Here is a 72,089-nt window from a genome sequence, read left to right as displayed (position 1 = left end):
GCATGGTCGAGATACAAAGCCTAGTATGGCCGAGCACCTATGAGTGAGCCTACTACGACAGAGCAATTATATATATATATATATATATATATATATATATATATATATATATATATATATATATATCGAGACTTATAGGGCCGGACAACTATTTCACTTACTATATTAAGAGAGTTGAGTCAGTATAAGTAGGTAAGCATATCTTCAGATTATCTTTGACTCTCAGTTATTATATTATCAGTTCAGTTTCAGCTTTCAGTTATTCTGTTGCCTTACATACTCAGTATATTTTTCGTACTAACACCCTATTTCATGGGGCCTGCGTTTTATACCCGTAGGTGTAGGTAGGCAAGCTGACGGTCCCCCTTCTTAGGATCCCTGATCAGCGAGAGTTGGCGTGCTCCATTTGATCCGGAGCTACTTTTGATGTTGGTACGATATGTTTGTATATATATAGGTATATGGGTATGACGTGGCTCAGTCACGTCTTTGTTCAATTATGTTTCTATTAGAGGTCTATGGACAGTATGTCTAGTTGGGATGTATGTAGCCTTGTCGGCTTTCAGTTTTGGATTTATAGTTGTCTATAGCAGCCTTGGCGGCTCGCCCACTATATTCTGCATGTATACGTACATATGCCTTGATGGCAGTTTTCCTTCTCGTATGTCAATTTTGTAATGCAGTAGATATTATACAGGTTCATATCCTAGACGCATGTTTAGGGGTGTTTGACAGGTAGGACTCAGACACCCGTCGCGACCCATCGGTTTGGGTCGTGATAAAAGTGGTATCAGAGCAGTTCTGTCCTAAGGTTGTCTACAGACTGTGTCTAGTAGAGTTTTGTTTATGGGTGTGTCATGCACCACACTTATAGACATGAGGCTACAGGACATATAGGATGTTATCCTCTCTTCCTATCTTAGATCGTACAACATGAGCATTCGTGTTCCTAACGATTTGTTATGTTTTTAGTGATGCCTCCAAAGTTTATAGCATTGGCCAGAAGGCTACGAAGGTGTTAGAAAGAGAGATAAGTTATACTATGGATTCAGGCCCATCAGAGATCATGGATTCTATTGAGGAGGATCCATCCGCGGATCCATATGAGTTATCCATTCGAGTTATTTCGACCACTCCGGTAGTAGTGGGGTGAGAGGAGTTCCGACCTCGCCAAGGCCCTTAGTTTCATAGCCCGTTGATCAGCGTATGAGGGGAGTAGTGCATAGATTGGCACAACCGGGATTCCCTCAGGCTCAAAACTATGTCAAGGTATTTGAGGACACTAGCTCTTCTGAGGTTCCAGATAGTCCACAGTCTTAGGAGTCTGTCAATCAAGGTTCGTCGGTATATGTTATGGGATATGGAGAGGAAGAAGATAGTAGTCGGGCCTGGGGGAAGGTAACTGATAAGGACATGAAGATTGCTCTTCGAAGTGTGTCCGATCGAGGTTCTTATATAGGATGGGGCAAGGACCCTCTACTATAGACTTCCTCCAAGTGTCAATTTTTGGTTGGTGAGTTCCACTTCTTCTTGGAATATTACCAAGTCAGGGTTTTAAATGTGTTTGGTTGTTTTATGAGGATGTAGAGAGCCCCGTCCCGACTTGTATATAGTTTTGGGTATGACATTTCTACGGCTTGGTCGACCCTTATGTATATAAACACTTTTTCTAAATTAGTTATGCAAGTTATGTTTTAATATTGATACATATATACGGATGTGGCCCGAAATGACCTGTGATAGATTTGAAAATAACCAAGGATAAGGTATGTGGTGCTCGGTTGGGTAGAACTTGATATTATAATAGGTATGGGTTGATTGGCCTTTTGTTATGATAACATCAAGTATAGATCAAAGGTGGTTTGGTTTCAGTTTATAGGAGAGCCTGTTTTTGAATGGAAAGGTAATACTGCATCGCCAAGAGGTAAATTTATCTCCTATATCAAGGCAAAGAAGATAATCAGAAAGGACTATATTTATCACTGAGTTTGGGTTTGGGATGTGGAAGTAGAGTTAACAACCATTCAGTCCATCCCTGTGGTGAATGAGTTTTCCGATGAGCTTCCGAGTCTCTCGCCAGAGCGAGAAATTGAATTTTTTATTGACCTACTACCAGATACTCACCCAATATCTATTCCTCCCTATAGAATGGCCTCCACAAAGCTGAAAGAGTTAAAGGGACAACTAAGGGACTTGCTTGAAAAAGGTTTTATCAGACCTAGTGCGTCACTGTGGGAAGCACCTGTGTTGTTTGTAAGAAAGAAAGATTGTTCCTTACGAATGTGTATTAATTATAGGAAACTGAATAAGGTGACGATCAAGAATAAGTACCCGCTCCCGAGATTTAATGATTTATTTGATCAGTTGCAAGATGCCAAGTATTTCTCAAAGATAGACTTGAGTTCTGGGTACCATCATGTAAGGGTTAAGGATAAAGATATTCTGAAAACAACATTCGGGACTAGATATGGGCACTTTGAGTTTTGGGTTATGTCGTTCGGTCTGACCAATGCCCCAGCAGCATTCATGGATTTAATGAACCTTGTGTTCAGGCCTTTTTTTAGATTTGTTCGTAACTGTATTTATTGACGATATATTGGTATATTCTCATTCAGAGGATGAGCATGCACATTATCTGCATACTGTGCTCAGAGTTCTACAAGAAGGGAAGTTGTATGAAAATTTTTGTAACTATGAACTCTGGTTGAGCTCCGTAGATTTCCTTGGGCATATTATTTCGGGTAATGACATCCTAGTGGATACACAAGAGACTGAGGCAGTAAAGACTTTGCCTAGACCCGCAACACCGATTAAGGTTCGTGGCTTCTTTTGGCAGGTTATTACAAGAAACTTGCAACGAAATTTTCTTCTCTTCTAAGCACCTTTGACCAAAGTGGTATGTGGTGTCTTTCTTGATGTTCCAGAATAACATAGGGAAATATATGGTGCAAGCAGGTTGAAGAAAGGTTGCGAATGGGTATAAATAAATATGTGTAGGTCGAAGCTAAAGTATGGTAGAGCGACAATGTTCTAGGAAGACAGGAAGAAGGATAAGAAAAGATGAGTAAAAAGGTAACAAGAATGGATAAGTCCTTGGGAATAAGTTCATAAGAGAGCTGATGGTTTCTCTAAGTTATAAGAGGCTCAGTATAGCCCGAATGAACTCAAAGGAATCTAAGACTGGTAACGTTTAGAATAGATGAAATGTTGCCCTAATAGTGGGATAAGGGCGCAATTGTGAGGGATGAAAGATGAAGTTTGGGCCTCCGAATAGAGGAATTTCCTGAATTGTACAAGATTAGGTTAACTATGTAAGTTAACTCAGAAGGGAACTAGGTTTCAATGGACCGATGCTTGCGAACGGAGTTTTCCAAGCCTTAGAGGACATATTAACTTCAACACCAATTCTAACACTTCCAGAAGGGACCAATGGTTACGTTATCTATTGTGACGCTTCAGGCATTGGATTGGGTTGTGTGCTGATGCAACATGGTAAGGTTGTGGCTTATGCTTCTAGACAACTAAGAAAGCACGAGGAGAACTACCCGACCCACGATTTAGAGTTAACCGCGCCGATTCATGCACTAAAAATGTGGAGGCACTACTTGTATGGCATTCACACTTATATCTATATGGATCATAAGAGCCTCCAGTATATCTTCAAGCAAAAGGAATTGAACCTTTGTCAAAGGAGATGGTTGGAGCTACTTAAAGACTATGACGTTGATATGTTATACCATCCGGGGAAGGCGAATGTAGTAGCCAATGCCCTCAGCCGTACATCTATGGGTAGCCTGTCGTGTTTTCAGCCAGAAAAGAGGGGAATATCCCATGAGGTTCATCAACTAGCTAGTCTTGGAGTTCGAATACTAGACTCAGATGACATTAGAATTACTTTTCAGAATACGACAACATCCCCATTATCAACTGAAGTAAAGGAATGCCAGTACGAGGATCCTGTGCTAGTTCATTATAGGGATACCATCCTTCAAAATGAGAAGACACCGTTTGAAATTACACAAGATGGGGTCCTCAGATATCGAAGACGATTGTGTGTGCCTAATGTTGCAGGGCTACGTCGGCAGGTTATGGGAGAAAGTCACTATTCTCATTATTCTATCCATCCAGGAACAATAAAGATGTATCATGATATCAGGGAAGTGTATTGGTGGGACGGAATAAAAAAGGATATAGCAGAGTTTGTTGCTCAGTGTCCTAATTGTTAGCAGATTAAAATTGAGCATCAGAAACCCGGTGGATTATTGCAGGCTATAGAGATTCCGACTTGGAAATAGGAAGTAATCAATATGGACTTCATCGTAGGCTTACCTCGTACCCAGCGTAAATTCGATTCGATATGGGTGACTGTTAATAGGCTTACAAAGTCAGCCCATTTCTACCCGATAGAACTACATATTCCTCAAAGGATTATGCGAGGCTTTATATTAAGGAGATAGTACGACTGCATGGCGTCCCTATATCTATTATCTCGGATAGAGGAGCTCAATTTATAGCTAACTTCTGGAGGTGCTTCCAAAAAAAAAGGATTGGGGACTCAAGTAAGTCTTAGTATAACATTTCATCCTCAGACAGATGGATAGGCTGAGCATAAAATTCAACCACCGGAGGATATGTTATGAGCTTGTGTGATAGACTTCAAAGGTAGCTGGGATGATCATCTGTTGCTTATTGAGTTCGCATATAATAATAGTTACCATTCCAATATTCAGATGGCTCCATACAGAGCTCTTTACGGACGGAAGTGTAGGTCGCCTATAGGGTGTTTTGATATTGAGGAAACTACATTAGTAGGACCAGAATTGGTACAGCAGGCAATCGAGAAGATTAAGCTTATACAGGGAAGGCTATTGACAGCTCAAGACCGTCAGAAGGCTTGCGGATAATCGACGACGAGGCTTGGAATTTCAGGTGGACGACTGGGTATTCCAAAAAAGGTATCACCAATGAAAGGTGTTATAAGGTTCGAAAATAAAGGAAAACCTAGCCCTCGGTACATGGGACCATAAAGGATCATACGCGAAGTAAGCTAGGTAGTATATGAATTAGACTTGCCTTCGAACTTGGAGCCTGTACATCCAGTCTTTCATGTGTCTATGATCCGTAAATATATCGGAGATCCTTCTAGAATTGTGTTAGCTGATGACATTTAGGTCACAGAGCAGTCGTCATATGAAGAAACTTCCATTGCTATATTAGACGAACAGATTCGGAGATCGAAATCTAAAGGCGTAACTTCGGTGAAAGTGTTGATACCCAATTTTTCCCTATATATATTTTCTAATATGCAAAATACTTTCAAAATATCATATGTATGCATATATAAGTATGTCCAATTGTTTTATTATTTTTTCTTAATTTTTAAAGGTTTTAAACCAATTTATTTCATTATTTTCATCCCTAAAATCCAATAATAATTTCCAAAATTATTATTTTTGATGAATCATTTATTGGATTCTCATATTCATACTACAATATAGCTAATAGAATTTTTGCATATTTTTACAAAGTAATTTAGTATTTTTAAAGTAAAATTGCGTATAATTGCAATATTAGCCTCTTTTAGATTTAATTGCGTTTATATTTATAAAAATTAAGTCCAGTATTTTTAAATTGATAATTATGTATTACAAATCATTTTAGTACCTTCAATTTGTTTTTAGAAATTAATTTGCTATTTTTTATAAAATAAATACGGGAAAAGTGGCTAATTAAAATCTAGCCCTAATTGCATTTTAATTACAGCCTGAATTGGACCCCTAATTTAAACCCAATTACCTAGCCCAATTGCCATCTGAACCGACAAGCCCTAAATTTGCTTACCTGACTCAAGACCCGCTAAATCCTGGCTGTTGATCTAAAAGATTAACGGCCGTCACGATTCCTTTTCTTTTTTAATTCCAACGACCTCCAACCCTAGCCTCATTTCCAAACTCTGCCACCTCTGAATCCCCCTTCTCTCTCAATCCTCTCTCAAATCTTCTCAAACCCTAGCCGCCGCCATCAAACTACAACCCTAATACCTCCTAAATATATGGCTTCCGAGGTCATCGGAGACCTGTATCCACCTCCCATGGCTTCTACGTGTTCGATTCTGTGGTCTCATGACCAGATCGTGAAGGGGTTTTGTCCAGTCTTTGCTCGATGACTGTTTTTCGGTCGTCTCTGACCTTTCCCCAAGCCAGCCATGGCTATTCGAGTCAAACTTTTGACTCTCATGCTTAGATCGAAGGTTTTCAAAGCCTTTCTCATCATTTGGGGTTCTTCTGAAACCCTAACCTCTAAGGTTCTTTCGATTTCTCTTAGATCCGTTTCAGATCTATGTTTGCTCTGAACTTTTAAGCGCTTTTCTTAAATTTTCTTTTTAAACTCTACTTTCAAAACTCCTTATCTTTTCAATTAGGGTTCTGTTAAGTTATTTCAAAAAGCTTTTCTTTGATTTTTGACATGTTTTGCTGTGTTTGCTCGTATTATTCTTTTGCCTAAGTTTGCATGTTAAAAGCCTTAATTCCTTTTGAACTGTTTATTTGACTAATGCTGGTTTGCTTGAGTTTTGTCCGATTTGTTTGTTTATCCATCTTTTAAAATTCTTCTATTGTTGAAAACCCTATTGCTTTGGATCTGAGACTGTTAGTTTGAGTACAAGGCTCGATTTGAAGTTCTTTATTTTGAAACCTCTATTCATTTGTGTGATCCTTTTGATTCTGGGTTCCTCTTTCCTCTAGAACTCAAGTATGCTCGAAACCCTAATTTTTCAAAAGGGGTTTTCCTCACCGGCTACTGCGAGACCTTCACATGCTTTTGATATTCTATGTTTCTTCACTACTGATTCAATTGACTATCATGCTTCGAGTGTTGCTATCCATTAAATTTTCTTTTTGTGCTACTACTGTATGTTATTTTCCTTTTGCCAACAGGTTTGGCCTCGCATGTATAATGTTTATGCACCCTATTTATATGTTGAGTCTCCCTCTTTGACTTATTTTCAAATTTGTGACTGATTTCAAACTTTTCCTTTGTGAAATTCTGATTTCACCCGCCTGTTAAGGTTAACTGATTTCTTTTCCTGTTTTGCCTTACTGAATCCTTTCCAAAATTAGAGTATTTCTGTACCTAGACTCTATTGTTAATGTTTTACTACTTCTTTTATGGCAATTGTCAGCCTGCTGACAAATTGATTTCTTTCCTTGTTTTGAACCTGTCAATGCCCGTTAAGCAAGTGATCCCTTAATTAAAGGGAATCACTTGTATAATTGATTCTGAATCATGATTGTTTTCATGTTTGTAGCTTATTACCTCTCTCTTACTCGTTTTCAAAAACTATAAATACCCTGTACTTCTTCTCTTTCAAAGATACACGAACACAAGGCATAAACACTTGAGTTCAAACACACATTACGCTAAACCTCTCTTTCTTCTCTGCTACTACTATATTGCTGCCTTACCTAGCCGGCTGAAAGCCAAGGCTAGGCTGTGGGGAAACTTGCTTATTTTTTGCATTTGCATTTCTTACTGGTATGTTCTGATTAAGTTTTCTGCACCAACAACAACATTCTTATTCACTGTTTCTTGCATTATTATCTGCCTGCTGTTGTATTTAATCCAGTACCATTATTTAGCATGCTGTAATTTCCTTTCTCCTGTTCTGAATCAATGTATTATGACCTTTGTAATGAACATTTGGGGCTGGCTAGTGAAAAAAAGGTTGGGTAGTTACGCATGCTCAAGGGTAGAAAACATGCCTATAGGACTGCTTTTTCTACATGTTCAATTCGCATTTAGAAAATATGCTTACAGGACTGCTTTTAAATTCTGCATACTCACATCGCATTTAGAAACCATGTCTATAGGACTTACTTTAAATCCTGCTTGTTCACATCTAGATAACCTGCCTATAGGAATTATCCAAAATTCTGTGCATTGTTTAGATATCATGTTTTTAGGGCCCAATTGGTTATAACCCAGTAGCATGTTAAAATCGGTATAATGTATAGAAATCATGCTTATAGGAATTCCCCAGTAAGAAGCTGTCTGTTTCCATTGTTTACTAGATATTATGCCTATAGGGTTTAACGTTATTCATTTATATACTTTGTATACAAAGGTTTAAAATCAACAATTATGTCTATAAGGGTCTAAAATCAGTAATCCTAGATCTCGTGTTCATAGGAGTAAAAATCAGCGATAGTGGATACTGTCATCTGCAGAAACTGAAACTAGTCTAATTTAAAATACGTCCATTCTGGACCCTTTTTTAATAATCTAATTCTCTTATTTTAACAAGGTTTAGCAAGCATGCCTATAGGATTTCAAGCAATTCGTTTTGAGTTATCACTATTTCACCACCTTCTGAATTAAGTAGATATCATGTCTATTGGACCCCGTCTAAACACTTAGTCAAGCCATAGAGTAATAGCTGTAAAATTGAATCCGCTCTTTTGTTAGTTGCTACAACCAACAGGCAGTCCTGATCCGGACTTCTTATCTGAGTTATATAATAAACAAATCTGCTTCAATAATCAAACTCCCCTCGTCTTTAGTATTTTTAGTCAGACCTAAATAGTATGTGCAAGTCATGCTATATATATGCTTTATTTGAGGAGGCATACCTGAGCCTTTGTTTTCTTGCATGCTTTCCCCTAATGTGCAGTGTTATTTGTTTTGTATGTCGCCTTAGACTTTTATCCTTTGAAACCAATCAGCCTAATATTCCACCCTTCAGCACTAGTAGTCCTAAGTGCCTCTAGGACTGATAGAAATGGGACGGGTAATAGCATGCAATAGTAATCAAGACCAATCCGCGCTTTAATACCTTAACGGGGTGGGAAGGGTATATATGGATATGAAGACCGGTGCGCTAATACCACGTGTATCCCCTCTTCTGAGGAGTATCTTACCAAGTATTGCATTGATGTGATCCATATTAAATATAAACCTAGGACTCCCTTTCCTTTATTTGCAAACCCCTTTTAAAACTCTTCTTTTAATTGTTCTTTCTTTTATGTGTTTAAATTTAAATCCCCTAATATTTGATCCCATATTTGTCTATTTGCTAAATTCACAATAAACTGTCTGGCCGGGAACCACACTAGTGGATCTTGAGAGGTGCCTAACACCTTCCCCTCGGGATAATTTCAAGCCCTTACCCAATCTCTGGTTATCCAAACAAACTTAGAACTAAATCTCTATTGGTGTCCTAATGCACTTTAACTCATTAGGTGGCGACTCTTCAAAATACAAAATCCAGTTCCTAAAAGGAACGAGTTGCCCTCCAAATGTCATAAATCCAATTTCGTGAGAAAAAGGGGGCGCGATAGCATGTCGATTCCGCTGGGAAATATTTAGGCTTTTACCATTTCAGATTGTTATTGTGAATTTATACCTCTTTATGTGCAATTACTTGTTTAATTCCTTTAAGCATTCAATTTCCTTTTCAACTGCAAAACTGACTTGTCTTCTTTGTTTCTTTCCTTACTATTGCTTTAAATTATAAAACTATTGTATTTACTGCTTTCTTAATGTGCAAATACATGTCAACATGCTTTTAATTATTGCATAACCATGCTCAACATCATACTCCACTCGTGCCCAAACAAATACCATAGCAACGCTTATAATGAGTGGTTGCGCTCTTCCTATATTATTACCCCTAAATTCAGAAAAGACATATTTGCAGTAAAACCAGTCGATCAACGGTGTAGTCGACAGTTTCGTGCCTTTCCCCCTTGAGTTGTCCGCTCAAGGGTACCAGTCTAAAACCCCATAGAAACCTTACTCTATTTAAACTGTGCATGCATCATGGTCAAACCTAACCGAGTTAGTTATGTTGTCTACATAATGACTCTTTAAGATAGCCTTGTCCAAAGTCTACCGGGTCTCCCTAAACCCAAACAGACATCACCACATTCTGTGTATTTATTTGGAGAACTAAATGCTTTATGCCGATTGTTGATATTAAATAGTCGAGTCTGGTGGGGGTAAGGGTCTAACCTTATTTGTCTTGCAGAAATATGAGGCACGAAGTCCCTAGATTCGGCATGGTCACCAACATCCACCCAAGGCTGCTAAGCTAGTGGAAAGATCTTCACTCTAGCGATCAAACTCTTGTCCGAAAATATTTGTGAAATCTACCTTCTCTCCTGGAGGTCCAACCCAACAACAAGATCATAGAAGCTGCCACTTTGTTCTGGGATTGTGAGAGAGCTGTGTTCCGCTTCGGGGACATTGAGATGACACCCTTGCTAGAAGAGATGAGAGGATTAGCCGGTATAGCACGGGAAACTCCGGGTTTGTTAATGCTTGAGAACCGCAAGGGTAGGGGTTTCCTTAAAATGATGGGTTTGAAGAAGAACCCAGAACTGACATGTTTGAAAGAATCCTACATCCCTTTTGATTGTTTGTATGAGAGGTACGGGAACAGCAAATCCTACCGTACCTATCATGACGAGTTCGCCATCACATTATTGGGGCATATTCACCGAAGGGTCTTTTTATTCATGTTTTGCTTCCTCGGATTGATCGTGTTCCAATGAAGAAAACAAGAATCCACACCAGACTGGCTATGGTAACTAAGACCTTAATAGATGGAATTGGCGGGCAACCATTCAACATTGTGCCCATGATCATTGCGGAAATATACTGAGCCCTAGAGAAGTGTCAACAGGGAGCCAAACACTTCGAAGGCTGCAATTTGCTACTTCAGCTCTAGCTTATGGAGCATCTCCAAAGGGGTGAATACCGACAAAAGATTCAGCGAAGAGACTGGGATGATCATATCGCTTTCCATCATCCGAAGCGAATGAATTACATGCCCAATATGTTTGCCCAGCCAGAAAATGCCAAAGGATGGGTAGAGTTATTTGACAATCTAACTGAGGACCAGGTACAATGGATGTTCGAGTGGTTTCCGACCGAGGAATTCATCGCCTGATCCAGAGATGCACCTTTCCTAATACTGATCAGTCTGAGAGGAACATACCCTTACGTCCCTCTCTGAGTTATGAGACAAGCTGGTAGGAAGTAGGTTATACCTAGGGTCGACAAGATGAGTCATTTCTGGGCTGACTTCCAGGCTGATAGTCCTTATAAGTGCCAAGCCCAGCATATGTGGCACTGCAAGATCGTCATGGGGAGAGATACCATCGAGCCAGATAGATACCATGCTGGTTGTGCTCCCTACTATTCAGGCTGGTTGGAAGATAATCACGATGGTCTGGGCCAACCAGGGTTTGCTAGGGGCCACAGGATCATAGATGAAAGGGCCGAGGCACAAGTCAAATCCAACCAGCTACGTAAAAGGATCCATGAGTGCGAAAGTGAACACCGCGAAATACAAGAGTACAACTAGAAGCTGATTGAGGAATGGAAGGACATGGCTGTCAATGCCAACAAGGGACTAGGATACTTAGAGCGAGGCATAGTGGAATTAGAGAGAAAGTTTCTCAAAAGGGTCGAAGATTGTCAAAATGCTGAAGGGACAGAAGGCGAACACCTAGCCAGAGCATACCTATTGCTAGGACTTCGTGAGTTGGGAAAGCTGTTCAACGGAGCCAAGGATGCCGAATCTAGGGAAGGTCTCTGTTTGACGGAGCCAAGGATGCCGAATCTAGGGAAGGTCCTTCTGGGACCAAGTAGATAGGAGTTTTCTTTTCGCTTTATATAATGTAAAAAGGCCAAGGGACATTAGTGATTTTCATTTCCTGTTTATTTAGTGCCAATTTGGGATTCGTCTATTTTCATTAATAAAATGAGGCATTTAGCATCCTAAGTTCTCCAAATCAATTTGTCGCTAGGCCTACCTCGGGCACAAAGAGGTTCCCAAATTAGGACACGTCTTACATTCCGACTATGTGTTTAAATACTGCAACACTTTTTATAATCCTCACTAACTTGGTTACCTCTTGTTTTTATTTTTGTTTTTGTTTCATTATTCCCCTCACCAAGGGTTAGTTCGTGCACTCTGGCAACATCATCTTATTCCACGAGATCCAGGGGCCCTCCACCCACTCCTTCTCTTAGTCCTATAAAAAACAAGAACAAAGGGAAAATGGAAGATCTGAACAATGCCAGAAAAGAGAACTCAACTGAACGGGTAGAGTTCACTCATGGTCACGATACTCAGGTTTCCAAAGAAAATGCATCCCAACTAGAACAAAAGTTGCTGAAATTCCAAGAAGAGCTCGATCAGGTTCGGAATCTGGCAAGCCTGTCATTTTCCCTTAGCACCCTAGATATCAACTTTCCCCACACTCAAAACCCTACACCTCCTCAAAATATCCCAGAGCAACAGAATCATCCCGTTCCTCACCCTCACACTATTCCACCAAAGAACCAATGTAACACCTGCCATACCTCAAACAACACTCCACTACTCATCCCAGAACCTCAGAACTCCACAAATGACCATTTCCACACACAAGGCCACCATGGCACTCTTATCTACGTGGGATATGAGTACACCTGGGAAGAATTCAACAACTGGTCACCACCTTGGTGCGGTCCTTACTATCCGCTGGAGCAGCCAATATCACATCTGGAGCAGACTTTCCAGCTGGCCGATATTATTTATGGGTCAGTGGAAGAAGAAGCACTGGCAACGGTGAAAAACTTGTTCTTAGAAGATAATGACATAGACTGTTGTGTTGTTCTCGAGGAGGAGGGGGAGGAAGGCCCTTCCATACAAGCTGTAAGCAGAGGGGTACCCCTCAATAACTGGCCCATCAGGACAACTAGAGCTCGATGAGCCTCAGGGTAGCAAGGCTAAAACAAGCATCATGCACTGTTTTTATTTATTAAATGATTTTCTTTTCGCATTTTTAATTTCCGCAATAAGATCTCCAATGTCCAAAATAGTTATGCAATTTATCAAAGAATTTTAACTTTTCTCATGATTCGACGCTCATTATTATTTTTCTCTCATTACTTTACTTATACAGCATTACTATTACTTATCTTGATGAACCAATGACTGTGACATGCAACGAGACAACGCAACAAACGGACATAGATTCAGAGGAAGATGACATATCAGAAGAGATTGTTAAAGAAGTTGAGAATTTTGAAAACAGACCCAAGTCCAACCTAGACGATACCGAGGTTGTTAACCTAGGAGATGCAGAAAATGTCAAAGAAACATGAATCAGCGTCCACTTATCGCCATCAGAAAAGAAGGAATACACATATTTTCTAAAAGAATATGAGGACATATTTGCCTGGTCGTATGATGACATGACTGGTTTAAGTACGTCTATTGTGGCTTACAAGCTGCCAACCGATCCAACATATTCGCAGGTAAAGCAAAAGATCAGAAAGTTCAAGCCTGACATGAGCCTGAAAATCAAGGAAGAAGTCACTAAGCAGGTCAAAGCAAAGGTTCTCAAGGTAGTAGAATACCCGACATGGTTAGCCAACATTGTACCGGTGCCAAAGAAGGATGGGACGGTTAGATTCTGTGTCGACTACCGGGATCTCAACCGGGCCAGTCCGAAAGATGACTTTCCTTTGCCGAATATACACATCCTGATTGACAATTGCGCCAAGCATGAGTTATAGCATTCGTAGATTGCTTCGCTGGTTATCATCATATCTGGATGGATGAGGAAAATGATAGAGAATCACAGATAGTGGCACGAGAAGTTATCATTTGCTCTACTGGTGTATCGCACCACAGTCCGCACATCAACCGGGGCAACCCCTATATGCTGGTTTATGGTATAGAGGCTGTCATTCCCGCTGAGGTAGAAATTCCTTCCCTAAGGATCATACAAGAAACCGAGCTCGACGACACAGAGTGGATAAAAAGTCGTTATGAGCAACTAGCCCTTATAGACGGAAAGAGAAGGAATGCAGTTTGCCATGGTCAACTCTATCAAAATAGAATGTTTAGAGCATTCAACAAAAGAGTCAAGCCAAGATAGTTCTCACTGGTGCAGCTGGTGTTAAAGAAAATTTTTCCGCATCAAGATGAAGCTAAAGGAAAGTTCTCTCCCAACTGGCAGGGTCCATATATGGTTCACCGGGTTTTGACAGGAGGAGCCCTCATACTTGCAGAAATGGATGGAGAAGTCTGGCCAAAGCCTATCAATTCAGATACAGTCAAGCGCCACTATGTGTAATCTTTATGCTTTCCTTATATGATGTAAATTGAACTACGACTGACCTAATTCCCGTTTAAGAGGGGATATGTAGGCAGCCTTATGGTTTCGGTCACAATTCAATAAAATTTCCATTTCCCCCCGCAACCGGAAACTGAGGCAGAATTTTGAGGAGGACTCTTAAAATTCTGAAGTGATTTCAGCCAATCATCGCAAGCAACGGTCAGAAGCATCAACACATTAACTGGGGCAGAATTTTGAGGAGGACCCTCAAAATTCCATAGCAAAAGAGGTTGCAATATCCTGAACCACATCACAGTAGTCGGTTCATCCAAAAGCGTTTCTTAATTGTATACTTATATTGTATTTTTTACAAAATCATGCATGTTTATTACCGAAATTGCCTTGTTTAGCAACGCTACCCAATGATACATACAGTATCGCCAGATCAAACCCGAGCAGGTCAAGCAGAGCCAGCGGGGGTACGAACTAACCTTCCCCCTTTACAAAACTCACGATTTTTTTGGATGCAGACACTGGGATTACGAAAGCATCAGACATACTATACACTCACAAGACAAATATTGTTCAGGAATACGACTCTCAGAACTGTCGCACTTACCAACATTTGCTATCCACACACGCCAGTGATATTCCATATGTCACAATGTCCCCAACAGTCACAATATCGCAACTTGCTATCAGCTAAGAAATCTCTATTACCGATTGCCCTTTGATTTCTTGCATATGGCTACCATTTCGCCTTCCAAGACTAAACGCTGTCTCCATCTGCATTTCTGCATTACATAAGGCTACTATTCTGCCTTTCGAGGTTAAGCTCTACCTCCATCTACATCTGCATGGCTGAAATATCACCACCCTATTTGCATCTGCATGGCTGAAAGATCACCACCTTATATACATTTGCATGGCTGAAAGATCGTTGCCTTATCTACATTTGCACGGCTGAAAGATCGCCACCTCATCTACATTTGCACGGCTGAAATATCGCCACCTTATCTACATTTGCACGGTTGAAAGATCGCCACCTCATCTACATTTGCACGACTGAAAAATCTCCACCTCATCTACATTTGCACGACTGAAAGATCGCCACCTCATCTACATTTGCACGGCTGAAAGATCACCACCTTATCCACATTTGAGCGGCTGAAAGATCACCACCTTTTCCACATTTGCATGGCTGAAAGATCGCCACCTTATCTCCATTTTCATGGCTGAAAGATCGCCTCCTTATCTCCATTTGCATGGCTGAAACATCGCCACCTACTGCATTGCATGGGCTGAAAGATCGCCAAATCATCCGAAGGCGTCATCGTTCGGAGGCACAATCTTCATAGCCCGAGAACACCATGTCATGGCCCGAGGACCCCCTTTTAATCTTTTGCATATCATGATTCAAAGGCATCAAGAGCATTATTTCATGACCTGCAAATCCTTTATCATACGCTTCATGGCCCAGGACATCATGGTCTAAGGACGTCATTCTAACCGTCCGAAGACAATCCTCATGGTCCGATGGGAAATTGCATCATGTTTAAATTTATGCACAATATATGCTTGTATTGCTTATTTGTAGGTAAACTGGCGAGCAAATAGCCATATCAGTAGGAGCGATTACGTTCCGGTTCCCGCAGCCCTATCAGACCTTAACCATTCACCCCGTCCTAGATATTGCGTTCATTCTTGAAAGTCTCCATCGGCATACTCCGTCAACAGATTCTGAACTACATATGGCTTGATTCCTGTAAAATCAGGGATATGTAGGCAGCTTAGAAGCCATGTCACGGCCTAAAATTCTTCGAACCATCTCACTCGGTCAAAATTAGCCATCATATCTTTACCCGACAACTCTTTCATCCTTCCCGGGTAAAGAGAGACAGCTGTTGATACCCAATATTTCCCTATATATATTTTCTATTATGCAAAATACTTTCAAAATGGCATATGTATGCATATATAAGTATGTACAATTGTTTTATTATTTTTCCTTAATTTTTAAAAGGGTTTAAACCAATTTATTTCCTTATTTTCATCCCTAAAATCCAATAATAATTTCCAAAATTATTATTTTTGATGATTCATTTATAGTATTCTCATATTCATACTACAATATAGCTAATATAATTTTTGCATATTTTTACAAAGTCATTTAATATTTTTAAAGCTAAATTGCGTATAATTGCAATATTAGCCTCTTTTAGATTTAATTGCGTTTGTATTTATAAAAATTAAGTTCAGTATTTTTAAATTGATAATTATGTATTACAAATAATTTTAATACCTTCAATTTGTTTTCAGAAATTAATTTGCTACTTTTTATAAAATAAATAAGGAAAAAGTGGCTATTTAAAATCTAGCCCCAATTGCATTTCAATTACAGCCTGAATTGGACCCCCAATTTAAACCCAATTACCCAGCCCAATTGCCATCTGAACCGACCCAAGCCCTAAATCCGCCTACCCGACTCAAGACCCGCTAAATCCCGGCCGTTGATCTAAAAGATCAACGACCCTCACAATTCCTTTCATTTTTTAATTCCAACGACCCCCAACCCTAGCCTCATTTCCAAACTTTGCCGCCTCTGAATCCCCCTTCACTCTCAATCCTCTCTCAAATCTTCTCAAACCCTAACCGCCACCATCAAACTACAACCCTAATACCTCCCAAATCTATGGCTTTCGAGGTCATCGGAGACCTGTATCCACCTCTCATGGCTTCTACGTGTTCGATTCTGTGGTCTCATGACCAGATCATGAAGGGGCTTTGTCCAGTCTTTGCTCGATGACTGTTTTCCGGTCGTCTCTGACCTTTCCCCGGGCCGGCCATGTGTCACGACCCAAACTGAAGGGCCATGACTAGCACCCGACCACACTTGCCGAGCACCAACATACATTTCATCTAACCTTCATTATTATCTTTTAAGGCTGACGAGATCAATATAAATGGTAGACCTAGATCATGGACAACCAGCAATAAAATATGACGGCATGAACATACATAGCAGGGGATGACCAGACAATCAAGAAACTACATATAAGGTATGAGCTACCACGCTACTATGAAAGACTATACAACAAAAACTAGCCGACAAGGCATACCAAACTATACATGAGCCGACACCTGTCTATGAGCCTCTAAAAGAACATAAGTGTTGCAACATAGCCGGAACAGGGCCCCGACATACCCATAATGTCTATAACAAAAATTGCATACCAAGACCAAGGCAAGTCCGGAGAAGGGATCTCGCCAATCACCGCTGAACTGGACAGTCTACTGTGGTGGGGAGCTGCACCTGCCTGTCTATCAGGACCTGCAGCACGACATGCAGCGTCCACAAATAAAAGGACGTCAGTACGAATAAAGTACTGAGTATGTAAGGCAAGGAACCATAAATACGATCAGTAATGTAAGCAAGGATAGAGAATATACAACCTGTAACATCTTAGTACCTCTGAGGGCTACTTACATGAAATGCATGATACATATGTATAAATACATAAACCTTTAAAGCATTCGCCTCTGTGGGCATCATCATCATCATATCGTACCCGGCCATAATAGGCTCGGTAGAATCGTACCCGGCCACGTGGAGCTCGGTAAAACCCAACTGATCAGTGGTTCCACAATAGGTGTCGTACCCGGCCAACAAGAGCGTGGCTCGGTAGAGTAAAATAGATACATATATATAATGCATGCTCGACTCATGGAATCACATTCTAAACCTTTCGGAGTGACGTAAGGTCGGTATCCTTTGTACACGTTATTAGGACTAACTCTTCACTATGAACCTTATAAGAATCAGGAAGTACCAACAACATTGATAACATAAGACTAAGAGAAGCAACATTAACATCAATCGTTCCATAAGAGGGAAAGCAATGTAAGTACTGCTAGCTTCTAAGAGTAGAGTATCTTGGAAGATCGTTCATTACATTATGTGCAATCGGAGTCGTGCAAAATAAGGAAAGGGATAGCCTCACATACCTTGTATATACTGCCCCAATCTCAAGCTATGCAATTGTCAAAACTCCTTAGTCTACAATAAGAGAAACGATACTATCGTTATCATTTAAGCGTCATAACTATTATGTATCGACCACACCCTATTTTACGATGAAACGGACAGCACCTCCCCTATATATATGACCTCACACCATCCAAAACAGTCACCAAACAGCCCAAAGAACATCAATAATAAACATATTGAGCCTCCTAAAATAGTCCACACATAGCCTAATCACTCCATACATACGACGACCACCGTAGTCGTGTCAAACAACCTGGAAATGTTACGAATAACTATCAGCCCATAACCATACATATATATGGTGTTTCTCCACACCCTTCCTCCTCCAAAACTCCACAAGATAGTAGTAAAATACGCAGCCCAACAACAACGCAAAACAGTCCACAAAACAATAACATTACTACCAAGCCTTTCGATATATATCTCACAAGTTCTAGCTTCAATGGCTTAGCCGCAACTTGGATAATCTTAAATACATATAGAGTAAGAGGTTCCTTACCTTTATACAGAAAGAACAACTCCAATTTGACCTTAAATTTCCATGAAATATCCCTCCAATGCTGCCACAACAACAAAAAAGCGAAACTAGCGATCAATTAGTGTTTTTCGGCACTAGAATCACTTTAGAAGGCTTGAAATCACCTAGGATTGATATTAAGAACATGAGGGAGTATTTACAGAACATAAACCCTTTAAAACAACCTCCCACACGAGCTGGAACGACACAAAAATGAGCAACAACAAGAAGAACAAGAGACTTACTAGCGCCACAGAATTCCCGACACTTGATTTGTGTTGTTTGCCCTTTCTTTTGGGTATTGAATCTTGAGAGAACCTTGAGAGGATGTTCCTAGGGTTCTAAGGTCTGAAAATAGTGAAAAGAAATGACTTAAAACGGGTTGGAGGCATCCTATATAGGTCCAAATATCTTAAACCGACTTAGTGGGCCCCATAGAGAGGTGCTTGGTGCAGTCTCGCGAAAACGCGAATATCTCTCTACTCCGACATCGTATCGATGAACGGTTTAATGCGTTGGAAACTAGACTCATAGATCTTTAATTTGGTTGGTAGATAACCCCGTAATTCCTTGTAAATTATGAGAAAAGATTAGAAACATTTGACCTAATGTTTAAGTAAAATTATGAACCTAAGTTGCGACAACTTTTGTCGACTTTTGTTTCATAACTCGTTTGACTTAAAGACTTATGATACGGATATTATATGATTAAAATACCTTAATAAATGACCTCTTGAGTGTATTAAGAACCGCTAGATTACCTGAAAATACGAGTTACAACATCCTTGATTCGTTTAACTTCTAATACTGGTTAATCACCCTTATACACTCTTGTATCACTTAAGACCAATAGGATTGACTTCTTATCATCTAAAAGATAATTCCTTCTTGGATTTATGTTAACTAATATATGGCATGAACTAACACATGTGGATATGAGTTGTAACACCCTCCCCCCCTTAGGAACATTCGTCCTCGAATGTAAGGGTTTATGGGGAGTTTAAATCATCATGGATTCCAATGGAAATTTCCGGTCAATTTTCCCCTATAAAATGTCACTAGCAAAACTTGCAAGTAATTAAGCCCAACATATGGCTTCACAAGGCTACACAAAGCATTATGCGTATTTACATTATCTACATATCACCATTTTGTGTTAAGGAGGAGTATTCTCAAATTATTGCTTACCTCATAGAGTCGTTTCTTCTTCCAATGTATCCTGTCTTCCACCAGCATCCTTGTTATCTTCATTATGGAATAAGTAAGGGTATTTAGACTTCATCTCCTCTTCTGCTTCCCATGTCATTTCTTCCATATTTTTGTTCCTCCACAATACTTTGACGGAAGCTACATCTTTTGTTCTCAGCTTGCGGACTTGCCGATCTAATATCGCCACTGGCACTTCTTCATATGATAGGTCCTCTGTAACTTGTACATCTTTTATAGGGATGACTTGAGAAGGGTCTCCAATACATTTTCTCAACATAGATACATGGAATACCGGGTGGACAAATTCCAATTCGGATGGCAATTCTAACTCATAAGCAACCTGTCCAATCCGTCGAAGAATTTTATACGGCCCGATATACCTTGGACTCAGCTTACCTTTATTCCCAAAACGCATAATACCCTTCATTGGTGAGATCCTCAGGAAAACCCAATCACCAACTTCAAACTCTAGATCACGACGTCGGACATCAGAATAAGATTTTTGCCTGCTTTGTGCCGTCCTCAATCGCTCCTGTATCACTTTCACCTTCTCAATAGCTTGGTGAATCAAATCTGGCCCATATAATTCTGTTTCACCGACTTCGAACCATCCAACTGGTGATCTACATCTCCTCCCGTATAGTGCCTCGTATGGGGCCATTTTAATACTGGAATGGTAGCTATTGTTATAGGCGAATTCTATGAGTGGAAGATGATCATCCCAATTCCCCTTAAAATCTAGAACACATGCTCGTAGCATATCTTCCAGTGTCTGAATGGTACGTTCAGCCTGTCCGTCAGTCTGCGGATGAAATGCAGTGCTGAGATTTACTTGTGTGCCTAAACCCTTCTGGAAAGACCTCCAAAAGTTAGCCGTAAATTGAGCTCCTCGGTCTGATATAATAGATATGGGCACACCATGAAGCCTAACAATCTCCTTGATATACAACTTTGCATAATCTTCAGCCGTGTAAGTTGTCTTCACTGGCAGAAAATGGGCACATTTTGTAAGTCGATCAATTATCACCCAGATGGAGTCAAACTTATGATAAGAGCGAGGTAATCCAATAATGAAGTCCATATTAATTACCTCCCACTTCCAGGTCGGAATCTCTATATTTTGAAGCAATCCACCGGGTTTCTGATGTTCTATCTTTACTTGTTGACAATTGGGACACTGGGCTACAAATTCTGCAATAGACTTCTTCATATTATCCCACCAATATTGCTCCTTGACATCATGATACATCTTTGTCGAGCCGGGATGGATGGAATATCGGGATTGATGAATCTCATTCATAATCTTCTCTCGCAACCCTGCCACATTAGGCACACACAATCGGCTCTGGTATCTCAGTGCCCCATCTTTTCCGATTCCAAAAGCCATACTTTTACACTGTTGAATGCTTTCTCTTAATTGTACTAAGATAGGATCTTCATATTGTCGTGCTTTTACCTCTGCTACCAAAGATGATTCTGATGTATTCTGTACAGTAACACCTCCGTCATCAGAGTCTAACAATCTGATTCTCATATTGGCTAGCTGATGAAGCTCTTTAATCAACCCCCATCTACCTGCCTCAATATGTACTAAGCTTCCCATTGATTTACGGCTGAGAGCATCTGCCACAACATTGGCTTTACCGGGATGATACAATATCTCGACGTCGTAGTCTTTCAATAATTCAAGCCACCTACGCTGCCTCAAATTCAACTCTTTCTGCTTGAAGATTGTATTGTAAACTCTTGTGATCTGTGTAGATGTCAACATGGACGCCGTATAAGTAGTGCCGCCATATCTTCAAAGCATATATTACTGCAGCCAATTCCAAATCATGGGTTGGATAATTCTTTTCATGCTTCTTCAATTGTCTTGATGCATAAGCAATCACATTCCCACGCTGCATCAATACGCACCCCAAACCTATACCTGAGGCATCACAATATACCACATAACCTTCTGTTCCTTCAGGAAGAGTGAGCACTGGTGCAGATGTCAATCGATTCTTCAGCTCCTGAAAACTACGTTTACAAGTGTCAGACCACTGGAATTTGGTAGTTTTTTGTGTTAACTTAGTCAATGGTGATGATATAGAGGAAAATCCTTCTACAAACCGCCTATAATATCCTGCTAGCCCTAGGAAGCTGCGGACTTCTGATGGTGTTGTAGGTCTTGGCCAATTCTTTACTGCATCGATCTTCTGAGTGTCGACACTAATACCCTCATCAGATATCACATGGCCAAGGAATGCTACTGAGTTCATCCAGAATTCACATTTGGAGAGCTTAGCATATAACTTACGATCCTGAAGCGTCTGTAATACTATCCGCAAGTGGCCCGCATGTTCCGCCTCCGAACGAGAATACACTAGAATGTCATCAATGAATACAATCACGAACACATCAAGATAGGGCCTGAATATAGTATTCATGAGATCCATAAAAGCTGCTGGGGCATTTGTTAGCCCGAACGACATCACCAAGAACTCAAAGTGCCCATATCTTGTCCGGAAGGCCGTCTTTGGAATATCATTCTCCCTAACCCTCACCTGATGATACCCTGAACGTAAATCAATCTTAGAGAAATACTTGGCACCCTGGAGTTGGTCAAACAGGTCATCAATTCTTGGAAGTGGATACTTGTTCTTTATAGTAGACTTATTCAACTGTCGATAATCGATACACATCCGTAACGACCCGTCTTTCTTCTGCACGAATAGGACTGGTGCACCCCAAGGTGAAGTGCTAGGCCTAATAAAGCCCTTATCTAGCAAGTCCTTCAACTGCACCTTCAACTCTCGCAACTCTGTCGGGGCCATTCTGTATGGAGGAATAGAGATCGGTTGAGTGTCAGGCAACACATCAATGCTAAACTCAATCTCCCTTTCAGGAGGAAGTCCTGGGAGTTCATCTGGGAAAACATCTGGGAATTCGTTAACCACAGGGATTGATTGTAAAGTAGGCGGTTTCGCCTCCGCATCCCTAATGCGAACGAGATGATAAATGTAACCTTTTGAGATCATTTTCCTTGCCTTAAGATAGGAAATAAACCTACCTTTCGGTGTAGCAATGTTCCCTTTCCATTCAATGACGGGTTCACCCGGAAATTGGAACCTAACCATCTTCGTACGACAGTCAACATTTGCATAGCATGAGGCCAACCAGTCCATTCCCATTATCACATCAAAATCAACCATTTCTAACTCAAATAAATTTTCCGAGGTTTGACGACTACAAATCATCACAGTGCAACCTCTATATACCCTTCTAGCAATCACAGAATCTCCTATCGGAGTAGATACCGCAAGGGGTTTACTTATCAATTCAGGTTCAATGCCAAACTTATTAGCCACAAAGGGTGTAACATATGATAATGTAGATCCCGGATCAATCAGCGCATATACATCATAAGAAAACACAGATATAATACCTGTAACAACATCTGGAGACGACTCGAGATCCTGTCGACCTACTAGAGCATAGGTTCGATTTTGAGCACCACTCGAACTCGGCACTGCACCTCTACCCCTACCACGACCTGTCGACTACTGAAAACCCCGTGCTGGAGGTCGAACTGATGAGGAAGAACCAGACACAGATCCAGTCGGCTGAGCCATACCATCACCTCCTCTATTAGGACAATCCCGCATCATATGGCCAGGCTGTCCGCACGAATAGCATGCATCAGAACCTCGACGACACAGTCCAAAGTGGGCCTTGCCGCACTGATCACAATGTGGTGTTGGGGGTCTCATCTGACTAGTATCCCTGTGATGTTGCGAGCCAGATGCCCGCGAACTCTGACCTGGACCAGAATAGGATCGATCATATCGAGGCCTCTGAAACTGTGGAGGAGCACTAGCTACAGGTGGCGCCGAACTCCTCGAAAACTGTGGCCTGATGCGGCCTCTGAAGTCATCAGAATACCCTGCAAATCTCGCCCTCTTATGCTGGCCTCTATCCTGCTCCCTAACTGCCCTCTGCTGGCGCTTACGATCCTCTAGGGTCTGGGCATAAGCTTGAATACGGGAAATATCCATGCCCTCCACCAAGGAGGCTGTCGTACACTCATTTATTAGATGTGGTCCCAACCCATTCACGAACATATGCACCCTATCACTCATCTCGGCCACCATATAGGGAGCATACCTTGCCAAAGAATCAAACTGCATACTGTACTCTCGCACACTCATATTACCTTGTCTAAGGTTCAAGAACTTATCAGCTCTAGCTCGTCGTATCTCAACTGGCAAGTAGTGACGAAGAAAGGCCTCAGAAAATTCCTTCCACACAGCTGGAGGAGGGTTCAGACCCCTGGATCTCTCCCAACTATCATACCAGAGAACCGCTAAATCCCGTAACCGATAAGAAGCCAACTCTACTGCCTCTGTATCACTAACATGCATAACCCTAAGTGTACGATGAACTTGGTCAATAAAAGTCTGTGGGTCCTCCTTGGGGTCTGATCCGGTAAACACTAGAGGGTCTAAATTAATAAAATCACGAACTCTTGTACTAACTGGTTTCTCAGTAGCACCTGTATTCTGCCTTTGAGCCTTAGCAGCTACCAGACTAGTCAATAACTGCAAAGCACTCCGCATATCCTGGTCTGGAGTGCCAGACGGAGGAACTGGAGGCGCTGGGTGCCTTCTAATATCCTCTGGAGGAGATGGAGTAGATGAGGTATGAGAGGGCATCTCACTTTGAGCCTCACTTTGTCCTGCTCTGACTTGGGGCACCTGACTGGTACCCTCTCTCGCAGCTGTATCAAGTCGTCTACTAATTGTTTGCTTCCTAGTCAAAGGCATCGCTGAAAGAAAACAAGGTGAATATTAGAGACAAACACTTACGACTCAACTCTACGCACGATCTAGATTCAGGAAGAAGGTAACAAACCTAGATGTCATGTAGCCTCCTGATTATAAATGTGGCGCGCTACACATCCATAATCAAGACTCTACTAGACACGGCTCATAGACAACCCCTAGGACAGACTTGCTCTGATACCAAGTTTGTCACGACCCAAACTGAAGGGCCATGACTAGCACCCGACCACACTTGCCGAGCACCAACGTACATTTCATCTAACCTTCATTATTATCTTTTAAGGCTGACGAGATCAATATAAATGGTAGACCTAGATCATGGACAACCAGCAATAAAATATGACGGCATGAACATACATAGCAGGGGATGACCAGACAATCAAGAAACTACATATAAGGTATGAGCTACCACGCTACTATGAAAGACTATACAACAAAAACTAGCCGACAAGGCATACCAAACTATACATGAGCCGACACCTGTCTATGAGCCTCTAAAAGAACATAAGTGTTGCAACATAGCCGGAACAGGGCCCCGACATACCCATAATGTCTATAACAAAAATTGCATACCAAGACCAAGGCAAGTCCGGAGAAGGGATCTCGCCAATCACCGCTGAACTGGACAGTCTACTGTGGTGGGGGAGCTGCACCTGCCTGTCTATCAGGACCTGCAGCACGACATGCAGCATCCACAAATAAAAGGACGTCAGTACGAATAAAGTACTGAGTATGTAAGGCAAGGAATCATAAATACGATCAGTAATGTAAGCAAGGATAGAGAATATACAACCTGTAACATCTTAGTACCTCTGAGGGCTACTTACATGAAATGCATGATACATATGTATAAATACATAAACCTTTAAAGCATTCGCCTCTGTGGGCATCATCATCATCATATCGTACCCGGCCATAATAGGCTCGGTAGAATCGTACCCGGCCATGTGGAGCTCGGTAAAACCCAACTGATCAGTGGTTCCACAATAGGTGCCGTACCCGGCCAACTATAGCGTGGCTCGGTAGAGTAAAATAGATACATATATATAATGCATGCTCGACTCATGGAATCACATTCTAAACCTTTCGGAGTGACGTAAGGTCGGTATCCTCTGTACACGTTATTAGGACTAACTCTTCACTATGAACCTTATAAGAATCAGGAAGTACCAACAACATTGATAACATAAGACTAAGAGAAGCAACATTAACATCAATCGTTCCATAAGAGGGAAAGCAATGTAAGTACTGCTAGCTTCTAAGAGTAGAGTATCTTGGAAGATCGTTCATTACATTATGTGCAATCGGAGTCGTGAAAAAGAAGGAAAGGGATAGCCTCACATACCTTGTATATACTGCCCCAATCTCAAGCTATGCAATTGTCAAAACTCCTTAGTCTACAATAAGAGAAACGATACTATCGTTATCATTTAAGCATCATAACTATTATGTATCGACCACAACCTATTTTACGATGAAACGGACAGCACCTCCCGTATATATATGACCTCACACCATCCAAAACAGTCACCAAACAGCCCAAACAACATCAATAATAAACATATTGAGCCTCCTAAAATAGTCCACACATAGCCTAATCACTCCATACATACGACGACCACCGTAGTCGTGTCAAACAACCTGGAAATGTTACGAATAACTATCAGCCCATAACCCTACATATATATGGTGTTTCTCCACACCCTTCCTCCTCCAAAACTCCACAAGATAGTAGTAAAATACGCAGCCCAACAACAACGCAAAACAGTCCACAAAACAATAACATTACTACCAAGCCTTTCGATATATATCTCACAAGTTCTAGCTTCAATGGCTTAGCCGCAACTTGGATAATCTTAAATACATATAGAGTAAGAGGTTACTTACCTTTATACAGAAAGAACAACTCCTATTTGACCTTAAATTTCCATGAAATATCCCTCCAATGCTGCCACAACAACAAAAAAGCGAAACTAGCGATCAATTAGTGTTTTTCGGCACTAGAATCACTTTAGAAGGCTTGAAATCACCTAGGATTGATATTAAGAACATGAGGGAGTATTTACAGAACATAAACCCTTTAAAACAACCTCCCACACGAGCTGGAACGACACAAAAATGAGCAACAACAAGAAGAACAAGAGACTTACTAGCGCCACAGAATTCCCGACACTTGATTTGTGTTGTTTGCCCTTTTTTTTGGGTCTTGAATCTTGAGAGAACCTTGAGAGGATGTTCCTAGGGTTCTAAGGTCTGAAAATAGTGAAAAGAAATGACTTAAAACGGGTTGGAGGCATCCTATATAGGTCCAAATATCTTAAACCGACTTAGTGGGCCCCATAGAGAGGTGCTTGGTGCAGTCTCGCAAAAACGCGAATATCTCTCTACTCCGAGATCGTATTGATGAACGGTTTAATGAGTTGGAAACTAGACTCATAGATCTTTAATTTTGTTGGTAGATCACCCCGTAATTCCTTGTAAATTATGAGAAAAGATTAGAAACATTTGACCTAATGTTTAAGTAAAATTATGAACCTAAGTTGCGACAACTTTTGTCGACTTTTGTTTCATAACTCGTTTGACTTCAAGACTTATGATACAGATATTATATGATTAAAATACCTTAATAAATGACCTCTTGAGTGTATTAAGCACCGCTAGATTACCTGAAAATACGAGTTACAACATCCTTGATTCGTTTAACTTCTAATACTGGTTAATCACCCTTATACACTCTTGTATCACTTAAGACCAATAGGATTGAATTCTTATCATCTAAAAGATAATTCCTTCTTGGATTTATGTTAACTAATATATGGCATGAACTAACACATGTGGATATGAGTTGTAACACCATGGCTATTCGAGTCAGACTTTTGACTCTCCTGCTTAGATCGAGGGTTTTCAAAGCCTTTCTCGTCATTTGGGGTTCTTCTAAAACCCTAACCTCTAAGGTTCTTTCGATTTCTCTTAGATCCATTTCAGATCTATGTTTTCTCTGAACTTTTAAACGCTTTTCTCAAAGTTCCTTTTAAAACTCTTATTTCAAAACTCCTTATCTTTTCAATTAGGGTTCTGTTAAGTTATTTCAAAAAACTTTTCTTTGATTTTTGACATGTTTTGCTGTGTTTGCTCGTATTATTCTTCTGCCTGAGTTTGCATGTCAAAAGTCTTAATTCCTTTTGATTCTGGGTTCCTATTTTCTCTAGAACTCAAGTATGCTCGAAACCCTAATTTTTCAAAAGGGGTTTTCCTCACCGGCTACTGCGAAACCTTCGCATGCTTTTGATATTCTATGTTTCTTCACTACTGATTCAATTGACTATCATGCTTCGAGTGTTGCTATCCATTGAATTTTCTTTTTGTGCTACTACTGTATGCTATTTTCCTTTTGCCAACAGGTTTGGCTTCGCATGTATAATTTTTATACACCCTATTTATATGCTGAGTCTCCTTCTTTGACTGATTTTCAAACTTGCGACTGATTTCAAACTTTTCCTTTGTGAAATTCTGATTTCACCCGCTTGTTAAGGTTAACTGATTTCTTTTCCTGTTTTGCCTTACTGTATCCTTTCCAAAATTAGAGTATTTCTGTACCTAGAATCTATTGTTTGCTTAATGTTTTACTACTTCTTTTATGGCAACTGTCAGCCTGCTGACAAATTGAATTCTTTCCTTATTTTGAACCTGTCAATGCCCGTTAAGCAATTGATCCCTTAATTAAAGGGAATCACTTGTATAATTGATTCCGAATCATGATTGTTTCCATATTTGTAGCTTATTACGTCTCTCTTACTCGTTTTAAAAAACTATAAATACCCTGCACTTCTTCTCTTTCAAAGACACATAAACACAAGGCATAAACACTTGAGTTCAAACAAACACTACGCTAAACCTCTCTCTCTTCTCTGCTACTGATATATTGTTGCCTTACCTAGCCGGCTGAAAGCCAAGGCTAGGCTGTGGGGAAACTTGCTTATTTTCTGCATTTGCGTTTCTTACTGGTATGTTCTTATTAAGTTTTCTGCACCAACAACAACATGCTTATCCACTGTTTCTTACATTCTTGTCTACCTACTATTTGTATTTAATCCAGTACCATTATTTAGCATGCTGTAATTTCTTTTCTCCTGTTCTAAATCAATGTATTATGACCTTTGAATCCCAAATCCCTACCCCAATGTGTTTAATACTTGTGGTTGGTTTGGGGCATGACAACATTGGAAATTGGTGTGCATGACCCAAACTTGATCCTCTTAGGATCATAACCTCCATGTTTCTCTTATACGTTGTGTGTTCTGGTTGATTTATAGGCATGTCAGCACTTCCTATTGTTGTGCATGCCCAAAGTTAATCCATCCTAAGTGTATAGGCTCCTTGCAATGGATTCCCACTCCCCTGCCCTTTTGTGTGAAGTTATTGACTCCCTGAAATGTTAATGGCTGTCTCCCGTCACCCTTCCCTCTCCTTTATTCCCTCAGCTCCTAAAACTCAGTTTTTGCACTTTCACTCTCTTCTTAGACTTAAGTTCTGCCCCCCTCATGTGAGCCTTGCCTTGAGACCCGTGAGCTCCCTCTAAACTTGGACACATGAGGGCTGACATTTCCACACTGCACTCATCTCTATTTTGGTTATGTAACTTGGGATGAGCACTATCTGGGGTCCTATTGAGGCCCTTAGCGAACTCTGACACACTCAAGTCTGAGAAAAGCTTTGGATCAATGGCATTTTGTGGTGGTTTATTCCATAACTCAGAGAGGAAGTCAAGAATCAGGCTTCCTCTGGTTGTAACGTTTCTTTGTTCTCTTCTGATGTAATTCAGTATTCCTGGTTCGTAATAATTTGTAATGAACATTTGGGGCTGGCTAGTGAAAAAGGGTTGGGTAGTTATGCATGCTCAAGGGCAGAAAACATGCCTATAGGACTGCTTTTTCTACATGTTCAATTCGCATTTAGAAAATATGTCTATAGGGCTGCTTTTAAATTTTGCATACTCACATCGCATTTAGAAACCATGTCTACAGGACTTACTTTAAATCCTGCTTGTTCACATCTAGATAACCTGCCTATAGGAATTATCTAAAATTCTACGCGTTGTTTAGATATCATGTTTTTAGGGCCCAATTGGTTATAACCCAGTAGCATGTTAAAATCGGTATAATGTATAGACATCATGCTTATAGGAATTCCCCAGTAAGAAGCTGTCTGTTTCCATTGTTTACTAGATATTATGCCTATAGGGTTTAACGTTATTCATTTAAATACTTTGTATACAAAGGTTTAAAATCAGCAATTATGTCTATAAGGGCCTAAAATCAGTAATCCTAGATCTCGTGTTCATAGGAGTAAAAATCAGCGATAGTGGATACTGTCATCTGCAAAAACTGAAACTAGTCTAATTTAAAATTCGTCCATTCTGGACCCTTTTTTAATAATCTAATTCCCTTATTTTAACAAAGTTTAGCAAGCATGCCTATAGGATTTCAAGCAATTCATTTTGAGTTATCACTATTTCACCATCTTCTGAATTAAGTAGATATCATGCCTATTGGACCCCGTCTAAACACTTAGGCAAGCCTTAGAGTAATAGCTGTAAAATTGAATCTGTTTTTTTGTTAGTTGCTACAACCAGCAGGACGGCCTGATCCGGACTTCTTATCTGAGTTATGTAATAAACAAATCTACTTCAATAATCAAACTCCCCTCTTCTTTAGTATTTTTAATCAGACCTAAATAGTATATGCAAGTCATGCTATATATGTGCTTTGTTTGAGGAGGCATACCTGAGCCTTTATTTGCTTGCATGCTTTCCCCTAATGTGCAGTGTTATTTGTTTTGTATGTTTCCTTAGACTTTTATCCTTTGAAACCAATCAGCCTAATATTCCACCCTTCAGGACTAGTAGTCCTAAGTGCCTCTAGGACTGATAGGAATGAGACGGGTAATAGGATGCAATAGTAATCAAGACCAATCTGCGCTTTAATACCTTAACAGGGTGGGAAGGGTAGATATGGATATGATGACCAGTGCGCTAATACCACGTGTATCCCCTCTTTTGAGGAGTGTCATACCGGGTATTGCATTGATATGATCCATATTAAATATAAACCTAAGACTCCCTTTCCTTTATTTGCAAACCCCTTTTAAAACTCTTCTTTTAATTGTTCTTTCTTTTATGTGTTTAAATTTAAATCTCCTAATATTTGAGCCCATATTTGTCTATTTGGTAAATTCACAATAAACTGTCTGGCCGAGAACCATACTAGTGGATCCTGAGGGGTGCCAAACGCGTTCCCCTCGGGATAATTTCAAGCCCTTACCCAATCTCTGGTTATCCAAACAAACTTAGAACTGAATCTCTATTGGTGTCCTAATGCACCTTAACTCATTAGGTGGCGACTCTTCAAAATGAAAAATCCAGTTCCCAAAAGGAACGAGTTGCCCTCCAAATGTCATAAACCCGATTTCGTGAGAAAAAGGGGGCGCGACAGAAAGCACTTTGAAGAAACAATAATGTGGAAGATATGACTTAGGAGGCTGAGGAAGACATGAGGTTTAGATGTTCCTACTTATTTCCTCCTCCAGAGAAGGGTCCGACCGAGACATCATAATCATAAGGTACGTGTATAAATTCTTGTGTTGGTTATTATCGTTGGTCATGAGAGGCCATTGTCGTTATTAATAATTATTGTACTGTGTGTTGTTGGATTATTAAGCTTCTACAGAGAGTGTTGGTAGTGGTGTTGTTACAGAGGCGACCTGGCCAAAGTTATATAGATCACGAAGAATTGAACATTCGAGGACGAATGTTTCTAGGGGGAAGGATGTTACATCTCGCATTTTCGTACGTTAAAATTTCGTTTTTAGTTAACCGACGTAGACTCGGGGATGAGGTCATCCCAACGTTAACGTACATACACTATTTATAAAAAGCGATAAATAAGTGTTATGAAGGATAATGGGGTACGCGGATTAAAGAAAGCGAGTTTCGTTGAAAGTGGCCAATTTGGAATAAAATACGGGTCGAGCGATAATACCCGATAATTTTGAACTAGTACCATACAAGGTACCATATGACCACGGTAGTATAATATATGAAGTATATAGAAGTATTTTAAAAATAAATAGATTTTTAAGTAATTTGTGGTAAATTTTAAATTATGCGGGTAATTGATTAATTGCCGGGTAACGAAATATTACCCAATTTACTAATAAGTGGATAAATTTACAAAATTACCCTCAAAGAGAAACGTGGCAGCCCCCCTTTAGTATAAGGTGAGTCATTGTTGTGCTTTACATGTGTCATACAAGTTTTGAAAAGGCTAGTTTACAAGTCTTATGAAAGCAAGACTCTTGTGATTTTATCCAAACATTTTGCCAATGTTTAAACCAACAATGTGAGCCAAACATTCTGCTTTTGGTTTTAAAACCAACAACGTGAGAAAGCAGAATGATCTTCAAAAATTTCAAACATTCAACAATTCAACTCCTTGGCCAACCTTTATTCAAAAAAAAAAAACATTAGAAACCAAATTCGTCCAATTTAAATTTCAATCCAAGCCCAAAACGCTAGAAGCAGATCCAAGTATAAATTTCGTTCAAGAATTTTGCAGAAGCAGATTCGTTCAAATAATTCAAGGAACATGTATGTTAAGGTTAATCTCTTCTTTCATTTGGCATGATCTCGTCATTACACGAGTTTGATAACGAGGCATAAAGAGAAATTCATATTCTTGAATTTATGTACATTTCCTACTCTCATAAATTACAGTATTCTCCCTTATCGGGACTTCTTATTAAATTGAGTATTATCTTGTTCCAGTCAAGAAAGCAGAGAGCCTATATATACAGTACTATAGTATCTTCATTACCATCGAGCTATAATCGATGGGCAGACCCCTATTAGGAAACCTCTGATCAGATGGAAAGTTATATACCGAGCATACTGTGATCGAGCGCCTATGAGCGAGCCTAGCATGGCCGAGATACAGAGCCTAGTATGGCCGAGCGCCTATGAACAATCCTACTACGGCAAAGCAGTTATATATATACCGAGCCTTATAGGGCCGGACAACTATTTTACTTACTATATTAAGAGAATTGAGTCAATATCATCAGGTAAACATATCTTTAGATTATCTTTGACTCTTAGTTACTTTCAATTATTATATTATCAGTTCAGTTTCAGCTTTCAGTTATTCTGTTGCCTTACATACTCAGTACATTTTTCGTACTAACGCCCTATTTCACGGGGCTAGCATTTCATGCCCGCAGGTGCAGGTAGGAAAGCTGAAGGTCCCCCTTCTTAGGATCCCTGATCAGCGAGAGTTGGCGTGCTCCATTTGATCCGGAGCTACTTTTGATGTTGGTACGATATGTTTGTATATATATAGGTATATGGGTATGACGTGGCTCAGTCACGTCTTTGTTCAATTATGTTTCTATTAGAGGTCTATGGACAGTATGTCTAGTTGGGATGTATGTAGCCTTGTCGGCTTTCAGTTTTGGATTTATAGTTGTCTATAGCAGCCTTGGCGGCTCGCCCACTATATTCTGCATGTATACGTACATATGCCTTGATGGCAGTTTTCCTTCTCGTATGTCAATTTTGTAATGCAGTAGATATTATACAGGTTCATATCCTAGACGCATGTTTAGGGGTGTTTGACAGGTAGGACTTAGACACCCATCGTGGCCCATCGGTTTGGGTCGTTACACAATATAACTCCATTACGACATGCAACCCGGTCCACACATAATACCGTTGCCGATTGCAACCCTATCCTCACATATCAGTCCACATAGGAATTAAACCATATTTCTCATATTCGCCCAACACATGTGCATCAACAATAAGCATGTAAAGTGCATAAACATAATCGTGGGGAGGCAGATAGCATAATGCTCAACAAAAAAGCAAGCACATCTACGGTGCAGCAAATCAATATTTCAAGATCCATCTCTCTCGTATATCTACAAGGCCTAAACAACCCCACAACCTACATGTGTATTACACAATCATCTCACAATCTATTATAACATATGGGAGTAATATATGAAATAGTCCAGAGCATGAATAACATCCATTGTGCCCGATGACACACCCATAAAAAATGTTGTTTTGAATAAGTAAATCTAATCCAGTGTAAATACACATTCTCATTAGGCCTGCCAATAGGCCTACAAACCAATTCGGATAATTCAAGAATAGGAAAATAATATACCAAGTGTTCACAGTGAGCCTACCCATGACACATACAATCAACCGTCAAATCCTGAACACATTTCCACAGTCCGCAACCAGAGGGATAGTCGGCCTCTCAGAAATAACATCTCTAAACTGCGAGAGTACCAGAATCTCCATATCTGATCTCTAACTCTCCAACTTAAATATCTAATACGTAAAGCATACACAATCACTCCATGAGAGATACTCCCATAACATTCTACACCAACTATCAAAACCTACACATCAATGCCTACCAACTGTGTGATTCCTGTAGTACTAGTCAAGCATCCGCAAACTAATACACAATGCATCTTTCTTAAAACATACCTTTCTCAAGCGATACAAGATAGTGCTAGCATACTTACAAACATTTGAAATCTCTCACGCTATCTAGAACTCATGACCTTCCTTTCAAAACTGAATCACAATCTTGTTCAATCAATCCCAGTTCAACATAACTCCCCACATCTATCACACTACTATGCGAAAATATGAATATCCCATTATCAACTCTGAATCACGAATATGGTACATAGTCCATCGATCAGAAACCTTCTACTTAGTCTTAATTCAGGATAAAATCACAACATGCAACTAACTCCCCATGCTTGTAAAAGACACCAACTGTAAGTCGTCGTCAATATTATCACAAACTCTTTAGAATCCATTTGCATAATTAACTAAAGCATTGCCTACACAAACCAAATATTATTACCACAAAAACACCTATGAAGCCTTATTATACCAAAGGGACCAATCAATCTATTACCATGCTGATCCAAGCCACTACTAAACGGGCCTAATTTCCTTAGATTACTAATGATCGGCCTTCACGGCAACAATACTCTTTCTCAATACACCATGGAACTCCATCAAACTCATACCAAGTGATCCGAACATTAAATCTCGTCGTCCTAAGACTTACAAGCCACTTTATTCCCTCTTATACACCAAATAGTACCTCAAACCAAAATACCTGTTTGAAGAGGCCTTCTATGAATCTGAAGTTATTTCTTCCATCTCTCAAACACTGCCTTGCAGAACAGATCATAATACAGAAATGCTCCAAGTCTCTTTCATAATCCAACGTAAAATCTTGAAGTCACACCAAAATTTTGAAATCCTTAGATACCACATATTTAATCTTGAATCCATTAGAACCTTCTCGAGGGTCACCCTCTCAGTCCTAGTCCTGAATACATAGCCAATCATGTGGAATGATTAGTGCTCCATTAGCACATAGCTACTCTAACAGAAACAACCGAGTGAATCCTTTCCCTTGTACACTACCTCCATTGAAGAATATCGAATCTGAGTCCTTCCATAACCTCTATGTATCACTAAGTCAAATATAACACACATCTAGAAAAGTTCTTGCCCGATTCATCCTTGAAGTCATCATTCTTAAGTCATATCAAATCCATAAGCGCCCTTTAGTCTTTAATATATAACAACACATGGGTAGGTGACCCAATCACTGATGGTGGGCTCCCCACTTGGCTTTAAGACATAATCACATAACCTAAGAACCCATAATAACTCCTCCTTTTTAACTGCCATGATCCCACATGGTTAGTTGAATTTCTCATAAGTCCATGCTACACCAACCATAACACAACTCAAATTATCAGCCCAATGAACACTCAACCTCTAATAATGAATCCTCTAACCTTCTCACATTAGATAGCCCACCTATGTGTCCTCATATCAATATCTTCATATGACATTGCTTCGAATACAACCACTATGTAATCAATTAATTCTTCTGAGTCTATACTCGACCACGAGCCACGAAAAAATACTACATTCCATCAATAAATAAATAGAAGACCTATCAACAGATCCTACCTCAAAGCAGTATTGCACACCAGGTTGATAATCAAGCATTCAAAATCTTTTAATAGCTATAGCAAGTCCTTCTTGTTAAATTTGAACTCTTAATGTAAGAAGTCACCACTAATATGAAATGCCCTCAATTGTCCATAATGACCCAAATAGCATCAAACTTCCTTGAAATCCATGGCAACCCTACCACAAACCCTATAATTATATGCTCTCACTTCCACACCAGAATAGCTATCTTTTAAAGTAAACCACTCGGTCAATGATACTCATTCTCGACTTGTTGATAATCAAACACCATGAGACATGCCAGTAATGTCCTTCTTCATCCTCCGCTCAATTAATGCTGACTCGAATCATGATACATCCTCGTATCACCTGGATGAATAAAATACCACAACTACGACCCTCCTCAAGAATTAACTCTCTTGAACCATTAACACTGAAAACACAAATTCGACCTAGAAGTTGCACCACACTGTCCACACTAAGGATTACCTCCTTAGCACTAACTCCCAAAACTATGTTCCTGAGGACAAGCAAATGGAACCATCAAATTGACGATCCTTAATGCAGTCAAACAAGGATGACTACGTAATAACACAAGTGAGAACTCTACTAAGCTCAGAAATACCCAATTTCGCAAATCTACCGACCAAAGCCTAAATGTCCATAACAAAATGCCTCTCTTCTATTAGAACAGATGCAAGCTCCAAACTAGATAAACCTTCTCATAGGGCTGCTGTTGTTACAAACTTAAGAAATCACCCTACCTTTTTGCACCAACACCACATCAAGACTGATGTGTGAATCATCATAATACATTATATAACGCCCCAAACCCCTGGGCAATACCAATGCTAGGGCTGCAATAGCCGGAAACCCCTCCCAAGAGCGACAATAGTAGTATATCCTCATAACACAAGGAAAAAGATTCTCCACCAAATCTGTATCATCAACACAACTCGTTGATGCTCAAGTGATATCAAGTACTCAACATCACATACTAATGAATGGGAAAGAATTAAAGATGCATGCTCTAAGCCGAGATAAAGTGTCACGATAAGGAATCAAGAAAGGAAAATTTCCTAAAGCTCTATAGCCTATTAAACATAATTACAGACGTCTCTATGCCGATCCTTAAGACTCTATAGGTATGCTCATGACTTGTGAGACCTATATGAATCTAGTTCTTTGATACCAACTTGTTACGATCCAGAATCCCATGGGAGCCATGATGGTTCTAACACTACTTGCTAGGCCAATAATAAATATACATAATTAAACTTGAACAACAATAAGAAATAGTCTCGAACTGCGGAATACCATTATTAACTGAAGTCATAATACAATACAATTTGAAACTATCCAAAATCTAGTGTCATCGATTGTTAAATGGACCCAATTTCTTCAGATTACTCATGATCCGCCTGCACGACAACATTACTCTTTCCCAATACACTATGAACCTCCATCAAACTCATACCAAGTGATCCGAACATTATATTTCATCGTCCTAAGACTCATAAGCCACTTTATTCCCTCTGATACACCAAATAGTAACTCATACCGAAATCCCTACTCTAAAGAGGCCTTCAATGAATCTGAAGTTATTTCTTCCATCTCTCAAACACTGCCTCATGGAACTAATAATAATACTAAAATTCTCCAAGTCTCTTTCACAATCCAACGTAAAATATTGACTCCTAAGTCACACCCAAATCCGGAAATCCTTAAATACCACATATTTAATCTTGAATCCATTAGAACCTTCTCGAAGGTCACCCCCTTAGTCCTAGTCTTGAATACATAGATAATTATGTCGAATGATTAGTGATCCATTAGCACATGAATACTCCAACAAAAAAAATCGAGCGAATCCTTTCCCTTGCATACTGCCTCCATTGAAAAATATCGAACCTGAGTCCTTCCATAACCTCCATATATCACTAAGTCAAATATAACACACATCCAGAAAATTTCTTGCCTAATTCATTCTTGAAGTCATCATCCTTAAATCATATCCAATCCACAAGAGCCCTTTAGTCTAGAGTCTATAACAACACATGGCTAGGTGACCCAATCGCCGATGTTAGGTTCCCCACTTGGCTTTAAGCCAGAGTAACCCAAGAACCCATAATAACTGCTCCTCTTTAGCTTCCATGATCCCACGTGGTTTCTCAGCTGATTTCTCATAAGCCCGTGCTGCAATAACCATAACGCAACCTAAATTATCAGACCTATGCACACTCAACCTTGTGGCAGTCATGCTATCTTCCTCAATCGATTCAGACTCATATCGTACTACATAAAACCCATAGGTTAAAAGGTGAAACTCTTCATAAGAATCTCATAATGAATCAGGCAAACCTCTAACCTTCTCACATGAGAAAGCCCACCTATGTGACCTCATATCAATATCTTTATATAACCTTGCCTCAAATACAACCACTATGTAATCAATTGATCCTTCCGAGTCTATACTCGACCACGGGCCACAAAAAACTACTACATTCCATCAATGAATATATATAAGACCTATCAACAAATCCTACCTCAAAATAGTATTGCACACCAAGATGATAATCAAACATTCATAATCTTTTAATAGCTCAAGCAAATCCTTCTTGTTAAACTTGAACTCTCAAAATGTTTGCAGTCACCACTAATATGAAATACCCTCAATTGTCCATAATGACCCAAATAGTATCAACTTCATCGAAACCAGTGGCAACCCTACCACAAGCCCCATAATCAACGCTCTCACTTCCCCACCAGTATAGCCATCTTTCAAAGTAAACCACTCAGTCAATGTCTCGACTTGTTGATAATCAAACACTATGAGACGTGCCAGTAATGTCCTTCTTCATCCTTCGCCCTAATAATGCTGGCTCAAATCACGATACATCTTTGTATCACCTGGACGAATAGAATACCACAACTACAACCCTCTTCAAGAATCAACTCTCTCGAACCATTAACACTAAAAACACAAATTTGACCCAGAAGTCGCAACACACCCTCTACACTAAGGATTACCTCCTTAGCAATACCATGCAAAATTGCGTTCTTTAGGACAAACAAATTAAAACCATCAAACTGACGATCCTTAATACAGTCAAACAAGGATGACTGCGCAACAACACATATGAGAACTCTAATAAGCTCAAAAATACCTAATCTTGCAAATCTATAGACCAAAGCCAGAACATCCATAATCAAATGCCTCTCATCTATTGGAACAGATGCAAGCTCCAAATCATAAACTGGATATTAAATCTCATAGGACCCCTGTTGTTGCAAACTTAAGCAATCACCCTACTATTCTATACTAACACTGCATCAAGACCGACATATGAATCATCACAATACATTGTATAATGCACCGAACCCCTGGGAAATCCCAACACTTGTTCTGCAATAGACAGAAACCCCTCCCAAGGGCGACAATAGTAGTATGTCCTCATAACACATGGAAAAAATATTCTGCACAACATCTATATCATCAACACAACTCGCCGATGCCCAACTGATATCAAGTACTCGATATCTCATACTAATGAATAGGAAAGAACTAAAGATACATATATTAAGCCGAGATAAAGTTGCACGATAAGGAATCAAGAAAGGGAAAGTTCCTAAAGCCCTATAGCCTATCAAATATAATTACAGACGTCTTCATGCCGATACGTAAGACTCTACTAGGTATGCTCATTACTTTTGAGAACTATTTGATTCTAGTGCTTTGACACCAACTTGTTACGACCCAGAATCCCATTGGAGCCATGATGATGTCTAACACTGCTTGCTAGGACAATAATAGATATGCAGAACTAAACTTCAACAACAATAAGAAATAGTCTCAAACTGTGGAATAACATTAATAACTAAGTCATTATATAATACAACTGAAACTATCCAAAATCAAGTATCACCGAGTGCTAAACGGACTCAATTTCTTCAGATTACTCTTGATCGGCCTTCACGACAACATTACTCTTTCCCAATACAATATGGACCTCCATCAAACTTATCCCAAGTGATCCAAAAATGAAATCTCGTCATCCTAAAACTCGTAAGCCACTTTATTCCCTATTATACACAAAATAATACCTCAAACCAAAATACATGCTCTGAAGAGGCCTAAAATGAATCTTAATTTATTTCTTCCATCTCTCAAACACTGCCTTGCAGAACTGATAATAATACCGAAATGCTGCTAGTCTCTTTCACAATCCAAAGTAAAATCTTGAATGCTTAGTAACACCCAAATCCGGAAATCCTTAGATACCACATATTTTATCTTGAATCCATTAGAACCTTCTCGAGGGTCACCCTCTCTGTCCTAGTCCTGAATACATAGCTAATCATGTGGAATGATTAGTGCTACATTAGCACATAAATACTCTACCAAAAACAACTGAGTGAATCTTTTCCCTTGCACACTACCTCCATTGAAGAATATCGAATCTGAATCCTTCCTTAACCTCCATGTATCACCAAGTCAAATATAACACACATCCAAAAAATTTCTTGCCTGATTCATCCTTGAAGTCATCATCCTTAAGTCATATCCAATCCACAAGCACCCTTTAGTCTAGAATCTATAACAACACATGGCTAGGTGGCCCAATCGCGATGATGGGCTCCCCCTTGGCTTTAAGCCATAATGACATATCCTATTATTCCATAATGGCTGCTCCTCTTTAACTTCCATGATCCCACACGGTTACTCAACTGAATTTCTCATAAGCCCATGCTGCACTAACCATAACGCAGCGAAAATTATCAGCCTAATGCATACTCAACCTTGTGGTAGTCGTACCATCTTCTTCAACCGATTCAGACTCATATCGTACCGTATACATCCTACTGGGTAGAAGGTAAAACTCTTTTTAGGAATCTCATATTGAATCATGCCACCTCTAACCTTCTTACATGAGATAGCCCACCTATGACATTATATCAATATATTCATATGACCTTGCTACCAATACAACCACTATGTAATCAATTAATCCTTTCAAGTATATACTCGACTACGGGCGACAAAAAACTACTACATTCCATCAATGAATAAATAGAATACCTATCACAAATCCTACCTCAAAATAGTATTTCACACCAAAATGATAGTCAAGTATTCACAATCTTTTAATAGCTCAAGCAATTCCTTCTTGTTAAATTTGTTCTCTCAAAGCGTATGAAATCACCACCAATACAAAATGCCCTCAATTGTCCATAATGACCCAAATAGCATCAAACTTCCTCAAAACCCGTGGCAACCCTACCACAAACCCCATAATGATACACTCTCACTTCCACACTAGTATAGCTATCTCTCAAAGTAAACCACTGGGTCAATAATGTTCATTATTGACTTGTTGATAATTAAATACCATGAGACATGCCTAGTAATGTCGTTTTTATCCTCTGCCCTAATAATGCTGGCTCAAATCATGGTACATTCTGTATTACTTGGACAAATAGAATATCACATCTACGACCCTCATCAAGAATTAAATCTCCCGAACCATTAACATTAATAACACAAATCTAACCCAGAAGTTGCACCACTCCATCCACACCAAGGATTACCTCCCTAGCACTACCTCCCAAAACTGTGTTCCTGAGGATAAGAAAATGGAAACAATCATACTGGCGATCCTAAATATGGTCAAACAGGGATGTCTGTGTAGCAACACAAGTGATAACTCTACTAAGTTTAGAAACACTCGCAAATATATCAGCCAAAGCCTGAACATCCATAACTAAATGCCTCTCCTCTATAGGAATAGATGCAAGTTACAAAGCATAAGCTGGACAATCCTTCTCATAGGATTGATGCTGCTGAAAACTTAAGCAATCACCCTACTCTTCTACACCAACACTGCATTAAGACCAATGTGTGAATTATCACAATACATTATATAATGCTCCGAACCCCTGGGCAACACCAACACTGGGGCTGCAATAGACGACAACCCCTCCCAAGTGCGACAATAGTAGCATGTCCTCATAATACATGAAAAATATATTCTGCACCACATCTGTATCATCAAAACAACTCGTTGATGCCCAACTAATATCAAGTACTCAACATCACATACTAATGAATAGGAAAGAACTAAAGATACATGCTTTAAGCCGAGATAAAGTTGCACGATAAGGAATCAAGCAAGGGAAAGTTCCTAAACCCTATAGCCTATCAAATATAATTACAGATGTCTCCATGCCGATCTGCAAGACTCTACTAGGTATGCTCATGACTTGTGAGACCTATATGATTCTAGTGCTTTGATACCAACTTTTTACGATCTAGAATCCCTCTAGAGTTATGATGGTGCCTAATAATGCTTGCTAGGAAAGACAATAATAGATATGCAGAATTAAAATCCAAAAATAATAAAAAATAGTCTCAAACTATGGAATAGCATTAATAACTGAAGTCATAATTAAATACAACTGAAACTATCCAAAATCTGGTGTCACCGAGCTAATCGGACCTAATTTTTTTAGATTACTCATGATCCACCTTTACAGAAACAGTACTCTTTCCCAATACACTATGGACCTCCATCAAACTCATCCCAAGTGATCCGAACATGAAATATCATCATCCTAAGACTCGTAAGCCACTTTATTCCCTCTTATATGCCAAATAGTACTTCAAACCAAAATACCTGCTCTAAAGAGGTCTTCTATGAATCTGAAGTTATTTATTCCATCTCTCAAACACTGCCTCACAAAATTGATAGTAATACAGAAATGCTCCAAGTCTCTTTCACAATGCAACGTAAAATCTTGAATCCTTAGTCACGCCCAAATCCAGAAATCCTTAGATACCACATATTTAATCTTGAATCTATTAGAACCTTCTCGAGGAACACCCTCTCAGTCCTAATCTTGAATACAAAGCCAATCATGTCGAATGATTAGTGCTCCATTATCGCATGAATACCACAACAGAAATAATTGAGCGAATCCTTTCCCTTTCACACTACCTCCATTAAAGAATATCGAACCCGAGTCCTTCCACAGTATCCATATTTTACTAAGTCAAATATAACACACATCTAAAAATTTCTAGACCGATTCATCCTTGAAGTCATCATCCTCAAGTCATATCAAATCCACAAGCGCCCTTTAATCTGTAATCTGTAACAACACATGGTAGGAGACCTAATCGCCAATGGTGGGCTCCCCACTTGGCTTTAAGCCATAAACACATAACATAAGAACCCATTACGGCTGCTTCTTTTTAACTGCCATGATCCCACACGATTACTCAGTTGAATTTCTTGTAAGTCCATGCTGCACTAACCATAACGCAACCCAAACTATCAACCCAATTCACACTCAACCTTACTCATATCGTACCACATACATCCCATCGGGTAGAAGGTAAACCTCTTCATAAGAATCTCATAATGAATCATGTAACCTCTAACCTTCTCACATGAGATAGACCACCCGTGTGACATCATATCAATATCTTCATATGACCTTGCTTCGAATATAACCACTATGTAATCAATTGATTCTTCTGAGTCTATACTCGACCATGGGACACAAAAAAATACTACATTCCATCAATGAATAAATAGAAGACATATAAACAAAACCTACTTCAAAATAACATTGCACACAAGAATGATAATCAAGCATGCACAATCTTTTAATAGCTCAAGCAAATCCTTCTTGTTAAATTTGAACTCTCAAAATGTAAGAATTCACCAGCAATATGAAATGCCCTCAATTGTCCATAATGACCCAAATAGAATCAAACTTCCTTGAAACCCATGGCAACCCTACCACAAACCCTATAATCATACTGATAAGTTGGTATTTTACCAATTATCTTGTCTTTAGGCCTATATTTTCGCTATGTTTGAGTGATAAAATCATGTGTTTGATGTCATTTACTTCTATTTTACAGGTTGTATTTAAATTAGGAGTAATGGTAAAGAAACCAAGTGAAAACAAGTCAAAAAGGAGCTAAAATGGATAATGAGAACCTGCCCAGCGATTTACCTTTCGTGAACGCGAAGGTCCAACGCGAACGTGAAGAAGCAGGAAGCTAGACCTTTGCGAACATGAGGTACCTAACTCGAACGCGAAGCATCAAAACTTAAACCATCGCAAACGCGAAGGTTCAGACGCAAACCCAAATTTTAAGGAAAATTGACCTTCGCGAATGCGAGGGTGTAGTCGTGAACGCGACGAAGAAACTAGGCAGAAAAACTGGGCAGTTCTGAAAATTCACAACTTTGACCCCAAACCATTTAATACACAAACCAACTCATTTGTAAAAATTTGTTTTGCTTATTTTCAGTTCCAAACACTAGAGAGAACAAGTTTTGGGAGCTAGGGTTTGCACACACACTTGGATCTTGAAGATTTGAAGCTATTAGTTGAGAATTTCTTACCCATTTATGTTCATTTCTTCATTTCCTTGCTTTATATTGAATATCTAAGTGTGTAGTATTTTATTTAACACTTGAATCTTGTTTATGAAAATAATCTTATTTAAAGTGTGGATTAAATACCTTATTGTGCTTATGTATTGAATGATTTTTATCTTTTTATGAAGTAAGTTATTGTTTCTTTAATTATTCTTGTTCTTTAATATTTTCAAAGGGATTAGCTAACCTTAGGACTCGTCCATTAACTCTGAATTAATTTTGGGAAAGATTATTTGGGTTTGGGAAAGATTAATTAATAAGAACTTGAGGCTTTAACCCTCATTTTATAGATTCTACCAAGGGATAAGATTGAACTACTTGTAGCCATAATCAGGTGTGCTTAATCTCTTAATTGTTTTAGGGATAACTCAATTAAGAAGTCTTGTTAGTCTTTGAAAGAAGCTAATATAGAATTATTACCCGTGACTAATTAACATAAACTCACTCATATTTGTAAAATTATGAAATACATTGGATCGTTACGTGTGTGTAATTCCCGATGCATCCTTTGCTGAAAAGGGGACCCAGTGACAAGTAGAAAAAGAGGAGAATTGATGTTACATCCTCTTCATTTGGGCAGTTCTCTGAGGCCACCACTGATCCTGCTGGATCCTTTGCACCTGTATTAGGGTCATTTGACCCCATGGGACCACTCTAGTCCGGCCCGCACACTATGCGCCACTTATCCAGTCAGATACATGGAGTAGATGCACATATTCGACAACTTATAGCTGGCCTTACTACTAGCCCACCTGGAGCTAGCACATCTACTAGCACTGCTGCCCCACCATCCATGGATGATGTAGTCAAAGAGTAACAAGCAATCACGGGCAAGATGGAGACCATGAACACCAGGCTGGAGAATATGAGCCACCGACAAGGGAAGATTGAGAAGAGGCAGAGGAAGTTCAAGGAGCATGAGAAGAAGAAAAGCAAATTTCTATCCAAGATGATGTACAAGCTGAGTTCATTTGTGGGTCACATGAATAAGATGATGATGATGATGCCGATTTGGAGCTCAATTTTCCCACCACCTCCAGCTCCGACTGATGCATTTTCAGGGAGCACCTCCTTCATTTTATCTTGTTTTGATTAGTTGCATTGAGGACAGTGTAACACTTTAGGTTGGGGGTGACTCATTTATATATGATGGATGTATGTGGAGCATGAACAATTTTTTCTTTTTTGTGTGATAATTTGTGTAGATTGGTCGATGCTTTAGTTTATTAATTGTTATTGTATTTTCATGTAATGTGTTATATTAGTATGTTTACTAGTTTCTTGAATTTTTGTTTTTATATACAGTATGTTTTAGTGACTTGATGTTTACTAGCTTTTTAATTTTTTGTTTATATAGTATGCTGTATTTTGGTGGCGATTTCCTTGGTTTTCTTTGTACCACGGTTCTTTTTCTGAGGATGCAAATTTTTTTTGAACCGGGTAATTGTTAGTAAATTTTTGTCGACTTTTCCCGATGATGGATAACTAGGCGACTTTCTTAGGAAGAATAAGTGGTTTGAGTTGGGGTTTGTGCCCATTGATCAAGTTGTGGCTTGCTTGGTACCAACATGATTTAAACCTCAGCATATGAATTTTTGGTCGTTGAAAAAGAAAAATAATTCAAGTAAAGATCATTGTCATGACTTTTAGACTAAAATTTTTGGCTCTTTGATTCACTAAATAGCTTCCTATGATATATGTAACCTCTTTGAGTCATTGGTTTCAATTGGATTTTGGATTTGTATTCCACTTGAGTGTTCATGTGCCATGTGTGGTGAGATTTATTGTGAGTTCTTTTACATTATTTTTAGTCTAGACCTTGCCCAGAATGTGCTTCAAGGAGAAATCATAGACTAGTTTGATTTGAAAAATAATATTAGGCCTTCTTTGGACCGCTATTGTGCCTTAAATTTCCTACCCTTGAATATTTTCCTAGTCAACCCATTTTGAGCCTTTAACCTTGTTCTTTGGCAGCCATGTTACAAGCTTTAATCCTTTATTCTTTATTAATCTAGATTTTGGCAACCTACCTCCCTAAGTACTTTGGAAGTGTAAACATAGGCTAAAAGCCTAAGTTTGGGGGTGAAGGTTGAAAAAGTTGTGATATAGAAGTTGCTTAAAAGGTGGAAGGTAATAATAAAAAAAAAAAGTGAAACTTTCCTTGATATTGAAAAGGAAGGAAGAAAAAATAAATTATAAGAAGTTATGAATAAAGGGAAGATTAGGTGTGGAATAAAAAAGTGAAGAAATGATGGACAATGTTTTTGAAGGAAGTGGACTTTGATTGTAAATATTGTAGTGCTTGGGGAGGTTTTGAGTCACTCTAACCAAAATTGTGCCCTACCTTAACCAAAAGCCTAAACCACAACCCTTTAAGTCCTAAATGATTTTGAACCAAGTTGTCTATATTAGTGGAGAAATACATGAAGGGCAAGCCTATGGTACTACTTGTATGCATTGGAACATCTTTGTGAGAGAGAGTTAATTCTTTCCATTTGATATCCCATTATTGTTTTGAATTAAGATTTATGAGTGTGAGATTCTCTTTTAAATGTGAGGGACCATGAGATTTGAGTTTTGAATTTAATCCCATTTCAATTGGAAGGAATGACCAAAGAAAGTTAATTGTGATAAAAAGGCAAATTGTGAAGCTTTAGTGTCATGACTTGATTGCTACTTTGATTTGTAGTGTTTGAGCACTTGAAATATAATGAAGTTCATGAGCAATGTTTGGTAATTCATATGGTTTGGATTAATTATTGGTACCAATCGAAGTCATGTGTTTGTGCTTATAGTAGACCTTTTTGGCTTGGCATGATATGGATGCATTATTGAGTTAAATACTTGCGAGGAGATTTTGTCGCTTTCATCGCTTGAAGACAAGCAATAGTTTAAGTTTGGGGGTTTGATAAGTTGGTATTTTACCAACTTATCTTGTCTTTAAGCCTATATTTTTGCTATGTTTGAGTGATAAAATCATGTGTTTGATGTCATTTACTTCTATTTTACAGGTTGTATGTGAATTAGGAGTAGTGGTGAAGAAACCAAGTGAAAACAAGTCAAAAAGGAGCTAAAATGGATAATGAGAACCTGCCCAGCGATTTACCCTTCGCGAACGCGAAGAAGTAGGAAACTAGATCTTCGCGAATGCGAAGTACCTAATGCGAACGCGAAGCATCAGAACTCAAACCTTCACGAACGCGAAGGTTCAGACGCAAACGCAAAGCTTTTGGAAAACAAACCTTTGCGAATGCGAGGGTGTAGTCACGAACGCGAAGAAGAAACTAGGCAAAAAAACTGGGTAGTTCTAGAAATTCACAACTCTGACTCCAAACCATTTAATACACAAACCATCTCATTTGTAAAGATTGTTTTTGCTTATTTTCAGTTCCAAACACTAGAGAGAACAAGTTTTGGGAGCTAGGGTTTGTACACACACTTGGGTCTTGAAGATTTGAAGCTATTGTTTGAGAATTTCTTACCCATTTATGTTCATTTCTTCATTCTTTGCTTCGTATTGAATATCTTAGTGTGTAGTATTTTATTTAACATTTGAATCTTGTTTATGGAAATAATCAGATTTAAAGTGTGAATTAAATACCTTGTTGTGTTTATGTATTGAATAATTTTTATCTTTTTATGAAGTGAGTTATTGTTTCTTTAATTATTCTTGTTCTTTAGTGTTTCCAAAGGGATTAGCTAACCCTAGGACTTGCCCATTAACTCCTAATTAATTTTGCGAAAAATTATTGGGGTTGGGAAAGATTAATTAACAAGAACTTAAGGCTTAAACCCTCATTTTATAGATTCTACTTAGGGATATGATTGAACTACTTGTAGCCATAATCGGGTGTGCTTAATCTCTTAATTGGTTTAAGGGATAATTCAATTAGGAAGTCTTGTTAGTCTTTGGAAGAAGCTAATATAGAATTATTACCCGTGGCTAATTAAAATAAACTCGCTCATATTTGTAAAATCATGAAATACATTAGATCGTTACTTGTGTGTAATTCCCGATGCATCCATACTTGTAGCCGTTGATCATTTTACTTGCTTTCTAGGTTAGTTTACATTTCCGCTTTTAGATATAAATCTTTTCTCAAATCTATTCTTAATGTTTGACATTGCATAACAAGTGATAATTCTCTTACATTCCTAATCGCCTACATATTGTTCTCTGTGGGATTCGATCCCGACTCATAGTTGGGTATATTATATTACATGCGACCATGTCCATTTACATTTTAGTAGTGGATTTGGATGCTCTCACTTCCACACCAGTATAGCTATCTTTCAAAGTAAACCACTCGACCAATGATGCTCATTCTAAACTTGTTGATAATCAAACACCATGAGACATGCCCAATAATGTCCTTCTTCATCAGCTGCCCCAATAATGCTAGCTCGAATCATGATACATCTCTGTATCACCTGTACGAATAAAATACCACAACTACGAACCTCCTCAAGAATCAATCTCTCGAACCATTAACACTGAAAACACAAATTCGACCCAGAAGTCGCACCACACCGTCCATAGTAAGGATTACCTCCTTAGCACTACCTCCCCAATCTTGTTCCTAAGGAAAAACAAATGGAAACCATCATACTGAATATCCTTAATATGGTCAAACAAGGATGATTGCGCAGCAATACAAGTGAGAACTCTATTAAGCTCAGAAATAGTCGCAAATCTATCGACCATAGTCTAAACATCCATAACCAAATGCCTCTCCTCTATTGGAATAGATGTAAGCTCCAAATCATAAAGTGGATAATCCTTCTCATAGGACCGCTGCTGCTGCAAACTTAAGTAATCACTCTACTATTATGCACTAACACCGCATCAAGACCGATGCATGAATTATCACAATACATTGTATCATGCCTCGAACCCCTGGGAAACACTAGCACTTGGGATGCAATAGACGGCTAGCCCTCCCAAGGGTGACTATAGTAGTATGTCCTTATAACACAGGAGAAAAATATTCTGTACCACATCTGTAATGACCTTACTGGTCATTTTGATCATTTGGATTTTTGTTCAGCGGTTCGAGGTTGAGAGTAGATTCATATGATGTATTAAAATTTGCGTGTTCGGTTTTGGGTTTTTGAGCAGTTTGGGATGGATTTAGAAGGATAATTCTTCTTTTAGAAGCTTTAATTGGAAAGAGTTGACCAAGTTTGACTTTTGCATATTTGATCTTGGATTAGAGTTTTGATGGCCCTGTTAGGTCCAAATGGTGATTTTTGACTTAGGCGTATGTCCGGAGGTGGATTTTGAGGCTCTTAGGTTGTTTTGGCTTGAATTGGCGAAAGTTGAATAGTAAAAGGTTTGTAAGGTTGATAGGTTTGATTGAGAGTTGACTTTGTTCATATCAAGTTCAGATTATGATTTCCGGAGTTGGTATAGGTCTGTTGTATCATTTGGGACTTGCATGCAAAATTTTAAGTTTTTCCAAATTGATTTCATATAGTTCGACATGAACTTTGGAAGTTGAAATTTTATTTATTCATTAGGCTTGAATTGAGGTGTGGTTCATAGTTTTGATAATTTTTGGTGTGATTTGAGGTATCGAGTAGGTCCCTATTATGTTTTGAGATTGGTTAGTGTGATTGGATGGGGTCTCGGGGCCTCAGGTGTGTTTCGGATGGGCTACGAGCCATTTCTTCATGTTTTGGAATTGCTGGTTTTTCTGATGTTCTACAGTTCGTCGCAATTGAGGAAGGCAATATGCGATTGTGAAGTGTATTTTGGGTGGCTGAGTACTTGCTCATCGCATCTGTGATTCGGTTTTCGCATTCACGGAACCTGGAGGGGAGATGTTCATAACGTTCATGTTCCTTGTGTCGCGATCGTGTAGAGGCAGAGCAGGAAGGGGCGCCAATGGTTGGCCTTTGCATTCACATACTGAGGTTGTGTTCACATAAGCTAGATTAGCTGAGGGGTCTCATTCGCGGGCTTCACACTGCATTCGCGTAGAGGGAATCTTGGAATCTTATGATTTGCTCTTTACTATAGCGAAGCAAGTCCCGCGATCTCGAAGAGGACCCCTGGTCAATATTAGGAATGGGATAAGTGTTTGACTCGGATTTATTTATATTTCATGATTCTAACCTCGATTTTAGTGTTTGCTTGATGTTTTAAATTGGAGAAATTGGGAATTTTAGTAAAAACTTTTCTACAACATAAATTGATAATTTGAAGGCTGATTTGAGGTCGGAGTTGGATGATTTTGGTATGGTTGAACTCGAATTTGAATATGTGTTTAGAATTTGTAAGTTTTGTTGGGTTCCAAGGTGCAGAACCAAGGTAAAATTTTTGATTCTTGTTCAAGATCGAATCTTTATTATTCGAAAAATGTTTTCTATGGCTTTTATATATGAAATTATGTTATTTTGACTAGATTCGAGCTGTTCAGAGGTTGTTTCACGTAGAAAAGGCTTATTAGTGGATTGATTTTATTTTTTAAGATAAATATCTTGCCTAACTTTGTGTGGAGGAATCTATCTTACAAGATTTGGTCTAATTGCATTATTTGAATTATGTAAAAGTCGTGTATACAGGGTGACACGTTTGTACCCGATCTTATATATGGAATTGATCGTTTTGGACCCTTAGGTTATTCATATGCTTTTAATTGAAGTTGTTGTTATATGAAATATCTTTTATTTTCAACTTATTTCCCATTTCATTTTGTTGTTTTTGAAATTCTAGTACACATTGTTGTTGAGCCATGGGCTATGCTTTATTATGATATTGGTATCGTTGTTTTGGAAATATTGTGGCATATGTGGACATGTTGTGGGGATTGATCATTATTGTGTGGAGCATAAGGGTGGCACTTCACTATTGTTGATTGTGCAGATCATAAGGGTGTCATTTCACTATTGTTGATTGTGCGGAGTGATACTAGTGCCTATTGATATTCTGTCCGACCGGAGTGATACAAATGGCTATTGTGTTATTTTCTAGGTGGAGTGATACTTGTGGCTATTGTGTTATTGTCTGGGCGGAGTGATAAGGGTGGCTATTGTGTTATTGTCGGGGCGGAGGGATACGAGTGGCTATTGATATATTGTCCGAGTGGAGCGATACATGTGGCTATTATGATATTGTCAAAATAGTGAGATAAGGGTGGCGATATGGGGATGTTATGTGATGTCTTAGGGGCATGTTGTTGATGAAAGACGAGTATTATGGTTGTTGTTTTTGACTTTCTTGTGCATGTCATGCATATTACGTGACTTGTTTTGTTGTTCCCAATGTGCTACTCAATGTTTATGATATTACTTGATGATTTGAGCTGTGATATTACACTTGTACATGCATATACTGTAACATGTCATTTATACCGGTCCAGGAGTATAAAACATGATGTTCATTGATAATGTACATGTATTATTGTATATCTAGTTTTTCTGCGATATGGTTTGGAATGGTAGCCCGTGATCACACCGGGCTAATTGCGATATTGATCTTGTGACCACACCGGGTGGATTGTGATATTGAGCATGTGACCATGCTGGGTGGATTGTGATATTGGCACGCGAGTTGTCTAGGAAATACATGAGTTGTCCGTACGGTTGTGAGTTATACTATAGAACGAGATCTTAGCCGTGCGAAGGTGATTGATAATGGGGGCATGAGATTCCATGTGTATTTGATTTGTGATTTGTGACTCGGGATTTGTCATTATGAGGTGTGGCGCCTAGGGGTGACTCTAGTTTTAAACCGTGTGTCGGAACGGTTTGATGATTAGAACTCTCATTGCTTTCTCTTAATACTAGTAAAAGTAATATAGATTTGGAGTTGCTAAATGATAGTATATTTATGTTATAGAACAACTGAAAAAAGAGGAATAAAAGCTCTTTCAGTTGTTTCAGGTTTATTGTCAAACACTTTTGTTGCATCAAAGTTCTTCCATTTTTGTTACTACTATTTATTCTTGATGAACATTCAGTGCTTCCATAGAAGAGTTCTAACAAATAACTACATACATGAAGAAAGAGAAAAAGCAAACAAATATTCAAAATCACATACTCTGTAGGAGTATTAAAAAGAAAAACAAAGCGAAATGCAAAGATACTTTCAGAGAGCGAGTGAAAATTGTAAATCAATAATCTTATCAAAAATAGAATCGAACATCTAAATGCTCATCAATAAGAAAAAGAGAAAAAAAATCAGCAAATCCACATACAAAGGGAAACCACAATAGAAATTTTGAAATGAATCAAGAATCCATGGCCAAGAGCAGTAAGGAAGACAAAAACACACAGGATGACTAAAACTTACTTTTTTCCCCTTACAAATCTTCTTCCATATGCGGATAGCTTTGCACTGCAATCAAATGAACTTTTGCGAAATATGGAGGAAAAATGAATCATCAACCCTCTTATCTGAAAACTTAAGAATGTCCTGAAAGAGAACAAATGAAAGAAGGAAGCTGCTCATGACACCTGTAGCACTCAAGTCTGCCATTAAAGCAGTATACATACTTCGAATAAAGATCAAATATGAAATTACTCCGAAAATAATTCATAATTCGATAATACAACCTATTTCACCCTTAATCAGAACCTTTAAAGAAAAAATTTTTTCCACTAAATACCCCAATTTACACAATCAAGATCAGAACACAAAGAGCATGCACTTAGGTATTTCTTTTTATGAGAATGCTAGTATATGTGGTGCAATGCACCTAGATATTTCTTTCCAGACATGCATATCAAAATGAGATAGAAAATCTAGCAAGAAATTATTCAAAAGAATAGAGAAACCAACATCGAACAAAAATAGACAAAACTTTCAAAGAAATCCAGAAGTGAAATCCAGTACACAACATAAGGAGAAAAAAATTGGGGAGAAAACTTATAAAATTTAATAAACACAATAGACACTCGAAAATTGAGGCAAACAGAATGAAAAATCACAAAAGACAGAATTCATATAAGAAATATGAACATAGACAGAGGAAAAATCTCATACTCAAAGGATCCAAAGAAGCCCAGACGAATTGTAAAACTCACTGAACTTGCAGAGTGTGCGAAGGAGAAAGAATTAGAGGAGTTGTAATATGTTTGCACTCTGCAAATTGAAAAAGAGGAGTATTTGAAATAAATTACACGTGGTAAGGTAAAGGAAAAGTGCAGACACGTGTTACTTCACCAACAACTATGAGTCAAACATATAGTACTATTCACACTTCGTTTTGTATAATTCAGGACTGCCATGTTCGTATCCTCAAACTCCCACTTCTAAATAATAGAAATCTTTCACTTTTATTTTATCTATGCTTTGATTTTTTAACTGTTTTATTACATGATTACTCTTTGTTGCCATTTATTTATTTTCCTTTCCGTTGTTAGTTTTATATTGATATATGCACAAGTTACTTGATTAGTGAGTTTCTTGACTTAATACCCGTCCCTACTTGATATTTTATATGAGTCCGTCAAACTATAGAGTACCAGGTCCTCTATGAGTTTCCACTAAGAACGTTAATGAAACAGTAAGTAAATGGAACAGGGAACTTTTACGTGGAAAAATCCCTGCTCAAGGGGATAAAAAACCACAACCTACACTGGTAGGATTTCAACTTCACTATGAGCAATCTTTAGATTACAACCTATGCAATCTACGAATTAAACTCTTAATCCCTCCCTAACTTGTAATACACCTATTACAAGTCACTTTGCAATACAACTATTACAAAGACTTCAACTTATGACTAACTCTAGTCACGACACAAACACAAAGGATTTATGGTTTTACAAAGGGGTTCCTAAGCAACGGTTCTAACTAAGCAATTTAGGAATTACAATGAAGAAAAATTACAAAGTTACAACTCAACTAAGGACAACAAAATACTATATTTAGGAACTGGTCCGTAGTAGTGTTACACTTTGTTCTTGAGGCACTTGAGAATTGAATTCGCTGTCTCAGAAGGCTTTTTTGCTTGGGGTGAATTCTCAAGTGTTCCAGTAATGTTTTGTTGTAAAGCTCTTGTTAATACACCTTTGATGACATCACGTGAATGATGTAAGCACTTGGTTGGTCAAAGGACACGTGACTGCAGAACTGTGCTGCACTGTATGCATTGTTTTTGTGGCAGTCACTTTCCAGCTGTACACAATTGACTTTCATATTGTTGTCAGAGATACACAAGGGATCAGGTCCCTGTGTTGGTTCTGTGTCTTCTACAGTTGCAGCTGTTCACATTAGCTGGAGTCCGTTGATTAGTAATGTATTGTGTCAGGTTCCCTATCTGGTTCGTGACAGTAAGTTTGTTAGATCATCAAAACATAAGACTAAGACATTGAAAATCCATCAATTTCCCCCTTTTTGATGATGACAAACTTAGACATTGATAACATAATTTTAGAACATGATTGACCGGATGAAGCAATAGGAACTTCACAAGTTCCCCCTGGCTTTATGCTTCCCCCTTTATTAGATCCATGTTTTAATTATACTTTCTCCTTTTGGCATCATTAAAAATACACAAGCAGACAAACAACATAAATAAGTTTAGCCTAGCTAAATCATGCAATATATGTGCACACAACATGATAGAAAAGAGAAACAAAGAACATAAGCATTTAAATTGAAAAAAAGAGGATAGTTTTTTTATATATAAAAAATATGCCTTTGCCATAAAGCAAAGGAAAAAAATAGACTGTTGACATCGGGAGCAGCACAGATACATCCAAACCACATCAAAAAAAAGAAACAAAAACAACTGCCAAGTCATTCAAACAAGAACAGAAAATCCAGAACTAGTTACTGAAAGGGGTTGCTTAGGGGGCACTAGGAGTTGAGGGCTTGGAAGCTGCAGCAAGAGTCTAGAGAACAAGATCTATTCGAGCATTCGCCGACGTTTGCTCGGTGAGCAATTTCTCTTTCAAGTTCTCCACTTGTGCCATGAGACCTTCCAAGATAGCGTTACTCGCCTTCAACCTTTGAACTCCTCAATTACACTATTTTTAGAATTGATGAGCTGAGAGATTGTCGATGTACTGCCTAACCCCCCATTCTTCTCGATGCACTCACATTCTTCCAAAGTTGTTTGAGAGAAGGTCTGCTTCTTGGTCCCTACTTTGCCTTGTCCTAGTGGCACTTTGAAGAACTTAAACACATGCGTAAGAAGTAACCCATACAAAAGACCATGATTGCTATCCTTGAAAGTTGCTACCTTTTGCATATGTTCAATCATGATGGCAGGCAAGCTCACAGGTGTAAATCCATCCAGTTGCTCCATTAGATACAAGTCAGACCTGGAAGTCATGGACCTCCTCTCAGCACAGTGTAAAAGAACCTTGTTCACCAGCTCGAAGAGCAACTGGTAAATAGGGAGCAAGGCCTTCTTGTGAACCTGGTCCCCCTTCTGGTTCGATTATCCTTCACAAGAGTATTTCGGAAGTTTAACCCACATGCGTCTTTCACTGTAGACACACCAACCGTAGAGACTTTCAGAATATCCCCAAGCATACTTACATCAAACACGATATCCACCCCATTAACTAAGGCACAAATGTGGTCGGTATCAACAGGAAAGAGGCTGACATAGAAGCTTTGAACCTCATCCTCATACGCCTTGGGTGCATCCATTTGGAATAGATGCCCCCACCATTGAAACTCAACCATTGCAATGACTTGTCTCATACTAGCCATATCAGAAATTGCTGGGTCAAAAGTGCGACCCAACAAGACCTTTTGGTTCCTCAATCATTCTGAAATAGAACTAGTTTCACTTCTCACCCTTTTCGCAAAAATAGGTTCCTTTGTAGGTTTCAAATTTCTCTTGCCAGACTTTTCAACACTTGTTTTTTCCTTTCCACTAGATTTGATCAAAATATCCTCATTAGAACCTAATGGTTCACTCACAACATCTTTTAATTTTCCATTCTTCACAACAACTTTCAATTTTGAACTGGGAGTTGTAACATTCTCAACTGAAGAAGATTGCTTCTTCTTCTGGGACCTTTTCACCAAGGAACTAGGTTCCTCTGTTGCTTCCTCCTCAACTTCCACTACAGGGACATCCTTTTCATACATTACTTCATTGTTTTTCACCAGTCTCTTCCTTTTCTTCTTACTGCTCTTTCTGCTCTTTTGAAGGGTAGAGTCATAAGCTACCTTTGCTTGCAACCTAGTAGTAGGTCGCTTAGTAGAAGATTCAGGAGTGATTATTGCCCTTCGCTTGACTATAAATGCATCAAGAGCAATATTGTCTTGATCTTCCCCATCGCTAGACCTTATCTTAGGGACCAGAATGTCCAAGGGCTCAACAACAAAGTTTGGAGAAGGTGGAGGAGTAGAACTGGCTTAGGAGTGGGAACCTTGACCGGTTTCCTCCAGAGAGGGGTCAGGTCCCTCATAGGAGGGCCCAGTAGTTACTGCTGGTGCAGAGCCATCAACAAGCACCATGGCTCCTTCTTCCACTAGCCCCTGTGTCTCATTCCTTTGAGACCTAGGTACACCAAAAATTACCATATGCAATATTCCATCTGCAGATACAACAAAGATGGTCGCGACAGTTTCATCCTCGATAGGCTCCATGGCCACCACAGAATCTGAAGCAACAATGGTGGAAGGTTGATCAACCCTATCACCAGGTGAAGGGAAATCTGGGTTGGAGGTTGTTTCAGTGGTTAAGACTGGGATGGTGACAGAGGATTCATTAGGGATGGAGGACTCAAGGGTTTTCTCTGGGTTAGTGTTGACTGAGGAAGGGATTTCAAAATGATTGTCAGCTATTGAAGAGATAGAGTAGGGAATTCTTTGGAGAATGTCTAATGAGGGAATATGATCAGTGAAGAGAAGAGAGGGTTTTAATGAGAGAAGATAATTATGAGGAGGGAGATAGGAGCCAGTTCTGAAACGGCGGTAGTGCTTGGGGAGATGCAACGTTTCAGAGGGAGATGAAAAGGATTTGAAATAAAAAGACGTGATAGCAGAGTCAGAAAATGTGGATGACATGGCAGTTGAAATTTGTACCTTTTCAAGATGTGTATTAAAGAATGCACAGGACTACTAACCTTTAGTACAAGAACCAGGTTCTTGACCTGTCTTTGAAAATTTCAATCCTCTTTCACCACCCATGCAATGCATCTACAACTTCTATAATCATCATGCGTGTCTACCTACAACAGTATTGAACTGAGTTAGACTTGGCCAGAAAACACTTTAGCTAATTTTACCTGAAGGTGATTTTCATAGCCAATTGATGGGAATTAGGTTCTCAATTAGGTTTCAATAGCCCCAGCTTCACCATATTTCTTTCTAAATGTTCCATACTTAGTGCTTTGGTAAAGATATCTGCAATTTGGTCTTCTATACGGCAGAACTTCATATAGATAAGCCCTTTCTCCACATTGTCCCTCAGAAAATGATGTCTCACATCAATGTGCTTGGTTCTTTTGTGCTGAACTGGATTTTTGGCCATGTTGAGAGCACTGGTGTTATCACATAGAAGAGGCACACAGTTAGTGTATACCCCAAAATCTTCCAATTGTTGTTTGATCCATAGGAACTGAGCACAACAAGAAGCCGCAGCTACATATTCTACTTCAGCTGTTGAAAGAGCCATTGAATTTTGCTTCCTTGTGCCCCACGAGATGGGACAAGATCCTAGAAAGTGAGCCATTCCAGAAGTACTTTTTCTATCCACAAGATAACCTACATAGTCAGCATGAGCATACCCAATAAGATTAAAACTATCACCTAAGGGGTAATACAGGACCATGTTCCATGTTCCCTTAAGATATCTCCAAATTCGTTTGGCAGCCTTCAGATGCGATTCCTTGGGATTTGACTGAAACTTTTCATATAGCCCCATATTGAAGACAATATCAGGTCTACTGGCAGTGAGGTAGAGAGGAGACCCAATATTTCCTCTATACATAGTTTGATTCACAGGAGATCCAGACTCATCCATGTCCAGTCGAGTAGCCGTTGCAATAGGAGTATCTATCACTTTTGATGCTTCCATATCAAACCTCTTCAAGAGCTCCTTGATGAATTTCTGCTGATAAATGAATGTACCCTTTGTGGACTGCTTCACTTGAAGACCCAAGAAAAAATTCAGCTCCCCCATCATGCTCATTTCAAACTCACTTCCCATGAGTTTTGCAAATTCTTCACACAGTGAATCAGCTGTTGTCCCAAAAATCATATCATCAACATATACCTGAACAATTAGCAGGTTCCTTGCCTATTTCTTTAGGAACAAGGTGTTGTCAATTTTACCTCTTGTAAAACCATTTTCTAAGAGGAACTTTGACAGCCTTTCATACCAAGCCTGGGGAGCCTGCTTTAACCCATATAATGCTTTGTCCATTTTAAACACATATTAAGGGTGTTCATGACAGTTAAACCCTAGAGGTTGCTTTACATAGACTTCTTCCTTGAGAAGTCCATTCAGGAATGCACTTTTGACATCCATTTAGAATAGAGTGAATTCCATATGAGATGTAAAAGTGATTAGGATTCTAATAGCTTCCATGCGAGCAACCAGAGCAAACGTCTCATCATAATCAATTCCTTCCTCCTGATTGTAACCTTGAACCACTAGCCTAGCCTTGTTCCTTGTAGTGTTTCCATGTTCATCAAGCTTATTCCTAAATACCCACCTGGTTCCTATAATGGTTCGATCTGAGGGTCTAGGTACCAAGTTCCATACATTGTTCCTTGCGAACTGATGCAACTCATCTTGCATGGCTGTAATCCAGTCTACATCCTTCAAGGCTTCCTTGATATTTTTGGGTTTTATTTGGGAAATAAAGGCTGAGAAGGCAAGTGAATTTCTAGATTTTGATCTGGTTTGCCCTCCAGACTCTAGAGGGGTAATTATATTATCAAGAGGATGAAAACTTTTGTGTTTCCAGTTGGGTATTTGAGGCTCATTTGTAGATGAGCTGGGTATATCTAACTGGTTTCCTTGTATTTTTCTCTCAGCTACTTGTGGAGTACCTTACACTGCATCAACCACTCTTTCTTCAGTTTCAGTGGTTGTAATTGAGGTACCTGGTTCCTTTGAGGAAGAAGCTGCATTGTCTCCACTTTCCTCCTTTAATTGACTCATCATGTCTACCTTTCCATTTATCATGTCGATGACTTCACCTAGAACCAGTAAGGGCTCCCCATCTTAATCATCCTTGTTGTTTTTCTCATAGGAGGGATATGACTCGTCAAAGATTACATAAACACTTTCCTCTACACATTGAGTCTGCTTGTTGTATATCTTGTAAGCTTTGCTTTGAGAAGAATACCCCAAAAAGTTTCCTTCATCACTCTTGGCATCAAATTTACCAAGCTGATCCTTTCCATTGTTGAGAACATAACATTTGCACCGAAATTTTCTTAAGTGAGTCAACTTGAGTTTCCTTCCATTCAAGAACTCATAGGGGGTTCTTTTCAGAAGAGATCTGATCATGCACCTGTTCACCAAATAATAGGCAGTGTTGACAGCTTCAGCCCAGAAGTTCTTTGCAATCCCACTGTCGATCAACATTGTTCTTGCCATTTTCTCAAGAGTTCTATTCTTCCTTTCCACAACTCCATTTTGCTTGGGAGTTCTTGGGACTGAGAAGTTATGGGTAATGCCATTTTCATTATAGAACTCATCAAATTTGGCATTGTCAAATTCTATTCCATGATCTGATCTAATACATGCTACTCTAGACTTCATCTTCACCTCGATTTTCTTCACAAAGGCCTCAAATACCTCAAAGTTTCATCTTTTGTTCTAAGAAACAGAGTCCATGTGAATCTGGAGTAGTCATATACTATCACAAACATGTATCTTTTTCCTCCCCTGGTTTGCACTCTCATAGGACCACACAAATTCATATGAAGAAGATCAAGTGGTTTTGAGGTGCTGACATCCTTCTTAGACTTAAATGAGGACTTCACATGCTTCCCTCTAGCGCAAGCATCACATACTTTTTGTACTTTGAACTTTTACATGGGCATAGCTTGGACCAGGTCTTTCTAAATTAGTTTATTCAGAAGAGAGAAGCTTGCGTGCCCTATTATTGTGTGCTAGAGTTCAGCATCATCATCAACATCTTTTAGATAACTCAGATCACCACTTTGTATAGACTCGAAATCAACAACATAGATGTTCTTGTATCTCTTGTCCCCAAGTACCACTTCACCAGTTACCAGATTAGTAACTGTGCATATCTTGGACAAGAACTCCACCTTGTTTCCCTTATCACAAATCTAAGAAACACTCAAGAGACTGTACTTACGACCATTGACATAGTACATATTCTCAATTGAGTGAGTGTGTGATTTCCCGACTTTTCCAACTTCGAGAATGTACCCCTTTTTCCCATTGCCAAAAGATACACTCCCTCCTTACAGGGATTTCAGTGAAATAAAGTCCATGGTGTTCCCAATCATGTGCTTTGAATATCCACTATCCATGAACCATTGCTGACTGCTTCCTTTCACTGTTCCTTACACAAGGAATTCAAGAGTTAGTTTTAGAAACCCAAACAAGTTTGGGTCCCTTGTAGTAGGCAAGAGGATGAATAAGAGCTCTCTTAGTCCATGCAGGTAACATGTGTTTTTATGAGTGGCACCTGATCCCTTTTTAGTAGTTACATTTTCAGCAAACACTTTGTTTTTCTGAATAGACTGGACCTTGGCTCGACAATTTTCCTTGAAATGCCCATTGTTCCCACAGTGGTTACATAGCGAGTTATCCGGTACAGTAACATACTTCCTATGGGGGTTGTAAGGGGTTTTCTCCCTTTGAAACCATATTCCCTACCTGTTTCCACCATTATTAACATAAGTGGCAGTGATAGCTTCCGAGGACCAGGTCCACTTAAGGGACTTTTCAAGATCCTTTTTTTACTCTTTCCATTTCAGTTTGGAGATGCTTGTTTTTCTCAGTTTCAACACACAAGCTAGTTTTCACAGCTTTCAACTCGTTTTCAAGCCTAATGTGTGCCTCACTGGCTACCTCTTTTCCTTTCTCAGAATTTCCAGGTCTAGACTCAGTTTCTAGTCCCTCTATAGTTTCCCTCAAATCTGCAATCACTATAAAGAGATCATCTCTTTCCTCATCCATTTCTGTCACTCTCTTCACTAAGGCCTCTTTTTCTTTCCTGAAATTCTCAATGATTTCCTTATGGTCAATAGCTACAACCACCAAGTCATCTCTTTCATGTCCTATGCCAACAATTTTTTCAGTTAAAATAATTTTTTCATTCTCCAAATCACTTATGGCTTCCTTCATATCAACTACACACACTACCGGACCATCTCTAGTTTGTTCAACTTCTCTTAGCTCTAAGGTTAAGGCATTTTATCCTCCACAGATTATTATAGGCATCAATTAATACACTAGCTAAAGACATGAGTTTCTTAGGGGAGTAGGATTTCAGATTTCTCTAAAAAAAACCCTGAAATTTACCTCACTGTTGTCATCATCTTCATCATCATCTTATTGGTCCATCAAAGCAAATATTGAATCATATTCATTTACTTCACTTTCAACTGCCATCATGGAATTATCACCTGCATCAGTTTCTTCTTCAAACTTAATAGAGGAGTCTCCCCATACTGCAAGAGCATGTTTCACCACATTGTCAGCATATCTCTTTCTTTTGAAGTGCTTGTCAGGAACCGGGTTCCTCTTTGTTGCTTTATCAGGGTTGTATTTGGAGTGTTCTTACTTCATGATGAGAAAATCTTTGATGAAGTGACCTGGCTTTCCACATTTGTGGCAGAGATCATAGTTCTTTGGTCTGCTGGAGTTGCCCCTTTTTAGTATTCCTCCATTTTTTCTGATCATCTTCTGAAACCTTTTGGTTAAGTAAGCCATGTCACTATCCTCCTCACTTGAGTCATTGCTTTCAGCTTTGAGTACCATGTTCTTTTCCTTCTTTGGTTCTCTTCTTTTACTGCCTATCTTCCTCTTCATCTCGTAGGTTTTCAGATTTCCAACCAGCTCGTGTATGGTCAGCTCCTGCAAATCCTTTGCTTTAGTAATAGTATTCACTTTACTCTCCCATGAACTGGGTAGGATACTAAGAATCTTCCTCACTAGCTTGTTCTTGGGAATGACTTCACCAAGTGAGTGTAACTTATTTATGATGGAAATGAATCTTGTGTGCATATCTTGAATAGATTGATTGTCCTTCATCTTAAAAAGTTCATACTCGGTAGTGAGCATATCAATCTTAGATTTCTTTACTTGAGTGGTTCCCTCATGTGCTGTTTGCAAAGCTTCCCATATCTCCTTGGCAGTTTCACAAGCATAGATCCTATCGTATTCATTAGGTCTTATTCCACACACCAAAATGTTCTTGGCACAAAAGCTTTTCTTCACAACTTTCCTGTCTGCGTCAGTGTATTCTTTTCTGGTCTTTGGCATTGTCAATGGAAGATCTCCGACGTTCTTCGTTGGGATATAAGGACCATCACATATGACATCCCACAACTCAGAATTTTCAACCATAATAAAATCATGCATTCTTGTCTTCCACCACCCATAGTATTGTCATTGAACCTCGGTGGTCTGTATGTAGATTAACCTTCTTCAAAATTTGGTGGAGCAGCCATAAGGATCCGTCCTAGGTGTTAGCCTGATAGGGGGAACTCGCTCTGATAGCAATTGATAGTTTATATGGGTCCACCAAACTATAGAGTACCAAATCCTCTATGAGTTTCCACTGAGAACGTTAATGAACAGTAAGTAAATGACACAGGGAGTTTTACATGGAAAATCCCGGCTCAAAGGGATAAAAAACCACGGCCTACACTGGTAGGATTTCAACTTCACTATGAGCAACTTTTAGATTACAACCTATGCAATCTAGGAATTAAACTCTAATCCCTTACTAACTTGTAATACACCTATTCCAACCCACTTTTCAATAAACCTATTACAAAGACTTTAACTCATGACTAACTCTAGTCATGACACAAACACAAAAGGGTTTATGGTTTTACAAAGGGGTTCCTAAGCAACACTTCTAGCTAAGAAATTTAGGAATTACAATTAAGATCAATTACAAAGTTACAACTCAACTAAGGACAACAAAATACGAGATATAAGAACTGGTCCGTAGTAGCGTTAAACTTTGTTCTTCAGGCACTTGAGAATTGACTTCGCTGTCTTAGAAGGCTTTTTTTCTTAGGGTGAATTCTCAAGTGTTAAAGTAATGTTTTGTTGTAAAGATCTTGTTAATACACCTTTGATGACATCACTTGAATGATGTAAGCACTTGGTTGGTCAAAGGACAAGTGAGTGCAGAACTGTGCTGCACTATTTCTGTGGCAGTCACTTTCCAACTGTACACAATTGACTTTTGTACTGCTGTCAGGGACACACAAGGGATCAGGTCCCTATGTTGGTTCTGTGTCTTCTATAGTTGCAGCAGTTCACATTAGTTGGATTTCGTTGATTAGCAATGTATACCAAGTGTGTCGGGTTCCCTATCTGGTTCGTGAAATAAGTTTGTTAGATCATCAAAATATGAGGCTAAGACATTGAAAACCCATCACTACTCCATCGAGGTTAGTCTTGATACTTCCTGGGTATCGACTGTGGTGTACTCATATTACGCTTTTGCACATTTTTGTACAGATCCAGGTATTGGAATGAGCAGATTCGGGCAGTGAGAGCTTCTTGATCATGAGGATTCAAGATAGAGCTACTTGATCGTCGCAGTCCTTCGGATTACTTCCTTAAACTATTATTGTCAATTCTCTATCCCAATAGTATCATATTTTGTGTCATATCTATGTATTCAGGAGAGTTTGTGACTCTGTACTACCTAGTCTTGTGGAATTTTTTATGATTATTGCGCGTAGGATTGCATCACCTTTATTTATGTATTATTAAACCTTATTTTCATTATATCGTGTTTAAATTATTTAGTTGTTGTTAGTGATTGTCTTACCTCGTTTAGAGACTAGGTGTCATCACAATCCTTATGATGGGATTTTGAGTCATGACATTTGGTATCAGAGATCTAGGTTCTTCGGTTTTACGAGTCACGAGCAAGTTTAGTGTATTCTTGCGGATTGGTACAAAAACATATGTACTTATCTCTGAGAGGCTACGGAACTATTAGGAAATTCCACTTTTTCATTCTTGTTACACCTCATGTTTTCGTATGCGAGAGTACGTCGTACGTCAAATGATATATGCTCATAAATGGTATTATATTTGGAAGCATATAAAGTACGTTAATCATATTACCTTGGAGGTTATAAATATTTAATATAATGGATAACAAGTACAAAGAGGATTGAAGGCTCAGAAGCTAAACAAACCGAAGAAAATAAGTTTCATCGAATGTCGACAAGTTGGGAATGTTATAATATGTACTTTTGGGGTGATACTAGAGTTCTTAACTAGATAAGGAGGTTATGTTATGAGTTATTTTAGGCTTATAATAGTCGTGTGTTACGTTTTGAAGTCAAGCGAATTGTGGAACAAAAGTTGGCAAAGGTCATCACAACCTACATTCACAAATGTGCTGAAAATTAGGTCAAATATAGTAGAGCTTTTATCCCAATATACTTGGAATTACAAGAATGATACACATGTCAAAATGAATATATATGAGTCTAGTTTCTAATGCATTAACCCGTTCATCGATATGACATAGGAGTAGAGTGATATTTGCAGTTTCGTGAGACTGTGCAGACTACATAGGTGACAAGTAAGTGTGTCACTGAAGCTTTTTGAGCAATACATTTTGTGTATTATGAGGTCTTTTTGGGACATATAATACACCAAATTTAAGGTCTTGGAATGTAGTTTCCAACGCTCTAAACCATTCATTCATATGACATCCGGATAAAAAGATATACGTGTTAGAAGATGGGCCAATGTTAGGGTGCCAAGCTAGCACCTCTTTGACTTTTCCAAAGTTGATATATATTAGTCTTAGGTCGTCTTTATCTTCATTTTTTCATATAACACGACCTGAGAACATCCCTAAACCTATCCATAAGCTCTCTTCTAAGGTTTCAAACAAGATTAATATCTCGGATACAAAATCAAAAAGTGATAACATTAGAACGATCTATACGATGTAAGTATCCCTATATCACCTCTCTTTATCTTTGTGGTTTGATTTTTGGAAGGTACTTCATAATTAAGAAAATGTCTATTTTCTGTATTTAAGCTTTACATATCAAGGAAGGTTGATAAATTCATTTTCTTATTGTTAGAACTCATGAAACGGTAATCGAAAGCCGTGAGTTCAATTTATTTCACTTTTAGTCGACTGTTTTGTAGCCCACTCGCGTTGGCCTATTGTGCTAATGATTTATGGAGTTTGGAAGGATGAAGGGCATGGAGAAATGCTACATGTGGTAGGGTACTAGGCTGGTCGCTCGTCGTTAAAATTTTAGGCTAATTGATAACTTGTTGATTGGGTGTCTTATGGTATATTTTGGGTTTTTATTGTATTGAAGGTCCCGAAATGTTGTTGGTTTGTTTTTGTTTTGCTGATTGTATTATATTTGTGTCTCGCCTATAGAAGGCTTGAGGGAGCAGTAAAATCAGGGGAAATTCTTTTCGTTTTATTTTAGAATCGAGTAAATATATGATATACTAGCGCTATCTAAGTTGTGCATATATTTCTTTATTATATGGTTGGCGCGCTAGTTGTCATGAGCTTGTTGTTGATGTTATTCTTATTGTATTACTTTGGTTGTCGTTGTTGGTATTTGGTATTATAGGAGGACCTTGTTATGAGGGAGATGCTGCCCAAATTTACATAAACGAACTACTAGTTTAAGTTGCAGACTAGCCTTTACTTAGCACTGATTTTGAATCTCCTTATGCCATGGTAGATTGAGTTGATTTATTTGAAGAATTTCTTGGAAGGTATTAAGGACTCAACGGAGTTAAGGTATGTTAAGTCTATCCCTTCTTTCCTTTTGGCATGTTCCATATGATACAACGAAATGAGCAAGTACGCAACTTTCACAAATGATTCTATTCTTAGAAGTACTAGGGTTGCTTATGTTCTTGATTCCCCATGTGTCCTACTATGATACTGTCTGTTCATGGGTCTCATGACATTTCGAGAGATCTTATTGACTTACTTCATTATGCATTGCCTTCATTTTTACATGTATATTGACTCATGACCAGATGGCATTATATACGAGTATAGTATATGTATATAAGGTATGGGGAAAGGTTATGGCGTTATATACGCACCACCACTTGATCAGCTGGTATACGTTGATGATTTCATCCACAGAAGCCGAGATGATATGATGGGATGCCCTCAGAGGCTTGAGGATATTATGTACGCATATACCTATGCATGATATGATATTTATACGCACATGTATGGCATTATTAATGTTTCATGATTCAAAGAGCTATTCAGACTTACAGGTTGAGTCCTTTACTTCATATTTGTTTCATGTCTTTTATATACTGCTTTCATGCCTTACATAATCGGTACTTTATTTGTACTGACATCCCTTTTGTCTGTGGATGCTGGATTTCATGCCTGCAGGTCTCGATAGGTAGGTTGACAGTCCTCCTAGTAAGCTATCAGCTCAGTGGAAGGTGTTGGTACACTCCACTTTCTCGGGAGTTGCCTAATTGGTCAGTATAATTGGTCAGTTACATCGCGTGGTTAAAACATGTGGATGTATTCATGACCTGTTGTAGCTGGTTGGGTTCTACACAATGTGTATATGTGAAAATCAAGTTCTAGGAGGGGATCTAGGTGATGAGATTGGGATCTAAGGTTTGTGGGCTAAGGTTTAAGGAAGGGTCTTCGGTTAGGTGGTATGGACGGGCTTATATGGATTGAGGTGTTAATGACTTTGGGAAGACTCTTGGCACGTTCGAGGGCAGATGTTTGTTTTAGAGGGAGAGAATGTAACGACCCGACCGATTATTTTGATCATTTGAATTTTTGTTCGGCAGTTCGAGGTTGCGAGTAGCTTCATATTATGTATTACGATTTGTCTGTATGGTTAGTTTCGTCTTATGAGAGATTCGAGATAGATTTGGAAGGATGATTCTCATTTTAAAAGCTTTAAGTAGGAAGGATTGACCAATTTTGACTTTTGCGTATTTGATATCGAATACTAGTTTTGATGGCTCCGTTTGGTATGGATGGTGGTTTTGGACTTAGGCATATGATCGGAGGTGGATTTGGAGGCTCCTAGTTTGTTTTGGCTTGAATTGGGGAAAGTTGGATAATTGAAGGTTTAGAAGGTTGATAGGTTTGACCGAGAGTTGACTTTGTTGATATCGAGTTTGGATTGTGGTTCCTGGAGTTGGTATAGGTCCGTTGTGTCATTTGGGGCTTGCAAGCAAAATTTGAGGTCATTCCGAATTGATTTGATATGGCTCAACATGAGTTTTAAATGTTCAAAGTTCATTAGTTCATTAGGCTTGAATTGATGTGTGATTTGTAGTTTTGATGTTGTTTGGTGTGATGTGAGCTCTCGAGTAGGTTCATATTATGTTTTGGGATTGGTTGGTGTGATTGGACGGGGTCCCTGGATGCCTCAGGTGTGTTTCGGATGGGCTACAAGCCATTTCTTCAAGTTTTGGAGTTGCTGATTTTTCTGTTGTTCTGTAGTTCATCGCGATCACGGAAGGCCATATTCGACTATGAAGTGTATTTTGGGTGGGTGAGGATTTACTTATTGCGGTCGCGAGTTGGTTGTCGCGTTCGAGAGCATGGAAGGGAGATGTTCATCGCGTTCGCATTCCTTGTGTTGTGATCGTGTAGATGTTGAGATGGAAAGAGCGCCCTGTGTTGGCCTTTGAGTTCGTGTACATGAGGTTGCATTTGTGTAGGCCAGATTAGCTGAGGGGTCATTTTCACGGGATTCATTCCGCGTTCACGTAAAGGGAATTTTGGCAGCTTATGATTTGTTCTTCGCGATCGCAAAACAAGTCATGCGATCGCGAAGAGTACCCAGGGAAGACTTATATAGTCTCTATTTCGAGGGCTTTTATTATTTTATCATATTTTGAGTTAGAGAGCTCGAGTTTGGGCGATATTTTGGAGACGATTTTCAAAATTCAACTGGTGTAAGTATTTTTGACTCGGATTTGTGTATATTCATGATTTCAACCTCAATTTTAGTGTTTGATTGATGATTTGAATTGTAGAAATTGGGGATTCAGTAAAAACATTTCTCCAACATAAATTGATGATTTGAAGGCCAATTTGAGGTCGGAATTGGATGTTTGTGATATGGTTGGACTAGTATTTGATTGGGTATTCAAAATTTGTGAGTTTTGGAGTTCTGAGGTGCGGGCTCGAGGTTGACTCTTTGGGTTGGGTTTTAGATTCTTGCTCAAGATCGAAGCTTTATTATTCGAAACTATTTCATATGGATTTTATTTATGATATTAACTTATTTTGGCTAGATTCGAGTCGATCGGGGGTTGTTTCACGCGAGAAGGGCTTATTAGTGGATTGCTTTAGCTTATTTGAGGTAAGTATCTTGTCTAGCTTTGTGCGGGGGAAACTATCCCGTAGGATTTTGTCTAATTCCATTATTTGAATTAGGTGACAAATGTGTACTCGGGCGTATATGTGAAAATTGACTATCTTAGACCCTTAGGTTATTAATATGCTTTTAATTGAAGTTGTTGTCATATGTAATAACTTTAATTTTCAAGTTATTTTCCGTTTCATTTTGTTGTTGAAATTCTTGTATACATTGTTGTTGAGTCGTGGGATATGCTTTATTGTGTTATTGCTTTTGTGTTTGGCAATATTATGGAATATGTCGACATGTTGTGAGGATTGATTGTTGTTGTGCAGAGCATAAGGGTGGCATTTCATTACTGTTGATTGTGCGGAGCATAAGGGTGGCTATACGTTATTGTCGGGGCAAAGCGATATGGATAGCTATTGTGTTATTGTCTAGGCGAAGTGATAAGGGTGGCTATGTGTTATTGTCGGGGTAGAGCGATATGGGTGGCTATTGATACATTGTCTAGATGGAGCGATACGAGTGGCTATTATGGGGATGTTATGTGATGGCTTGGGAGTGTGTTGTTGATGAAAGGGGAGTATTCTGGTTATTACTTTTGACTTCCTTGTGTGTGACATGCATATTGCATGACTTATTGTGTTGTTCCCAATGTGCTACTCGGTATCTATGATATTACTTAATGATTTGACATGTGCTAGTACACTTGCACATGCATACACCATAACATGTCATTTATACCGGTCCAGAAGTATAAAACTTGACGTTCATTGATCATGTATATGTATTCTTGTATATTTGCTTTCTCTGCATATGGTTTGCCCGTGACCACGCTGGGAGGATTGTGAAATTAAGCCCCTGAACATGCCTGTGACCACGTTGGATGGATTGTAATATTGAACTTGTGACCACACCAGGTGGATTGTGATATTGGCAAGTGAGTTATCTGTGCAACACGGGAGTTGTCCGTACGGTTGTGACTTATACTGTGGCACGAGGTCTTATCCATATAAAGGTGATTGATAATGGGAGCACGAGATGTCATGTGTATATAATTCATGATTTGTGACTTAAGATTCGTGATTATGAGGTGTGACACCTCAGAGTGACTCTTGTTGTAAATCCTGTGCCAGAACGGTTTGATGATTGGAACTATCACTATTTTAACTTTTGTTTTTTTTGTGCTTTGTTTATTTTGCTATTTTATCACATGATTACTCTTTGTTGCAATTTATATACTTTGCTTTCAGGTTATTTGATTATTAAATGTCTTGACTTAAGCCTCGTCACTACTCCACCGAGGTTAGTCATGATACTTACTGGGTACCAGCCGTGATATACTCATACTACATTTCCGCATACCGTGATGTATACTATATTTCCGCATATTATTGTGTAGATCCAAGTATTTGAGCTAGCAAATTCAGGTAGTGAGAGCTTCTTGATCGTCGTAGTCCTTTAGAGTCTTTTCCTTACATTATTACTGTCAATTCTCTATCCAAACAATATTTTGATTTATATCTATGTACTCAGTAGAGTTTATGACTATGTACTACCTTGTCTTGGGGAATTTGTTGTGATTATTCCTGCGTAGGCTTGTATCACCTTTATTTATATATTTATATTATACCTTATTTTCATTATATCATGTTTAAATGGTTTAACTATTGTTAGTGGTCATCTTACCTAGTTTTAGAGGCAAGGTGCCATAACGATACTTAAGATGGGATTTTAGATCGTGAAACAAGCCTAGTCATAGAGAAAGCACTAACGGGGTTGGCAAGGTCTGATGCTCACTTTCAACAACCAACAACAGCAATAACAACATAATAATGGCTTATAAGGAACAGCAGCTCAAATAATAACAGGTTCAATTCTAACACAATAAGAGGAGGAATAAGTATGCTTTTCAAGTATCATCAACTTTTTCATAGAATTCACCTAGATAGGGATTTTTCAGGTAACTTGTGATTTCAAGATCTAGACATCAAGTGGAGACATCAAATACCTATTAGCATGAGAAAACTACAACTTTCTATCCGCATGTCAAATATACATGCCAAAATCACAACATCATAGTTTAATCGTCACATATATACAATCTCAGCATGCTCATAGTGTCTAGCACAAGTAGCTCTCAATTATTCTCTCAACACTCTCACGGTGCCTGGTACAATACCCTAAATTATTGCAAACACACACCCAACATTGTACGAGTGCCTGACATAAGTCCCTCACTAAGCTCATCTCGCGTGCCTGCACTCACAGGGACCAAAGTAACATGGGTTATCACTTGACTCCGAATGGGCGGATCTTAGCCCAAGCGCTCATCGGATCAAAAGTCAACGATGATTATCACTCAACCCAATATGGGGCCTTGACACAAACGTCAACTCAATATCAATATCAATATGGATCTAAGGCCCAAGATCAGTCATCAACCCATTTAATATGGCTCTATGGTCTAATGTTAATCATCAATCTCCTCAAGTGTTACTATGCCAACATCTCACAGTTTCACAATCAAAAAAACACACAAAATATATCAACATGCCACAACTCAACCTAAACCGGAGTCACGCATACAAGGACACTAACAACATGTGAGATAACATATGTAAAGTGCATAGAGAAAGAAATATAGCACACAGTTATAATATTATGACAGAAACATATGACCATGGCTAAGGTAAATAGCTCAATATAGCAAAAGTATCCATATCATGTCTCGAACAGATAAGAAAAAAGCCTAGATATGATTTATAGCATGAATAATAGCTCATATAGTCATACAAGTGGAGGAAATGCGAAATCAAATAGGCATGATAGCAAAACAATGAATATAATAGCCTAAAGTTTACCGAGGATCATGAATAACTACTGTTAGTTTGTATGGGTCCACCAAATCGTAGAGTACCTGGTCCTCTACAAGGTTCTACTGAGAGCACTTAATAAAATAGTATGTAAATGAGGCAGAGGATTTTTACGTGGAAAAATCCCACACAAGGGGATAAAAAAACCACGACCTACACCTGTAGGCTTTTAACTTCACTAACTTATAATCTACCTACTACAAGCCACTTTACAATAATTCCTATTGCAAAGGATTTACTCAAATAACTTGTGGTACCTTTACCACAAGCCACTTTATGACTATCCTAGTTATAAAGGCTTTTTCTAACTTGTGATGCTATCACCACAAGCCACTTTGTAACTCTACGATTACAAAGACTTTTTCTTATGACTAAAACTAGTCACAACATAAACTCAAGGACTTTACGGATTTTCAAGAGGATTCCTAATCAAAATGCTTCTAGGTAAGCAGTTTAGGAGATACAGTAGGTACAATAACAAGGTTACAGCTCAACTA

General features: G+C 38.9%; 1 protein-coding gene and 1 long non-coding RNA gene across 3 annotated transcripts; both read right to left on the bottom strand.

Moving 5' to 3' along the window:
* Positions 1-17,152: 17,152 nt before the first annotated feature.
* Positions 17,153-53,340, bottom strand: LOC142176536 (uncharacterized). Of its 2 annotated transcripts, XR_012705197.1 has the most exons (4): positions 53,240-53,340; positions 52,547-52,669; positions 25,288-25,385; positions 17,153-17,445 (listed from the first exon to the last, which is right to left on the bottom strand). It is a non-coding gene; the product is annotated as an uncharacterized LOC142176536 (long non-coding RNA). The 2 variants fall into 2 exon arrangements; XR_012705196.1 differs by lacking the exon at positions 17,153-17,445 and having other exon boundaries at positions 25,109-25,385.
* Positions 53,341-61,712: 8,372 nt separating this feature from the next.
* On the bottom strand, positions 61,713-62,744 carry LOC142176202 (uncharacterized). The gene is made up of 2 exons (XM_075243318.1): positions 62,174-62,744; positions 61,713-61,831 (listed from the first exon to the last, which is right to left on the bottom strand). The coding sequence occupies exons 1-2, from the start codon at positions 62,742-62,744 to the stop codon at positions 61,713-61,715; spliced, it is 690 nt and encodes a 229-aa protein (XP_075099419.1).
* Positions 62,745-72,089: the final 9,345 nt, after the last annotated feature.

The sequence above is a fragment of the Nicotiana tabacum genome, chromosome 22 (genome assembly GCF_000715075.1).
Source record: "Nicotiana tabacum cultivar K326 chromosome 22, ASM71507v2, whole genome shotgun sequence".
In the NCBI taxonomy this organism is placed as follows: Eukaryota; Viridiplantae; Streptophyta; class Magnoliopsida; order Solanales; family Solanaceae; genus Nicotiana; species Nicotiana tabacum.
Note: the sequence above shows the minus strand (reverse complement) of the source record. Positions and strands in the feature narration are given on the sequence as shown.

Bases quoted from the DNA above. Each gene is read 5' to 3' on its own strand.
- LOC142176202 (XM_075243318.1), bottom strand. From the start codon at position 62,744: ATGCATGATTTTATTATGGTTGAAAATTCTGAGTTGTGGGATGTCATA. The intron at 61,832-62,173 runs GTAAAAGAAGAG...ATGCTCTTGCAG, and splicing joins GATGAAGAGGAAGATAGGCA to TATGGGGAGACTCCTCTATT.